This window comes from Pistacia vera, unplaced genomic scaffold (genome assembly GCF_008641045.1).
Source record: "Pistacia vera cultivar Batoury unplaced genomic scaffold, PisVer_v2 Contig978, whole genome shotgun sequence".
Taxonomy (NCBI): Eukaryota; Viridiplantae; Streptophyta; class Magnoliopsida; order Sapindales; family Anacardiaceae; genus Pistacia; species Pistacia vera.
The window spans coordinates 283,005-355,093 of record NW_022196865.1 but is presented as its reverse complement, the minus strand read 5'-3'; the positions used below and the strand labels follow the sequence as shown (position 1 = coordinate 355,093).

Below are 72,089 nucleotides of genomic sequence, written 5' to 3'. Positions count from 1 at the left end.
TTTATACGTAATAATTTTGACCACAATTAGTTATAAAAACGCAGCTCAATTCTTTCTTTATACAAACATTTATAAGCTTCCAAGGTGCCTGACTAATTTATGTATTGCTTCAAACATGGAACCACGAAAAGGGGGAGATGTTTCCAAACGAAAGAATTTAGTGAAAAAAAAATAGAACACGTGACAATTATATTAAAGAATTAAAGTTGATGCATGTGGAGCAAAATTAGCAAAATTTTCAAGAGTACCAAAAGTTTGTAAAGTCTTTTCAATTATAAGTTGTAAGCCGACGTATGTATGTTTGAGAATTGACCAATCATCCTCGTATAGTGCATTAAAATTTTAGTGATCCCACTTAATATTAATTCTCTGCTTTGAACAATGTTTGCTGGATGGAACCATGTAGCAAAATGGAAGAAATGCAAACGCAAATCGAGAAGAAAGAAGAAAGACATTCTTCTGTGCTTTAAAAAACATTAGGGTTTGTGCGGAGCAAAATTTGCTAGAGTGCATGTGATTTGTCGACCTAAAAACAGAGGTTAGGACAGACTACAGAGTCTTTAGATATGACTTGTAGGCCCACATATAAATATTCTTTTAGCGATATGGAAACATACAAATTAAACTTACAGTAAATTATAGTAATCCCTCTAGCTGAATGATTGTAATATGTATGATTTGCTTAATTTAAACAATGTTGGTTTGTATAAATTATGATTATGACATGTTAAACTGGAAACCGATTGAACTAATTATTTAATCAATATCTCAACACTTGAGCAATCTCTACTCGATAGTTAATATACTATTTAGAGGCATATGTTGCAATATCTCGTATCATATAAAACTTAATTGAATCTTGAACTTATAAGTAATATAGGTGAACTGACAAGTTCAACTAATAGACATAAGTTGAATCTTACTCTTATAAAAAATGGTAAACAACTTCTCCCTTTGTGGTCGAAAGGCAAAACTCTTTAATCATTAAGATAAATTATATTCAGAAAGTCTTGTGTTCAACTCGCAAGAGAGTTATCTATCACATTTGTGTAATTATTTTAATTTATTACGTTTGTAGGGTATTCCTCTACCTGGATGCCTCAGATACCTAAAAAAAATAAAAATTAGTCTATTGGAAGCGTCTTATAGATTGGTCTATTGGGTTTGATCTTGGACTATAAAAGTGGGTAAAGAGACTTGGATTAATCGTTTACTAGACAAGCATTCCACCACCCGTGACATTGCAACCAGTCACATGGCACTGGCACTCTCGTAGTCACTGTTGACTGTCATTATATATAAAACTTAACCACTGCACCCATTTTAAGATAGCAACACAAATCAATACATGGCTAGCAACGGAAGAATATTTCACGTCCTTCTAAGCTTTTCATTGTTTATACTCTTTCTGAGGCAGTCTTATTCGAAGACGATCAATAAATTACAACAAGGCCAACAGCTTAAAGATGGAGATGAACTGATTTCAGCTTCTGGGAAATTCAGGTTGGGATTCTTTAGCCCTCTCATGTCAACAAATCGTTACATAGGAATATGGCACTTTTCGCCAACAGGGAAGGATGATTTTTACTACCACAAAGCTGATGGTTACTACCAAAACAGCGAACCTGTTTGGGTTGCCAACAGGAACACCCCAATCTCGGATAAATCTGGGAAACTTGTAGTAGATAGCACTGATGGCAATTTGAAATTTTCTAGCAATAGCCAAATTCCTATTGCAATAAGTACGGTTCAAGGAGCTAATAATACAAGTGCTATTCTACTGGAATCTGGCAATTTGATCCTCCATTAAAGGGATTCAGATGGATCTATAAGGCGAGTCCTCTGGCAAAGCTTTGATTATCCAACTGATACACTTCTTCCAGGGATGAAACTGGGGTTCCACTTGCAAACAAGGCATGAATGGTTTCTCCAATCATGGAATGATATCGACACTCCTGCTCCCGGGCCATTTACTCTTCGAATGGATCCGAATGTCACAAACCGTTTGATCAGCTGCAGGCAAAGCGAAGAAGGTTACTGGACTAGTGAGCCCTGGCTAAATTATCACTTCAACTTCTCACGTTCATGGGCACTTAACAATTACTACAACTTCAGCTACACTTCAAATGAACAAGAAAACTTCTTCATTCATTCAGCAAGTGGAGATGTACTGCAAATCTTGAGAATCAAGGCAGATGGTGGACTTACAAACGGCAGAGGGTTGTTTGTTTCTTGTACTAAATATGGAGGATGTTGGAAAGAGCAGCGGGAAGAGATTTGTTTGGCCTGGAATCGTACTGTTGATTATGGGCATTTCAGACGGGGCTACATGTTGGGAGATGGATTCAATTTCAGTAAAAACATGAACTTTTTAGATTGTCAAGACAAATGCATCAAGAATTGTTCTTGTGCGGCCTTTGCTCCGGCCGAACGTAACTTCACTGACTGTCAGATTTGGAGTAGAGGAACAAAGTTTAGAAACCAATTGGAGCACAATGCACGGTTCATATTCATGCTTGACTTTCACGATCAAGAAGGTTAGCCTACTAAATATTGAAGTTTTTAGTTTAAATAAGCTCCTTAGATGGTTAAATCCATACTTTTAACACGAATATTTATATTGTTGCAGGAACAGCGAAGAAGATGAAGAAGCCACCATGGTTAATTATTGAAATATTAGGATCTCTAGCTGCTTTGCTGGTAATCATCTTGGGTGCTTTGAGCTATAAAGTGCGGAGAAAGGACAAGGGAATAGGTTTGTAAGATTGATGTTATAAAAGTCTACCAAAACTCCTGAAAAAATTTCATTATTGTTATGCCCGAAAAATATAGGGCTAACATAAGGTCCAGTCAGCCTGTAAAAGTCATAGCATGGGTACACCAGCAGCCTCCTTCTGTCAGAATAGTGGGCGCGTGCCAGGCCAGCCAGGAGCTGTGATGATCCCACGTGTCCAATCCCTGCTCCAAATCGCGCAAATCACTATAGAAGGTGGGCAATGTAACATAAAGAAGGATTTTGCACGGATAATCCCACCAACCCATAGATTCAGTGATGATTGCCTCAATCCATTCCACTATAAATTGAGAGCCCCTCTCTTATTGAAGGGGATTCACATATTTTTTACTTTTGATTAGCTACCCTCTCTCTATAGAATATACAGCATTTGATACCTTGTGTTATCATTGTAAAGTCAGTCAGCTAAAACGACCCGACCCTTATCATTAATACAAACATCAGTGGACGTAGGACTTGCTTCCTTAGCATCCGAACCACTTTAAAACCCCTTTTTCACTGCATTTACTCTCGATTCTTTCTCTTTCACGTGTGTTTTCTGGGCCAGCTCAGCATCTCACACGTGTAGTTCGTTGGTGTCAAAATCACGCATTAACAGTTTGGCACTAGAAGGAGGGCTGATTTAGCATTCATCCTTCATCAAAAGAATCTCTAACCTGTCGGCCCTACAACAGCAAATGGCTCACCGATTTGAACCTGAGAGAACCAACCAGAATACTGAAGGGATCCCTCAAATGCAGAAGGATACCTCCCCCGGGGTGCCCTCGGCCCCACAGACTACCACGGGGAACATCCCGTCAAGTTCACAACTTGACCCTGCCGTTCTAAGTTACCTGGAGGGATTCAATAATACTCTCTAAACGGTCACGCGAAGATTGGACCGTTTAGACCAGGATGTACCGCCCAAGTTGAATGAGGCAGTGCAACCACCAAAAACGCCTGCAGGTCGAACGAAAGCGCGGCAAATGGCGATAGCCCATGCTGCGAGCACTGCAGCTCATTGAAGAAAGGGTAAGCAAGTGACGAATAGGCCTAAAAGCTCAAAAGGCCAAGCGAATGCCGGCCACGCCCCTAGTAGAATACCTGTGGTGTTGAGGCTCGGTGAAAGGGTGTAGCCTGAGCCATCCCACGCCACGCCACATGAAAACCCCCACAAGAGTGCTGGGCGGGGCAGTTCCCATTACCACCAGAACAATCCTAATAGTCGTGCGAAAAGCTATCACACTCCGCAGGCTGATTCGCACCACCGCGGAGGTTGTGAAAGTTCCCCGAATAATGCAACGCCATCACACGGCTCTAGCCAATGTGTGTCAAGATTGGCCGGGACTGCCGGCAGAGGTGAGGGGGGATCCGACCTACGGTCATTCCTCAACCGTAACCGTGAGAGTCGCACCCACATTGCAAAAAGTAATCCTCAGGTAACGCCGCTACCTTAAATTGAAGAGCTGCAGCAAACTCTTGATCAACTAAAAGCTCAACAGAACGAGCAAGGGCAGGTCACATCGGCATCTCCCTTTTCTCCAGTGGTATTAGCCGTCCCGCTACCATCAGGGTTTAGAATGCTCGACATGCAGCCGTTCAATGGAAATTTTGATTCGCAGGATCACTTGTATGAATTCAACGACCTGATGGAGCTTCACCAGGTCTCAGATTTGGCAAAATGTCGGTGTTTGGCAGTGACCTTAACCTCTCATGCCAAACGGTAGCTCAAGTCGCTCCCAGCGGGATCGATCAGTTCATGGCCTCAGATGAGCACGAAATTCCTGAGGCATTTTCAAGCAAACAGAAAGTTCTCAATGCCTTTGAGCTATCTCAGCAACATAAGGCAAGAGAGGGAAGAATCCCTTCAATCATATATAGACAGATTCCACAGAGAACTCAACAAAGTAGCTCATACTCCCGAGGAATCTGTTTGGACTCTCATCATTGCAGGAGTTCGTCCACAAACCGACCTGTGGAAAGAGTTACAGGCTGAGGATGATGTTTCCCTCACCCGTTTTTACAATCTCGCGGAGAAGTATTTTCGTATTGAAAGTTCTGTAGCGGCGCTCTACCGTCACGATCGCGGTACGTCAAGCGGTGTGCATGGTCAGGAAGAATGAATGAGAGTTGATCACAGATGGGCTCCTAACGATCAGCAGAAAGGGAAGAAGCCGCGCTATGAGCCCAAAAAGTCTTATGCCCCAGTTCCTCGTTGCGATCGCGATAGGAACTAATATACCCCATTGAATGTATCTATATCGACTATTCTTGACAAATCAGAAAAGGCCAGCCTGCTTGGAGAACCTAAGCCCATGAAAAATCCCCCATCGACCAAGAACAGTAAAAAATATTGTCGCTATCATCGAGACAATGGGCACCATACCGATGAATGCTGAGCTCTCAAGTAGGCAATCGAAAACCTTATCAAGCAAGGACATTTAAAGGAGTATATTGATGACTCCGCTCCATCACAAGAGAAGAATCAGGGAGAGCCAAGTAAGAAGCGCTGTGATCAAAAAGGTGTGTGTACCCTCAATTTGATCTTCGGGGGACCGCACTTCGCCGAGAATTCACGAGGTGCCCAAGAAAGGTATGCTTGCGAGGCACACCATGACCCCATCAGAACGATGAGCATGGCGCAGCGACCACAAAAAGTTCGCCGGGAGGAGGTAACTTCCTTCTTCGAAAAAGACGCGACCCGACTACATCATCCTCACGATGATGCCCTTATGATCACGTCCCTCATAGGGCACCATAACGTCCAGAGGATGTTAGTAGATAACGGAAGTGCCGTAAACATCCTGTTCGCTTCAACTTTTGAAAGAATGAATTTGGACGAGGCCGACCTGAAGTCTGCCTCGTTCCCTTTATATGGCTTCACAGGGGACCATCTGCTCCCCAAGGGAACGATCTCACTCCCAATCACGCTGGGTGACTTCGACGAGGTGACCAAGGTAATTGAGTTCTTGGTAATGGATTGCCCATCCGCCTTTAATGGAATCCTAGGGCGACCTCTGCTGAGACACTTCAAGGTAGTCACTTCAATATACCATCTGAAGATGAAGTTCCCCACCTCGACGGGGATTGGGGAAGTTAGCAGGTCTCAGCGCTCATCTTGCGACTGCTATGTGAAAGCAGTGCAGATGGCATGCAAAGGCAAAGGCACCTCGCGCGGCAATCACAACCAGGCAATGGCGATCAGCCGGATCGAGCCATAGCCTGACCCAGCCAAAGATAATATAGATCCTCGCATTCAGGACTACCCTTCCAATGGGCCAGTTAAGGACCTGACTGAAGTGCTAGTCGACCAGAGTGAACCAAGCAAGGTGTTAAAGATCAGTAAAAATCTCAAATCCTAGCTTGCTACCGAATTGACCAACTTCCTCAGGAAGAACATCGATGTGGTCGCACGTAGATATGGTCGGGATCAGCCCAAATGTTATATGCCATGCATTAAACATCGACAGTGAAGCCAAGCCAGTTTGCTAAAAGAGGAGAGCGATGGATCCGGAGTGGTATGCTGCCTTAAAGCTTGAGGTGGACAACCTCCTCCGAAATGGATCCATCCGAGAAGCATTCTATCCGACCTGGGTTGTCAACCCAATTCTAGTAAAGAAGCCTAACGAAAAATGGTAGACTTGCGTCGACTTCACTGACCTCAACAAGGCATGTCCGAAAGATAGTTTTCCCTTACTAAGGATCGACCAGCTCGTGGATGCCACCTCAGGGCACGAGCTATTGAGTTTCATGGATGCATACTCGAGATACAATCAAATTTTGACGTACGCACCAGACGAAGAGCATACATCTTTTGTCATAGATCGGGGACTGTACTGCTACAAAATCATGCCCTTCGGCCTAAAAAACGTTGGTGCAACTTACTAGCGACTGGTTAACTGGATGTTCTCCAAACAGATAGGCAGATCGATGGAGGTCTACGTAGACGATATGTTGGTCAAGTCGCATAGCGCTTCAAATCACGTAGTACATCTCGCTGAAATGTTTGACATCCTCCGGCAGTACTGAATGAAGTTGAACCCCTTCAAATGTTCATTCGGAGTATCCTCAGGAAAGTTCCTAGGATCCATGGTTAACCAGCGGGGAATCGAGATCAACCTTGAAAAAATCCAAGCTCTCCTCGATATGAAGAGCCCGACCAACAAAAAACAGGTCATGAGCCTGAACGGGCGTATAGTAGTGCTAAGTCGCTTTATATCAAGGCTAACAGATTGTTGCTTGCCATTCTTCTATGTACTCAGGGCCAATAGGAAGTTCAAATGGACTCCCGAATGCGAACAGGCCTTCCAGAAAATAAAAGAACACCTCGGAAACCCACCACTTCTGTCTAAGCCTCTCCCGCAAGAGATCCTCTTTTTGTACCTATCTGTCTCACAGTTCGCGATCAGCGCAGCTTTAATTCGGGAAGAGAACATAACATAATGGCCAATATATTACACAAGCAAGCGCCTGTTGGATACCAAGATACGGTATCTGGAAATGGAGCGATTAGCCTATGCCCTGCTGATCGCTTCCCGAAAGTTGTGACCTTACTTCCATGCCCATACAGTTCACGTATTGACTAACTACCCGCTCAGGCAGGTCCTCCAAAAACCAGAGGCGTCAGGTAACTTGCTCAAATGGGCCATGGAACTCAGTCAGTTCGATCTCCATTACAAACTGAGAGTAGCTATCAAAGGGCAGGCTATTGCCAACTTCATATCAAAGTTCTCGCATCATCCAGCGAATGGGTCAGAATAGCCCAGTGAAATCATTCTGGAAACTGTTCAAAATCTCTCGACCTTGACCCTCTACGTCGATGGATCATCGAACAGAAAGAGGGCCGGGGTGGGTCTTCTCTTGTTGAGTCCCGAAGGGGCTCGCATTCATGGCATTCTCTGGTTTGGTTTCAAAGCAACCAATAATGAGGCCGAGTATGAAGCTCTGCTCGCTGGACTAAGTTTGGCCAGGGAAATGGGTGCAACCACGATCAGCGTCCACAGAGACTCCATGTTGGTCGTTAACTAGATTTTGGGAGAGTACCAAGCCAAGGAAGACAACATGATCTATTATCTGAAGAAAGCTAAGGCCGCACTCGAGCCGTTCAAGCACTTCACGATCACTCAGATTCCCAGAGATAGCAATTCTGTGGCGGACGCCTTGGCAAGAATAGCCTCATCATTGGACTCAGATGCGCAGGAGAACATTCCTGTTCGATTCATCGAGATCCCCAGTATCAACCCAAAAAAACAGGCCGTGAATATGACACATTCAGATTCATGGATGACCCCTATTATTCGGTATCTCAAAGATGGGACCTTACCTGACGACAAGGTCGAGGCAAGAATCCTGCGAACAAGATCCGCCCGTTACACCCTCATCAGAGATCAGTTGTACAGGCGAGGGTTCAACGCCCCTCTCCTCCGATGTGTAAATAACGAAGAGTCGGATGATATCATGAGAGAGATACATGAAGGGATATGCGATAACCACACCGCCACACGATCTCTTGCCAACAAAGTTGTTCGCCAAGGGTACTACTGGCCCTTGATCCAGGAAGACACTTACAACTTTGTCAAAAGATGTGATAAGTGTCAGCGGTTCACAAACATACTGCGAGCTCACTCTCACCAACTGACGACCATGACCAGCCCATGGTCATTCTCTATGTGGGGGATCGATCTCATCGGCCCCATGCCGATTGGTAAAGGGGGAGTGAAATATGCCGTGGTCGCAGTGGATTACTTTACCAAATGGGTCGAAGCCAAGCCGTTAGCCGCGATCACAACCAGAAAGCTCAAGGACTTCGTCTTCAAGAAAATAGTGTGCCGCTACGGGATTCCTCATACCCTCATTTTAGATAACGGCAAACAGTTTGACAACGAGAAGTTCAAGCAGTTTTGCGACGAGAGCTAGGTATCCATAAAAAATTTGCCTCTGTCGCGAGACCGCAAGCGAATGGTCAAGTTGAAGCTGTCAACAAAACCATCAAGCACACTCTGAAGGCCAAACTTGGCACAGCCAAGGGAAACTAGGCCGACGACCTCCCTGAAGTCATGTGGGCATATAGAACAACCCCGAGAACCTCTACCTTGGAAACTCCATTTTTGCTAGCATATGGCTGCGAAGCAATGATCCCTATGGATGTAGGAACCGGTTCACTTCGGAGGGACCTTTACAATGAAGTAGACAACGAAGTGCTTATGCGCGCAAGTCTGGACCTTATTGAAGAACGTCGTAGTAAGGCTTTGCTAAGAATAGCAGCCTATCAGCAAACCGCGAAAAAGTTCTTCGATTCTAAGGTCAGATGAAGAGACTTCCAGGTCGGTGACCTTGAATTGAAGGAAGTTCTTCTCGGTACCAGAGAACCAAGTGCTGGAGTTTTGGGACCAAACTGGGAGGGCCCATAACGCATCGCCAAAGTGATAAGACCAAGGACTTAGCACCTCAAAAGGCTGAATGGTTCCGTGGTACCGCGAGCTTGGAATGCTGAGAATCTACGACTTTACTATCAATAATTCCGAACTCAGTTTCCTTGTGTAAATTTTTATTTCTCGCAAGCTTTTGTAAACAGCGAATGTAATTCAGTTCTTTTGTAATCGCTTTGTATATCCAATTCTGCTTGCATAGAATGCATAATTGTGTTCGCAGACCTATTCCAATGTAATTGTAACTACTATGCGACCTCATATGTAATAGAGGGCACTCAAAATACTTATGCACACTGAAGAATTACTCAAAAGCAACTTTTATTCATGATAAGGGGGGGGAGGGGGGGGGGGGGGGGTAAGGGATACATAGGATAAGGGCTACAAGGATGAATCACTGATCCTCGTTCCCAGGCCCCGGAGGAGCGACCTCTATGTTCCCAGGCTGGTCGCCGACTTCCTGTTCCTCTTGTTTGGGCAAAATCGCCTCGGGGACGTACTCCAGATGATTTTTCAGATCAGGCCCCAGAGCCGTCTTCTCATCCTTAGCATGGGCTAAAGTAGCCAGTTCGTCCTGGTACTCACCGGGAAGATCGGACAGATCCATTTCAGGGTTCTTCACCTGAAGAGCGAAAATGGACCTGATCGTCCAGCCCGCAGCCCTGTTCTCCGTTTCTGCCTCCTGCCTTTCCATCTCCACAGTTAGCGAAGCAACATAGCCCTGAGCGAAGTGCAGCGCGGCCTTGAGCTCTGCTCGCTACCTTTTAGTAGCCTCCCATAGGTTGGCCCTTTCCTGTTCAGCCCGCATGGCTCGCTTAGAGGAATTTTGCAGCACTTGGTCCTTCTTTCCAGCCTCCCTAGAAAGCCTAGCCATAGTCTGCTGGAGCACCTTCACTCCTCGCCACGCTTGTCCAGTTCGGTCTTCTGGAAGTCCACGGTGCGGCGAGCAGCGTCCCTTTTAGACATGAATTGGTCCGTGATGAGAATGTAAAATGTCATATTTACCCCCCCTTAATGTCTAGTATTTTATACTTATTTGCTGCCTGAATGTACTCATTATTATTCTATTTTGATTTAGGATGCAAATGGAGGCGTTAATTGCAAAACGGAACTGATTAAGTGAATTCGGACAGTTTCAACATTGTTTCGTAATCTAGGCATAACTCTCTCGTCCGAGCTCCGATTGAGATGATTCAAAATGTTGTGGAACGCTAAGAAAGATATCTATAACTTTCATGTTTTGATTTTGGAGATATACTCGCTGCATCAAGGTTGTAATCAAGCTTTAAGTTGATGCACCTGAACTGCCGACGTTCTGGAACATACAGCCTTGTCATGCAATTCAAATAGGCAGATTCTTACAAGAAGTTTTGAAGACCTATTGCACGCAAATTACAGCTGGAAAACACCACTTTCCTATTTTAGTTTAGGACTTTATCTTATTATCAATTAATTAGAATTAAATTAGGATTAATGTTATTTTAGGATATTAGAATATTTCTTTTAAGAGATTTAGTGGGATTCAAATACTTGAACTGGATTTTTTTTAAGGGGATCGGATTAGGGTTTTTGAGAAAAAAAACACACACCATGCCTCTCTCTTCTCTTCTCTGGAATTTCTCTTTCTTTTTGAGTTTTTGTTTATGGCCATGAGAGGCTAATTTTTATAACTTGATCGAAGGAAACGGAGACCTCGGAGTCAATAAATTTGTGAGATCTATCTGTTTTTAGTGTTCAATTTTATGCTTTGAGTATTGGATGTTCTTCTATGCTTATTTTAATGATTCTTTCTTTAATTTCTAGGAGGCCTACTAGGTTATTATTTGTTACAATCTACTGCTAAGTTAGATATCAAATCCGCAATTGTTTGATCCCTCTAACTTGTGAAGTAATTAGGGTTATTAATTTGCTGCGTCAGGAATTATTAATCTTAAGAGGAACACTCAACTAAATTAAATGCAACCACTTGAGTTTGTGTTGTTTAACTTTATCGATCTCTCTAGTTTTTAAGGCTGCCACTAGATTAAATCTTTAGCGCTTGTCTAGGGTTGTTTAGTAGTAAGGTTAATTAAGATCGCTTGTTTCCTAATTAATTACAACTAAGGAGGGATAGGAAAATAGTTCCAACGGTGAATATTCAGGTATGAATTGATTTAATTTTGCATCAATGATCAGTTGTAAGATTCTGATGGTGGATGTTGACTGAGACCAAGTTTCGTTATATTAATTGATTTCGATTTGAATTGTTTTTGTTTTTGTTTTTGCTAAGATTGTTTTCTGTTTTACTAAAAAAACCCCAGCCTTATTCACATCATCAAAAATTTGTTTAAGCACTCTTCGTGGGATTGACCCTTGCTTACCGTATTTACAGTTCAGTAGTTAGGTTAGGAAGGTTTTTAATCATGGTTGCCTACGACAGGACACCAGTCCGCTTGAGCAATGGACAAATCTCTGTTAGCTCGTACGGCCTCCAGGTTCTGCACAAGCCGAGCGTTTTCCTCCAGCAACTCGACCAATTATTCAGCAAACCCCAGCTAGGCCTTCTGTTGAGACACGTGCAGCGAAAGCAAAGCCTGCACGATAAGATAAAGAGTTAGCATATTTTCCTTCAAGGAACAAAGGTCCCCGGCCTGGACAGCTCGTTTACCTAGCTAAACAGTTGGAACGATGAGGACAGGAGCTCGGCAGGACTGGATGCCAGGAACTACTCAAACGACTCTGCGAGCCCGCATTCCAGGAGTGTTAGGACCACCGGCTGCAGATGGTCTGGGAGATAGGCCATTGACTTTAGCACGGGCGTACCGATGCCCTTGGTAGGTGGAGCTTAGCCTGTGGGTTTTTTGCCCGGCCTCCTCCCAGGGACTGTGGCCACAGGTCCAGGCGACTGACCGATGGAAATGTCGGTCACGCCCTTAGACGGCCCTCCTGAGCCGAATGCTTGGTAAAGTCGCGATCTCTCGGGCTGAACGCCCAAACCTCCCCCCTCGGACTCTGTCTCCTCGGTCCGGATTTACCGCCTCTTCTTGGGCCTCAAAGCTGTTGCCTTCTGCTTTGGCCGAGCAGCTGGCGGAGAAACTTCAACAGGTCAGACCAGGGCACCCGCCTATGCAACTGATGGACCGCCAGGACCAACTCCAGTAGGTCTGGAGGTTTGCCTCTGGGGAAAAGAAAACTATCCTGCTCACGACGACTTGGACACTCAGGGAGGCATGGTCGCTGCATGTGCGTTATAAAACAGTTCACTTTTTTTTTTAAAAAAAGAAAGAAACGACAGTCAAAACTTACTTGGTGGGGGCTCTAACGCTGCAAACTCGTTGAAAAAGCCATACCTCCGTAAGTTCTCAGTTGTCATGAGCAACCTTGCATCGCGTTTCTCCCTGGGCAGAAAGCCGAATGATACGATCCTGTCCAGGTCCGCGAGCAGGTTTAGGTTGGTCGTTCTGTTAACTGTCAAGGAAAGCAAACAATTCATTAGCAAAAAAGAAAAAGTCGAGCTAAGCCCAAAAGGAAACAGGACCTACTCGGATCTTGAAAATGGCTAATGCCGTCATAACGGAAAAAGAAAAACTTTGTGTCGTACGCTCCTGCATTGCTCGGATAACTATGTATCCTAGCCTGTATCGTGTTCCGTCTTGATAAGTACTAGAAATCCTTGTCCTTACTCCTTTTTAAGACATACGAGCAGCCAAGCTCAATGGCTATTAACTCGCCCAGTCCATTCTCCCGACACGCGATGTATATGGAAATGGCGATCATGTACGCGTTCGGGGTGAGCTGCATCGGTGCGATCCTAAAATGATCAAGGACCGACCTGGTGAAAGGGTGGAAAGTAATCAATCCCCCACCCTTAAAGATATCTTCGGTGATCGTAGCGAAACCACGTGGTGGATCCCAGGCAGTGTATGCCACTAAAGGAAGACATCTACCCTGACAGCAAACTGACTAACTACCCTTTGCAGCTCGTCAGCGGTAAGCACCAAGTAAATTTCTCGAGGGGGGACCGCGAAAGTGCCCTCTACAGGCAAGTTAATCCCTTCCTCAGCTCTGGTCGTTGGGGGGTCCATTTTGCAATCTCTAAAAGTGACAAAAGGGTACCATTCAGTCTTCATACATTTTCGTACGATGACGTGGGTAAAAAGTTTCCCCCCTTAAAACCACATAAACCCTAACAAGTGTACTTAAGAGCCTTTAGTGGCTCCAACCCAACGGAGAACATTTCATCTCCGATGAGCTACCGACGGACAACCATCGCCCGGCGACTGTCAAACGTTAAAGACATTAAAGACAAGAAGGAAGTCATCTTTACCTCTGAAAATGAGAAGGATTGGCTCTTCTGTTCCAGAAATCAAACAAACGCCGCTCTAAAAAACAAGGGATCAAGACCAGCAAAGATTTCTTGTTCTCTGAAAATGAAAATGATGTAGCTTCGTCTGAAGAAGGCTTGAGGTTTTTATAATGGAAGGAGTGGCGCCTCGGTTTCCCGAAATCAAACGACGTTTGAGCGAAAAGTGCATCTGACCGTTGATCTCGACCATATGTCACGAATCAACGAAAAAGAGTGACAGTCACGTCTCAAGAAACCAGACCGTCACCCCCTCCCATTGAAACGCTTAAGCGATGGCACAACTTCCCTTTCCCGCATTTATTGCGTCCACTGCCGCATTCAATGCTTTGATAAGGAATGTCGTTTCAGCGTGTTTCGCATTTAATGCACATAGCTGGCATTTATTGCACAAAGGACACGTCTGTTAGAGCAAAGAGCATTTCATTTAATGCGCTCATAGCTAAAGGTGCAACGGATATCTGAGGAAGTCGTCACCAACAACGTTTTTTGTCACCGGTCGTGAGGCGATGCGACTCTTCGAATCTCATCAATCGTGAGGCGACCTGATTGTTCGGGTCGCTACAATCGCGAAGTGATGTGACGACTGCTGCGAAGCAGCATGGTCATTCGTCCTAAAAAGTTTTTTAAGTGAAAACAAGTCGAGAATCTCCTCAGGTCGGGGTCACTGCTAGCGTCGAATACCCGAGGGCAGGTCGCAGGTCCTCAACTACCTGAGAGTGTCCCGATCTCCTTTACAAACAGGTCGTAGCGATCAGCATCTTTTTGGACACCAAATCGCAGCATTTATAGTTTCTAAGGTTCGATTCTCAAGCCTTAAAAACTAGGGGACTTCTGTTATGCCCGAAAAATATAGGGCTGACGTAAGGTCCAATCAGCCTATAAAAGTCATAGCATGGGTACACCAGCAGCCTGCTTCTGTCATAATAGTGGGCGCATGTCAGGCCAGCCAAGAGCTGTGATGATCCCACGTGTCCAATCCCTGCTCCAAATCGCACAAATCACTATAGAAGGTGGGCAATGTGACATAAAGAAGGATTTTGCACGGATAATCCCACCAACCCACAGATTTAGTGATGATTGCCTCAATCCATTCCACTATAAATTGAGAGCCCCTCTCTCACTGAAGGGGATTTGCATATTTTTAACTTTTGATTAGCTACCTTCTCTCTATAGAATATACATCATTTGATACCTTGTATTATCATGGTAAAGTCAGTCAGCTAAAGCGACTTGACCCTTATCATTAATACGAACATCAGTGGACGTAGGATTTGCTTCTTTAGCATCCGAACCACTTTAAAACCCCCTTTTCACTGCATTTACTCTTGATTCTTTCTCTTTCACGTGTGTTTTCTGGGCCAGCTCAGCATCTCACACGTGCGGTTCGTTGGTGTCAAAATCACGCATCAACAATTATAGAAACAGAACACTCTGCGTTCAGAGTGATTGGTGGTGAGTAAGATCATGAGAAATTGAATTTTATTTTTCATTTTCCTATTTTGCAGAAGAGAGGCGGAGGATGTCAATTCATTTTTGCTTTAGGAGTAGCTTTAGTGCTACCTTTCTTGTGCTACTTGTGCTATTTGATGGCGAAAAAGCTTAAGACAAAAGGTAATCAGTTTCAGTGTAGAACAAATGCCATAAATTTATTTATGTTTGAGAAATAACTATAATGTTCTTTATTATAATAATGATGGCTGCGGTTGGTATACTTTTTAAAATATCATTTCTAAATCCTATTTCTGGAAAATGTGTTTGGTACATCATTGACAACAATCGGCCACCATCGTCGGACGGTGGTCATCAGTCGCCAAAATGGTGCAAGACTAGTTAAATTTGGCCAGTTGTACACCGATCTTGCCTTTTCTAGACAGATTTACGGTAGATCTAACTGAAAAAGATCAAATCTACAGCCAGAATATGACCGACTAAGATATGGTCATTGTCAACGGTTCGATCTTTGACTATAAATCTAGTTGTTTCTAATCAATGCATGATCGATCAGATCCAATCGGTCGTGTGTTATCCCAACGTTGGCTGCTGGAGGTGACAGTGGCGGCATCTAGCAGCGATAGTGGCTACTGGCGGGTGATAGTGGCTTTGGTGGGTAGGGGTGTTTTTGTTAATTTATAAACGTTTATTGAGAAAGGTAATTTTAATGTTTTGAGTTTAATAGAATATGATTGAATTTGAACAATATTAAAACAAACACATTTTTCATTTTTTAGGATAGAATAGTCTAATAGGATGGTGTATATTTACAAGACATTCGATGAATAAAAGATGGAGTGGGAATGAACCTATCAAATGTTTTTAAAACTTTAAGGCCGAACGACTTATACCTACCCAAGGTTTGGCGAAACGACAATTAGTACCCAAAAGGTTTCAAAACGACAAACAGGTACCTTTCGTTAGTGAAAAGACTAGAATGCCCTTTGAGAAATATTAGTCTATTTTTTTAATTACTTTTAGACCCCTTAAGTTTATTAATTCCACCAAATACCCCTAGAAAAAAAGTTTAAAAATTAACAAAAACATCCACACCCCCACCCACCCATACTTGCCAGATTCCGACGGCCACTGCTGGTGATAGCCGAAATCTGTCACAACGGTCTATGTCACCACCAGAAGTGGCCGTTAATTCACCGATCTGGCCATTTCCGGCCAGATCAGATCTGACGTGAAAAGGCCAGATCTGGTCAGAAACTGACAGCCAAAGAAATGTCAACGACAGCCACAAAGATGGAGTGTTGTGGCCGTCGACGGCCAAATCTGGCCGTAGATCTGGCTGGAAAGGCCAGATCGCTAAATTACCAGCCATTTCCAATGGTGGCATAGACCGTTGTGACAGATTTCGGCTACCGCCGGCGGTGGCCGCAGGAATCTGGCAAGTATGGGTGGGTAGAGGTATTTTTATTAATTTTTAAACTTTTTTCTGGGGGTATTTGATGGAATTAATAAACTTAAGGGGTCTAAAATAATTAAAAAAATAGACTAATATTTTTCAAAGAGTATTCTAATCTTTTCATTAACGGAAGGTACCTGTTTATCATTTTAAAACCTTTTTGATACTAATCTGTTATTTCACCAAACCTTGGGTAGGTGTAAATGGTTTCCCCAAACTTTAATGATAATAATTGGAAATAATTCTTTATTGTTTGTTCATACAATCTATAAATATTTCTAGTTGATTGAGTAATTCAATAGTAATTTTTGAGTATATAACTTAAATGATTAAATTCAAAACTCCTCTCGTGATAATTACAGGAACTTTGACCTGAAAATTTTAAGATTGATGTATTAGCTGAGGTGCCCATAGTGGTTTGTTCAATAGTTCCTATAAAACCGTGCCATTTCGGAACCCAAGGAACCAACATTCAACGTAATAAAGACATGGAATTTCCTGGTCAAATAACAATTATTACAATTTTGATAATTACTTAGTCATTCAGCCCAGTTATTCTTTGATTCTTTGATTCTTTCTTCGTTATTATAAGGGAGAACGACTTACACATATCCAAGGTTTACCGAAATGATAACTTGATACTCAAAAGATTTTAAAATAACAAATAAGTACTTTTCATCATGTTCTATTAGTAATTTTTATTTAATAATAATGAAAAAACTAAAATGCCCTTGAAAATTTAATATTTTAGTTTTTTATAAATTTAAAAATTTTTAAAAAACTCCGTAGGTTTGCTAATTTGACTAAATACCCCAATATATAAAAATTTTATAAAATAACAAAAACACCCCTGTCACCCGCAGTGCCAGATTCCGGCCACCACCGCCGGAATCTGGCCGAAAAATTGTGCTAGGACACAGACCCGTCGGATCTGTATCGTAACGCGTCGATCTAGCCTTGCGGATCTGGCCGAAAAAGGCCAGATCCACGTCTGGCCTTTTTCGGCCTCGACGGCCAGATCTGGCCTTTTCCGACCAGATCCGTGGATATGTTACGACATAGATCAGATCCTCCACGGATCTGGCCGGAAAATGCCAGATCGACGTGTTACGACACAGATCCGACGGGTCTGTGTCATAACACAATTTTTCGGCAAGAGTCCGGCCTCAACAGCCAGATCTGGCCGTAGATCTGGCCTTTTCCAACCAGATCAGCCACGGATCTTGTCGGAAAATGCCAAATCTACGTGTTACGACATAGATCCGACGGGTTTGTGTCGTAATGCAATTTTTCGACCAGATTCCGGCGGTGGTGGCCAGAATCTGGCACTGCGGTGGCAGGGATGTTTTTGTTATTTTATAAAATTTTTATATATTGGGGTATTTAGTCAAATTAGCAAACCTAGGGGGTTTTTTAGAAATTTTTAAATTTATAAAAAACTAAAATATTAAACTTTCAAGGGTATTTTAGTCTTTTCACTATTATCAAAGGAAAATCACTAACGAACATGACGGAAGGTACCTATTTGTCGTTTTAAAACCTTTTAGGTACCAACTATTGTTTCGACAAATCTTGGGTATGCGTAAGTGGTTTGGCTTTACTATAATTACAAAATTCCAATGACAGGTGTACTATTGAGTATAAAGCATGCAAAACGTATATATATATAAAAGCAGTTAAAAGGGTCAGAAATTAGCCCTCAGAAATTAAACATATGTAGTAACTGTACTAATTAATATATACATCAAATGTTTCATATATATACGTGTATGTTTAGTGTGTACCCAAGAGTTGGGCAAAATGGATTGGGATAAGTGTTTGATTTTACACGATTTTTAAGATGGTGATGTTCAACAAGTCTCCACTACAGAACTTTGATATTTTGTTTTCAAATTTATACACATATATCAAGTTGGGTTCATTTCACTTTCATATCTTTGACCTTTTCTATCTTACAAAATCTTCCATTTCAAGCTTTGAAGAAAGATATATCTGCACGCATTTGTTTACTTATGGGAATTTTGTTTTTTAATCATTAAGTTGAATTTGTTAATTTCCATACATATATATTATATATAAAAAAACAAAAAACAAAAAAGTGTTTCCGTTTAACAAATTCAGACCAGAAAAATAAAAACGTTCTCGACATCATATTTTATTATTTAGAGTTTCAATATGTGTTTACCCTAACTTGTACGCACTATAATTAATGTTCGAAACCTGAAACTACCAACTAAATAAAAACCTCAATAATTACCTATATTAAAACTTAGAAGACTTAGAAGTCAAAAACTCATAAAGAATTTCTTTTGTTCTTTTATCATCAATATTCAATAATGGCTAATTTTAATTTATTTTATACATTAAATGAATAGTAAAAATAATAAATGTATTTAATTAAAGAGATCCAAAATTAATTCTTAGCCATGTGAGATGCTATAAACTATCTTGAAAAAGTGTCAATTAATTAATTTATAATATATATATATAGAAAGTTTTGACTGAAGGTAATTCTTGATTTATAATCTATCAATATTGTATTATTTGTATTATTGTATTATCTGTATTTCTGTTTACATTGCAGATAAGTATTTTACATATCATCCCACTAACTCGTACCCTATCTTTTATTCTAACATTTATATTCTAAGTAACTACCCGTCTATTACCATTCCTTCTGAGCACTTAAGAGAGACTAAAAAAGAGTGTTTACTCTGTCACCATTCGATCCGAGGACCTAGAGAGATTAAAAAAGAGTTTTAAACTGAGTTCATGTGTGAAGATTAAACGAAACAAATAATCGGGAGATGCCCGTTCATATATATGGAATCCAAATATGAACACTTACTCGCCCGCTGGAATCTGTTCTCCTTCCCTATTACCCTCAGCTTTCACCTAGAGAGATTAAAAAAGAACATTTAAATTGAGTTCATAAGTGAAGTTTCTCAGAAGCTCATAAGTTCTTGTCTAGGACTCAAAAACTTTCAAATGTTTTTATGTAAAATTGTTTAAAATAGAAAAAATAATTTTTAGAATAACCTAATTAATAAATATACGAATACAATTATACTTATTACATATAATTACACCATATTAAAAGCTTTATTATATTATATACATTATATAAAGTTTTGATCAATTAGTGAATAATTGGAATATGATCCAATTAAAAGTGTTTTAATTTTTAATGTTATTAAAAGAATTATTTTTGAATAAAATAATATATTTGATTGGTTATATATTTAGTTATTTACTTCAATTATCAAGTTCTAAGTATATCTATAATAAATGTAATTAATTATTTATATGATAAATTGATAACATAATAAATTTAATTACTAGTTAAATATCATACTTAATCAATTATAACATTATATATAGTTAAATGATTACTTAATTAATATAATTTTATAACATTACTTAATTGATTTATAGTATAATTATTATACATTACATTAATTGATTACTACTTAATTAATTGACTATAAGTTATAACATAATTAAATAGTTAATTAATTGACTTATAATTAGAAATTATATTAATTATAGCATTACGTTATAGATTTATAGTATAATTACTTATCAATTATAACATTTATATATAACATAGTACAACTAATTAAATGATTAAAAATTTAATTAATTATATTACATTAAAATTTATAGTATGATTACTTAATAATTAATTCCCTATAACTTACATTATAGTATGATTATGTAATTAATTATAACATTACATAATTAAATATTCTTAATTGATTATGTCATTATATTATAAATATTGTAATTACTAATTATCTGTATAAACATAGCTAAATACTTAATTAAATGATAAGAAATTTAATTAATTATAACATTACCTATAAACATTTCTTAAAACTTAATTAATCATTACATTATAGTTAAATAATTACTCAATTAAATTATAATTTATTATATTACATTATATATTATGATCACTTACTTATTATAGCATTACATAGTTAAATGATTGCATAATTACATAATTAGTTATGAATTTATACATTACATTAAAACATTAGTAATTACTAATTTACTATATTATTACTTACTTAATTAAACGATTAAAAATTTAATTAATTATAACATTACCTTATATATTTATAATATCATTATTTAATCAATTATAACATTTCATTATAAACATTAGTATATTAATCAATGATTTGAAATTAATTAATTATGATATTAAATTATAGATTTATAGTATGATTACTTAATTCATTAACATTCCATATACTATTATAGTATGATCATATAATTAATATAACATTACATAATTAAATGATTACTTAATTGATTACGAGTTATGATATATATTTTAAACTTAGTAATACTAATTTACTACATAACATTACAATACTTAATTAAATGATAAGAAATTTAATTAATTATAACATTACCTTATAAACTTTCATTATAAACATTAATTAAACTATCATTATAGTTAAATAATTACTCAATTAAATTATAATATTATTATATTACATTATTATTATGATCACTTACTTAATATAGCATTACATAGTTAAATGATTACATAATTACTTAATTAGTTATAATTTATAACATTACATTATAACATTAGTAATTTACTATATTATTGCATTACTTATTAAACAATAAAAAATTTAATTAATTATAAATTACCCTATATATTTATAATATGATTACTAATCAATTATAATATTCCATTATAAACATTAGTATATATATCAAATGATTTGAATTTATTAATTATAGATTTATAGTATGATTACTTAATTCTTTATACATTACATTATACTATTATAGTATAATCTATATATTAATATAACATTACATAATTAAATGATTACTTAATTGATTATGAGTTATGATATTATGTTTTAAACATTAGTAATTACTAATTTACTACATAAACATTAGCACATATTTAATTAAATGATAAAAAAATTTAATTAATTATACATTACCTTATAAACATCAAGAAGCATTACATTATAGTTAAATAATTACTCAATTGAATTATATATTATTAATTACATTATATATTATGTCACTTACTTAATTATAACATTACATAGTTAAATGATTACATAATTACATAATTAGTTATGAATTTATAACATTACATTATAAACATTAGTATTTACTAATTTACATATTATTATATTACTTAACGATTAAAATTTTAATTAATTATAACATTACCTTATATATTTATAATATGATTACTTAATCAATTATAACATTCTATTATAAACATTAGTATATTAATCAAATGATTTGAAATTTAATTAATTATAATATTAAATTATAGATTTATAGTATAATTACTTAATTCATTATAACTACATTATACTATTATAGTATATCAATAATTAATATAACATTATATAATTAAATGATTACTTAATTGATTATGAGTTATGATATTATGTTTTAAACATTAGTAATTACTAATTTACTACATAAACATTAGCACAATACTAATTAAATGATAAAAAATTTAATTAATTATAACATTACCTTATAAACATTTCATTATAAACATTAATTAAGCATTACATTATAGTTAATAATTACTCAATTAAATTATATATTATTATATTACATTATATTATGATCACTTTTTAATTATAGCATTATATAGTTAAATGATTACATAATTACTTAATTAGTTATGAATTTATAACATTCATTATAAACATTAGTAATTTACTATACTATTACATTATTATAATTAAAATAAAATTATTAATTTAACATTACTTTATATATTTGTAATATGATTACTTAATCAATTATAACATTCTATTATACACTAGTTATATATAATTAAATGATTTGAAATTTAATAATTATAATATTAAATTATAGATTTATAGTATGATTACTTAATTCATTATAAATTACATTATACTATTATAATATGATCATATAATTAATATAACATTACAATTAAATGATTATTTAATTGATTATGACATTATATTATAAACATTAGGAATTTACTAATTACACAATACTTAATCAAATTATTATAATTTTATTAATTATAACATTATATTATAAATTTATGGTATGATTATTTAATTAATTATAACATTCTATTATAAACAATATACAATACTTAATTAATGATTAACATTCAGTGTTGCTTAGAGATTATAGAGTTATGATTCTTTGACACAAATAATTAATAATGAAAATTTGTTAGGAGTGTATTTGTAACTTATAAGGTGTTTTTTTTATTTTTAAACTAATAGGGGGGATATTGATTTTTTACAGGGTACCCTGGAAGGAACCAAACCTGTATTTTAGGTTCCAGTTCCTTGAATTGAAAATCTTGACTATGCGATTTCCGGTTCCGATTCTTTTTTTGGAACTGCACTGTGCGATTCTGATTCTGTTTTCTAAAAATACAGGGTACCTGGAACCGCTCATCTCTACCATATCATAGAAAGTATAAATGTGATATAATCATATATAAGGGACACCCAAAGATGATTAAAGCTTGATATTTACTCATGCATAGATATTGACGTTGAAGAGACATTCTGAAGAGACGTAATGTGCTTAGGGTTCACAAATGGACCCAATTCAATTACTTAATTAATTGCTGTTATAATTCTAGTTATGTGACGGTGCTAGGTTATAGAATTTTACCCAAGAGAATGTGAAAGGACCGCTATGGTCTATCAGTTATATGTAGCTATTTATGAAAATATTTATGTTATAATAAGTAGCTTGAATTATTAATATTAACAATGTTCTTTATTATAATAATGATGGCTCCGGTTGGTTTACTTTCTAAAATATCATTTCTAAAATCCTATTTTAAATAGGGTAGGATTTCGAAGATGTGTTTGATATATCATTGAAAAATATTTTTTTAAATATTTGTATTATCCCCTACACCAATCAATTGTCAGCACGATGGTCATCAGTCGTCAGAATGGTGTAATACTAGCTAAATCTGACCAGTTGTACACCAATCTTGTCTTTTTTAGATAGATCTATCTAGATTTAACTGAAAAAGATCTAATCTACAACCAGAATATGACCAACTAAGATATGGTCATTGGCAATGGCTAAATCTTTGGTTATAATTTAGTTGTTTCTGATCAATGCATGATCAATCAGATCTAATTGGTCATGTGTTACCCAACATTGGCTACTGAAGGTGACAGTGACGACAGCTAGCAATGATAGTGGCTGCTGACGGATGATAGTGACTTTGATAAGTAAGAGTATTTTTGTTAATTTATAAACGTTTATTGAGAAAGAATTTTTAATGTTTTGAGTTGAATAGAATATGATTAAATTTAAACAATATTAAAACATATTTTTTTTTTTAGATAGAATAATCTAATAGGATGGTTTATATTTAAGATATTCGATGAATAAAAGATGGAGTGGGACTGAGTCTATCAAAAGTTTTTAAAACTTTAATGATAATAATTGGAAACACTCATTATTGTTTGTTCACTAACATACAACCTATAAATATTTCTGGGTGATTAAGTGATTTAATAATAACATACAATCTATAAATATTTTTAGGTGATTAAGTGATTTAATAAGGGCTTTTGGTATATAATTTAAAAAGATGTTTAAATTCAAAACTCTTTCCTGATAATTACAGGAACTTTGACAGATATTTTTAAGATCGATGTATTAGCTGAGGTGCCCATGGTGGTTGTTCAATGGTTCCTATAAAACCGTGCCATTTCAGGAACCCAAGGAACCGCATTCAACGTAATAAAGACATGGAATTTCCTAGTCAAATAACAATTATTACGATTTTGAAATTTACTTAGTCATCAGCCCAGTTATTCTTTGATTCTTTCTTCACTACTAAATTGCAAAATTCCAATGACAGGTGTACTATTGAGTATAAAGCATGCAAGACGTATATAATTATATATAAAAAATAATACTTTGGGTACTAATAGATGAGTACTAATATATATACTAATTAAAATATAATACCCATATTTGCACATAATATAAATACTATGTTTTAATTAGTACACATATTAATACTCATCCATTAACCCATAGCATCACTCTTATTACTATTGTTATTAGCTAATCTTACCAGCATTAACTGAAATGTGTTTGTTTAATTAGAATAGTTAAAGTTATAGCAAGTTTAGTGCTAGTTGCATGATTGACTGAGGATAAATTATTATATTGTTATATATAATGCAGTGTATAAATTAAAATGTTGTTATTTTTGGATATCTTTTAAAAGTGTTGTGATAGATGAAATGTTGTATATAGCATTGGAAATTTTTTAGTACCAAAAAGTAATTTAGCATAATTGCATTCCACATTCAGCGTTTAAAATTACTATAATTCACCACTAAATTTTGGTCACCAAAAGATACATTCGACTACTAATAAAATAGCCACGAAAACCTATTGGATTCCACATTCAGCGTCTAAAGTGATTATAATTAACTACTAAACTTTGGTCATTAAAAGATACATTCGGTCACTAATAAAATAGTCGCGAAAACCGTTTGGATTTTATATTCAGCGTCTAAAAGTATTACAATTAACCACTAAATTTTGGTCATCAAAAGATACATTCATCGACTAATAAAATAGTTGTGAAAACCTTTAATGAAATTATCCTTACACTTTTGGTGTCTAATTTTTGTGGGATTCGCGACAAATTATTAGACATTAAAACATACATTTTGCAACTAATTGATTAATCACTATACAATTTTACCAAATTGCCCTTGAACTTTTAGTGTCTAAGTTGGGGGACTATTTTGACCAGCATTTAACGACTATTTTGCTAGTCGCAAAAAAAAAAAAAATTTTGCGTCTAAACAAAAATTTTTCTACAACTAAGGAGCGACTACCAAATTTAGACGCGAAAAATGATTTAGCGTCTAAATGTGACTTTTTACTTCTAATTTTGCTAGACACAGAATGTCAATTTTCTTGTAGTGACTTGCACACTTCAAGTTGAAAGCATTTAGATTGCCCAAGCATTCAAAACATATTAACATGATTCCAGCAAGATATCACTTGCATTAATACTCCTCCTTGATATATTTGTTGGAAACACCAAGTTTAAGTCTCAGTTCTTCAAACTTGGATTCGTTTAGAGCTTTTGTCAGGACATCAACGACTTGCTCTTCGGTCCTCTAATGGACGAGCTTAACTTCTTTGCTCTGCTTGGCTTCTCTAACCACATGAAACTTGATCTTTATGTGCTTTGTTCCACCTTGAAGAACATGATTCTTGGCCATTGCAACAACTGATTTATTGTCACAAAAGATTATTGTGGGATCACATTGTTCCAACTTCATATCTTTCAAGATCTTCCTTATGTGTAATAATATTTGGAAAATAATACAGTTACCGAAGGATGTGCATAGAATGACGTGACGTAATCCTGACCGTCGATTAATATAATCAGGATTACGCCACGTCATTCGGTATACGAATTCAATGCGCATCCTTCGATGACAGTAGCATTACTTATAATTTTTACACAAACTTTTAGGTATACACACCGCTAGAAAATGGGCCCATCCCGACGCACATAAGTGATAAGTCATCGTTCCAACCTGAAAACACATCACAATAATTTAAAAACATTAACGGCAACGCCCCAAAAAACTTCGGTATGTTATTGCATAACGCTTATCTTAACAATAATTTCCCGACACCAAAATACACCATCACAGTGATCCTCGTATAGTGTGACCCACTGAATATATTTTCCACTTTAACAATATTGTTTGCAGTAAATTAAGGGAAGATGTGTTGTGTTGGCCTAAATCATGAAGAAAGGAGGACAATTTTCAGTTCTTAATAAAATATTAGAGTTTCTGTGGAGCAAAATTTGCTAGAGTGCATGTGAAAATGAAACACCACCAAAGAAAAAAAAAATTAGGATTCGAGATTCTTCATATATTACTTCTCAGTTATTCATTATAAATGAACGGTTGTTCATCCCTAAGGAATGGCCGTTCATTCCTTAGAAACGATAGTTCATGTTTAATCAAAATGAACTTATGTGGTAGTGTTAATTTTGCTACCATATTAAGGTTGTAAGAAAATGTTATGAATTTGGATTGCACGCCTAATATTTTTGTAATTTATAATCATATTCACTTAATCTAGTGAACTTTATTCATTCAAATTTTGAATTATTGACAACATATAGGGGTGAGCATGGGTAGCGGGTAGAATCGGAACCGGGGGTAAGAACCGGAACCGGAACCTTCCCAGAACCTGCACTGTACGGGTAGGTTCTGGTTCCAATTTTTTGGAACCGCTACTGTGCGGTTCCGGTTCCAGTTTTGCATGTGGAGGAACCGGAACCTGTAAAAAGGGTACCCTGTTTGGAACCTGTAGGGGGTACCCGGTTTGAAACCTGTTTGGAACCTGTTTTGGAACCTATTTGGAACCTGCTTTGGAACCTGTTTTGGAACTTGTTTGGAACCTGTTTTGGAACCTGTTTTGGAACCTGTTTTTGGAACCTGTTTAGAACCTATTTTGTAAATAATGGGGGAGTTTCTATTATTTTACATATAAAAAAATTTAAAATAGAAAAAATTAAATTTTTAGAATAACCTAATTAAATAAATATACGAATACAATTATACTTATTACATATAAATTACACCATATTAAAAGCTTTAATATATTATAATACATTAATATTAAAGTTTTGATCAATTAAGTGAATAATTGGAATTATGATCCAATTAAAAGTGTTTTACATTTTTAATGTTATTAAAAGAATTATTTTTGAATAAAATAGTATATTTGATTGAGTAATAATATATTTAGTTATTTACTTCAATTATCAAGTTCTAAGTATATCTATAATAAATTAGTAATTAATTAATTATATATGATAAATTGATAAACATTAATAAATTTAATTACTAGTTAAATATCATACTTAATCAATTATAACATTACATTATAGTTAAATGATTACTTAATTAATTATAATTTTATAACATTACTTAATTGATTTATAGTATAATTAATTATAGCATTACATTAATTGATTACTACTTAATTAATTGACTTTTATATAAACATTAGTACAAACTTAATTAAATGATTAAAAATTTAATTAATTATAATATTACATTAAAAATTTATAGTATGATTATTTAATAGTTAATTCACTATAACATTACATTATAGTATGATTATATAATTAATTATAACATTACATAATTAAATAATTACTTAATTGATTATGAGTTATGATATTATGTTTTAAACATTAGTAATTACTAATTTGCTACATAAACATTAGCACAATACTTAATTAAATGATAAGAAATTTAATTAATTATAACATTACCTTATAAACATTTCATTATAAACATTAATTAAACATTACATTATAGTTAAATAATTACTCAATTAAATTATAATATTATTATATTACATTATATATTATGATCACTTACTTAATTATAGCATTACATAGTTAAATGATTACATAATTACATAATTAGTTATGAATTTATAACATTACATTATAAACATTAGTAATTTACTAATTTACTATATTATTACATTACTTAATTAAACGATTAAAAATTTAATTAATTATAACATTACCTTATATATTTATAATATAATTACTTAATCAATTATAACATTCTATTATAAACATTAGTATATTAATCAAATGATTTGAAATTTAATTAATTATAATATTAAATTATAGATTTATAGTATGATTACTTAATTCATTATAACATTACATTATACTATTATAGTATGATCATATAATTAATATAACATTACATAATTAAATGATTACTTAATTGATTATGAGTTATGATATTATGTTTTAAACATTAGTAATTACTAATTTACTACATAAACATTAGCACAATACTTAATTAAATGATAAGAAATTTAATTAATTATAACATTACCTTATAAACATTTCATTATAAACATTAATTAAGCATTACATTATAGTTAAATAATTACTCAATTAAATTATAATATTATTATATTACATTATATATTATGATCACTTACTTAATTATAGCATTACATAGTTAAATGATTACATAATTACATAATTAGTTATGAATTTATAACATTACATTATAAACATTAGTAATTTACTAATTTACTATATTATTACATTACTTAATTAAACGATTAAAAATTTAATTAATTATAACATTACCTTATATATTTATAATATGATTACTTAATCAATTATAACATTCCATTATAAACATTAGTATATTAATCAAATGATTTGAAATTTAATTAATTATAATATTAAATTATAGATTTATAGTATGATTACTTAATTCATTATAACATTACATTATACTATTATAGTATAATCATATAATTAATATAACATTACATAATTAAATGATTATTTAATTGATTATGACATTATATTATAAACATTAGAAATTTACTAATTTAAACAATACTTAATCAAATTATTATAATTTTATTAATTATAACATTATATTATAAATTTATGGTATGATTATTTAATTAATTATAACATTCTATTATAAACAATATTACAATACTTAATTAAATGATTAACAATTCAAGTGTTGCTTAGAGATTATAGGTTATGAATTACATTTGACACAAATGAATTAATAATGAAAATTTGTTAGGAGTGTATTTGTAAACTTATAAGGTGTTTTTGTTATTTTTTAAACTAATAGGGGGGATATTGATTTTTTACAGGGTACCCTGGAAAGGAACCAGAACCTGTATTTTAGGTTCCAGTTCCTTGAATTGAAGAATCTGTACTATGCGATTCCGGTTCCGATTCCTTTTTTTTGGAATCTGCACTGTGCGATTCTGATTCTGATTTTTCTAAAAAATACAGGGTACCTGGAACCGCTCATCTCTACCATATCATAAGAAAGTATAAATGTGATATAATCATATATAAGGGACAACCCAAAGAATGATTAAAGCTTGATATTTACTCATGCATAGATATTGACGTTGAAGAGACATTCTGAAGAGACTGTACATGTGCTTAGGGTTCATCAAATGGACCCAATTCAAATTACTTAATTAATTGCTGTTATAAATTCTAGTTATGTGACGGTGCTAGGTTATAGAATTTTACCCAAGAGAATGTGAAAGGACCGCTATGGTCTATCAGTTATATGTAGCTATTTATGAAAAATATTATGTTATAATAAGTAGCTTGAATTATTAATATTAACAATGTTCTTTATTATAATAATGATGGCTCCGGTTGGTTTACTTTCTAAAATATCATTTCTAAAATCCTATTTTAAATAGGGTAGGATTTCGAAGATGTGTTTGATATATCATTGAAAAATATTTTTTTAAAATATTTGTATTATCCCCTACTCACTCAATCAATTGTCAGCACGATGGTCATCAGTCGTCAGAATGGTGTAATACTAGCTAAATCTGACCAGTTGTACACCAATCTTGTCTTTTTTAGATAGATCTATCATAGATTTAACTGAAAAAGATCTAATCTACAACCAGAATATGACCAACTAAGATATGGTCATTGGCAATGGCTAAATCTTTGGTTATAAATTTAGTTGTTTCTGATCAATGCATGATCAATCAGATCTAATTGGTCATGTGTTATCCCAACATTGGCTACTGAAGGTGACAGTGACGACAGCTAGCAATGATAGTGGCTGCTGACGGATGATAGTGACTTTGATAAGTAAGAGTATTTTTGTTAATTTATAAACGTTTATTGAGAAAGATAATTTTAATGTTTTGAGTTGAATAGAATATGATTAAAATTTAAACAATATTAAAACATATTTTTTATTTTTTAGGATAGAATAATCTAATAGGATGGTTTATATTTAAGATATTCGATGAATAAAAGATGGAGTGGGACTGAGTCTATCAAAAGTTTTTAAAACTTTAATGATAATAATTGGAAACAACTCATTATTGTTTGTTCACTAACATACAACCTATAAATATTTCTGGGTGATTAAGTGATTTAATAATAACATACAATCTATAAATATTTTTAGGTGATTAAGTGATTTAATAAGGGCTTTTGGTATATAATTTAAAAAGATGTTTAAATTCAAAACTCTTTCCTGATAATTACAGGAACTTTGACAGATATTTTTAAGATCGATGTATTAGCTGAGGTGCCCATGGTGGTTTGTTCAATGGTTCCTATAAAACCGTGCCATTTCGGAACCCAAGGAACCAGCATTCAACGTAATAAAGACATGGAATTTCCTAGTCAAATAACAATTATTACGATTTTGAAAATTTACTTAGTCATCAGCCCCAGTTATTCTTTGATTCTTTCTTCACTACTAAAATTGCAAAATTCCAATGACAGGTGTACTATTGAGTATAAAGCATGCAAGACGTATATATATATATATAATAAAATAATACTTTGGGTACTAATAGATGAGTACTAATATATATACTAATTAAAATATAATACCCATATTATGCACATAATATAAATACTATGTTTTAATTAGTACACATATTAATACTCATCCATTAAAACCCATAGCATCACTCATATATAAAAGCAGTTAAAAGAGGAAGAAATTAGCCCTCAGAAATTAAACATATGTAGTAACCGTACTAATTAATATATACATCAAATGTTTCATGCATATACGTGTATGTTTAGTGTGTACCCAAGAGTTGGGCAAAAATGGATTGGGAAAAGTGTTTGATTTTACACGATTTTTAAGATGGTGATGTTCAACAAGTCTCCACTACAGAACTTTGATATTTTGTCTTCAAATTTATACACATATATCAAGTTGAGTTCATTTCACTTTCATATCTTTGACCTTTTCTATCTTACAAAATCTTCCATTTCAAGCATTAAGAAAGATACATCCGCACGCATTTGTTTTACTTATGGGAATTTTGTTTTTTAATTATTAAGTTGAATTTGTTAATTTCGATACATATATATTATATATTTTAAAAAACAAAAAAAAAAGTGTTTTCATTTAACAAATTCAGACCAGAAAAATAAAACGCTTTCGAAGTCATAATTTTATTATTTAAAGTTTCAATTTGTGTTTACCTTAACTTGTACGTACTACAATTAATGTTTAAAGCCCTGAAAGTATCAACTAAATAAAAACCTCAACAGTTACTTATATTAAAACTTAGAAGACTTAAACTCAAAAACTCATAAAGAATCTCCTTTTATTCTTTTATAACCAATATTCAATAATGGCTAATTTTAATTTATTTTATACATTAAAAATGAATAGTAAAAATAATAAATGTACTTAATTAAAGAGATCCAAAATTAATTCTTAGCCATGTGAGATGCTATAAACTATCTTGAAAAAGTGTCAATTAATTTATAATATATATATAGAAAGTTTTGACTGAAGGTAATTCTTGACTTATAGCCTATCAATATTGTATTATTTGTATTATTGTATTATCTGTATTTCTGTTTACATTGCAGATAAGTATTTTACATATCATCCCACTAACTCGTACCCTATCTTTTATTCTGACATTTATATTCTAAGTAACTACCCGTCTATTACCATTCCTTCTGAGCACTTAGAGAGACTAAAACAGAGTGTTTACTCTGTCACCATTCGATCCGAGGACCTAGTGAGATTAAAAAAGAGTTTTAAACTGAGTTCATAAGTGAAGATTAAACGAAACAAATAATCGGGAGATGCCCGTTCATATATATGGAATCCAAATATGAACACTTACTCGCCCGCTGGAATCTGTTCTCCTTCCCTATTACCCTCAGCTTTCACCTAGAGAGATTAAAAAAGAATATTTAAATTGAGTTCATAAGTGAAGTTTCTCATAAGCTCATAAGTTCTTGTCTAGGACCCAAAAACTTTCAAATGTTTTTATGTAAAATTGTTAGTGGGTGGTGGATGTTGTGTAATTCCAAAAGAAGATCCATCAAGAGAAAAAAAAATAATAATAATAAATAAATAATCAAGAAATGCCCGTTCATATATATATATATATATGTAATCTACATATGAACACTTACACGCTGCATGTAAGTGTTCTTGTCACCAATCACGTTGTCTGCCACCTACCGAGATTAAAAAAGAAAGTTTAAACTGAGTTCATAGGTGAAGTTTAAATAAAAAAAAACAAAAGAAATAATCAGAGATGCCCGTTCATATTTATGGAATCCAAATATAAACACTTACATTCTGCTTGACTTTATCGACTTCGTAATCGAATCCCACCTAGAAAGATTAGAAAAGAGTACTTAAACTGAGTTCATAAGTGAAGTTTAAGCTCACAAGTTTGTGTCTGGGACTAAAAAAAAAAAACAAAACAAAAAATCGGGAGATGCCCGTTCACATATATGGAATCAAAATATGAACACTTACTTTCTGCGTGATATAGTTATCCTGGCCCATCTTGTTTTTTGTCACCTAGAGAGATTAAAAAAGTGTATGTAAACTGAGTTCATAAGTGAAGTTTAAACAAAAAATAAATAAATAAATAAACAAAAGAAATAATCAGGAGATGCCCGTTCACATATATGGAATCCAAATATGAAGACTTACATGCTGCACGACATTTTTCTTGTCATCGATATCCTTGTGAGCCACCTACAGAGATTAAAAAGGAATGTTTAAACTGAGTTCATAAGTTAAGTTTAAACAAAACAAAACGAAAGAAATAATCAGGAGATGCCTGTTCATAAATATGAAATCCAAATATGAAAACCTACTTGATGCTTGGGATGGTGTGATTGGTTATCCCGCTGAGTGCCGCCTAGAGAGATTAAAAAAGAGTATTTAAACTGAGTTCATAAGTGAAGTTCCTCATAAACTCACAAGTTTGGGACTTAAAACTTTCAAATGTTTTTATGTAAAATTGTTATAATTGAACTGAGTTCATATGTTTTTATTTTGTAAAAAAAGTTTATTTTTTTAGATTAAGAAATTATTTTCAAATAAATAAATAAATTTAAACTAGATTTAACTGAAACTCTTCTTCGTATTAATTATCTTTATTAATGAAATCAATATTTTTTTAAAAAAAAAAAAAGGAAGAAGAAGAAGAAAAACTAACCTGCGATTCGGATGTCACGGTTCCTGTCTCCTGTTGAACAAATCAAAGAAACGAAAAGAATAACATTAAGAGAAAAATTAAAATTAATAGAAAAAAAAAAAAAAAAACTCACAAGAGATTACCCATTGATGATATCGAAGAAATGAAGCACGTTTAAGCTGGGATTTAGTTTAGTTTAGTGTGAGCGAGTAAGGGCAAATCATGGGTTATTTTATAGGGAGAGAGCACAAGAGGTCACCTGATTACAGAGGATGGGTGGTTAATTAGAGCCGTCTGATTAAAGCGTGACGTGTCACCGCTAATTATGATGATTATAACCATGGTTAGCTGTAACCTCTTAATGGCTATCATCTACATTATGCTTACGTTATCATCTTAGGGGGCTAATCACTGGGGTGTCACAGGGGTTTTTTCGATCAGAATTAGCGGTTGGGACACGTAAGCATAACGTAATATCTTAAAATGCAACTGATTTATCCAACAGTTTAAATCAACTTTCGTAGAAGTTAGAATAATAATGCACCATTACGTCGTGGTATTTCAGGCCTACTTCAAGTCAAAGTTGTTATTAGAAAGCTTGAAATTCATATCTGTTCTGCCTTGACTTCTCTATCTCCAAATTTGCGCTGGCCTCCACCACAAACTTTCTGACTGGATTCCATCAACTCCTAGGTGTATTGGTGATCTATCTTTGCTTCTCGACATATTTGGTTCTAATTAACTTCCCATATACACCGAATTTATGCACCAAATAACGTAATTAAATCCTGATCGTTGATTAATTTTAACTTAATATTAATCAACAATCAGGATTTTATCAGGTTATTTAGTGCATAAATTCGATGCACTATCGTCTGTGGCTGTAGCACTACTCTAAAAAATAACCCATAATTAGCTCTTACTCTCTCACACTAAACTAAACTAAATCCCAGCTTAAACCTCCCTTCATTTCTTCCGTATCAAAGGACGCATTTGGGTTATATAATATTTTATTATAAGGAGATATTATATTAATGAAAAGATATATTATCCTGAAGATTATTGTGAATGTTTAAAAAGTGTGTTTGGTTTATTCGAATAAGTTAGTGAGTAATATGTTTGGTTAAGAGGATAAATGGGTGAGTGCATTATATAGATTACTCAATTACCCTCCTTTTTAAATATTAATATAATAATAAAAAAAATTTTGAATTATTTCTTTTAACCCCCAACATTTGAAATTTTGCTAACACACCTCAGCCATATAAAACTTTAATTTGTAGCAAAATCACTTCTACTCATCTCAAGCCACTGCCAGTAGCCAGTTGCCACCACCGGTAGTCGATGGAATGGTGCACGACTGGCCGTATATGGTTGACTATGCGCTGGCAAAGCCATTTCCGGCCATGGATCACAAATCCATGGCTGTTTCAAGACCAGATCTATGGCTGTTTCACACCCACATCTTTGGCCATGAAACAACCATAGAAATGGCCAGATCTGGCTATTTCTGGCCATGGATCATTGATTCATGGTCGGAAAAGGCCTTACTGATGCACAACCGGTAAGATTCCGTCGATATTGTGCCATTACGGCAACTAATGTCGGGGGCTAGCGGTGGTTTTGGGTGGCTGCGGGTGTTTTGTTAACTTTTAAACTTTTTTATGGCTGGGGTGTTTTGGCTAAATTCTCAAATGTAGGGGGGCTGGGTAATGGTTATTTGGTAGACATTTGAGGGCAATTATGTCCGAAATGGTATTTAATTAAGGGCAAATAAGTTTAAAAATCATATGACCTTGTAATCTTTTAATAACAGCCTTGGGGTAGGGTATCAGATTATCCCCTACATTATCAACAGTGAATACTATTTTCAATAAAAGATACCTATAATATTTCTTTACTTGCAAACCAAACAATGAAATCTTGCAAAATAAACGAAGATTAGCCCCGTTATCTTATATTACCCCGATCCAAATGCACCTAAAGAGAGTATTAGGAAAGTTTAGGGAAATGTGTTAGGTTAGTTTGGAATGAATTGGTGGGTATGTTATATTAATATGTTTAGTTAGGAGGATAAATTGGTGGGTATGTTATGTAGATTACTAGATTGCCCTCTTTTTTAAATATTAATATAAATATTATTTTTATTATTATTTTTTATATAATTTCTTTCAAACCCCTACATTTGAAATTTTGCTAAAACACCTCAACCATATAAAACTTTAATTTATAACAAAATCACCCCCCCAAGTCATCACCGACAGCCAACCATCACCGCCGACCACTGCCGGCATGGCGCATGACTGACCAGATCTGGCCGGTCCTACGGCAGTGAAACCATTTCCGATCGTGGATCATAAATCCATGGCCGTTTCCCGACAAAGATGTGGTTATGAAACAACCACAGATCTGACTATGAAAATGTTAGATTTTTTGTCGTTTCACAGCCAAAGATCTGGCCTTTTCATGCCAGATTTGTGGCCATTTCACAGCCACATCTTTGGCAATTCACGGCCAGATCTGGCTGGTGGCCATTCCGGTACTTGCTTGACCGGCAGTGGTAGTTTTGTTAGGCTAGAATTTGTTTTAAATATAAGGGCATTAATATCCAAAAACTTAATTAATTCGGGATAAAATTGTAATGGCAAATTCATGTAAATTAAGTTAAAAATAAAGGTATTTTTATCCAAAAATTTTATTAACAAGCAGTAAAATTGTTACAAAAATAAGATGACAAAGTAATCTTAAAATACCTAAGAAATTAGAGGTAATTAGACTACTTCATATATTACCAACAGTAATTACTATTGGTTTTCGAAGATTATTGGAATCTTATATTACTTGACAACTAAACGTGATATTCTAAGTAATATAAGATAACATTACCTCAGTAATCCCTCATTACCCCTAACCAAACACACCCTACCAGTCTGTCACTCTACTTTTGAACAGTTTGAAGTTTTCTGAATTTATGATCTGAACCATGATTATGTTGCGTGGTTGGGACAAAGAGCGAGTGTTTGGCCTTGAGTTGGAAGAAATCAAGACACTTTTGGCTCTTGATCAACCTGTTTTCACTTTTTGGAAATTCTCACACTAAGTTACTTCAAGGAAACTTACAATCTTTAGGGTGCGTTTGGTTTGGGGAATATTTTATTGTTCGAAAGGTAATATTACCTTGAAGATTATGAGGGAATGTTATACCAATGTGTTTAGTTAGATTAGTGGGTATAAATAATTAAGATGTTTGGTTGGGAAGAATAAAATATTATTGATAGAGGCTTTTACTGAATTGCCCTTCCTTTTTAATATAATAATAATAATAATAATAATATTATTATTATTATTATTATTATTATTTAAATAAATTCCTTTAATCCCCCTATATTTGATAATTTAGCTAAAACACCTCCAACAACAAAGTTTAAATTTTAACAAAATACCCCCAGCCAGCATCGACCACCGGCGTCAGTCACCAAAATGGCACACAACCGGCAAGATCAGGCTAGCCATTCACCGTTTTGGCTATTTTCAGCCAGATCGAAAGCCGAAAATAGTTAGATCCATGCTGATCTAGCCAGAAATGGCTAGAATAAATCGTCTATTCTAACCATTTTCGGCCTTCGATCTGGTCAAAAACAGCCAGATAGGTGCATAATCAGCCAGATCTCGCCGGTCATGTATCAATATGGTGATTATTTTCGGTGGCCGACGGTGGTCTTTGGTGGCTGGGGGTATTTTGTTAACTTTTAAACTTTTTTTGGCTAGGGTGTTTTAGCTAAATTCTAAAATGTAGGGGGTCTGGGTTATTGTTATTTGGTAGATATTTGAGGGCAATTGTGTCAAAAATGGTATTTAATTAAGGGCAAAAAGGGTATGAAATTAAGATTACCTTGTTAATCTTTAAATACCACATCCTGAGGAGGTAATCTAATTACCCCCTATTTAACCTATAGTAATCATTATTTGTATTGAAAGATTACCGAAATATGTTATTACTTGACAACCAAACAAAGGAATGTCCAGAATTAATGATAGATTACCCGAGTTATCTTTCCAAAGCCCTAACTAATCACACCCTTAATGAGATAAACTTTAACAAATTTTGATATCTTTATGAGTAAGCAACATTTTCCCACCTAAGGTTTGGCGAATCTGCAAGTTCCCACTCTTGGTTTCATAAATTGTAGATTCCCACCCTTAAATTAACACCGTTACATTTCTCTCAAAATAACCCTTACATCTCAAATTTCTCTCAAATAATCCTTGGAGGATCCCGACCAAGCCAAAAATCTGGCTTGATTCCAATACCATTGGACCTCCCCGACACCACCATTAGCATCTCCTTATCCTCCTCACCAAAACCCCTAACTTTTCTACCCGATTGCACCTCGACGAGATGTCGAAATTTGGCTAGAAAGGTGTGACAAAACACGAAAACCTAAGGGAGAGGCAACGACAATCGACGGGTAATTGCGGTTGGCGATGTTGGGGGTTTTGATGGGGGGAAGCCGGTGATGCTATTGGTGGTGTTGGGGGTGGTTTCCAGTGCCGAGACCTGCTGGAATTTGGATGAAATACCGATTGAAACTAAGAGCGGCAGTTGGCGATTGGGGGGTTCAATCAGGCGGGGAGGTTATGGGTTTTAATATGGGGGTTGAGGAGATTGTAATGGTGGTGTTGGGAATAGGCTGGAATGACCTAAAATAGCCAGTGGGGTGAATTTGCGACGTCAAAGGTTATTTTGAAATTTGCATTTTTGAAATGACTATTTTACTATTTTAATTATTAGATTAAACAGTTTTCTGTTAATTTAAAGGTAAGAATATATAATTTACGAAACTAGGGGTGGAAACTTGTAGATTTGTCAAACCTTGGGTGGGATAATGTCATTTACTCTTATCTTTATTGATAAACACATGGGTCTCATTTATAGTGAAACATTACACAATTGTTGACTAAAGTCTCGCCACTTACGTCTAAAGTTTAGCAACAATAATTTGCTAACTTGTGTGAGACATTACACAATTGTTGCTAAATAATATGACACATTTTCTTGACACCTGGACTCCGCTAATACAATAACTTGACACCTGGATTCCACTAACACAAGACTCTTTCAAATAACAACCAACATAATAATAGCAACAATAATTAAGAACTTATTATAACTTGGCTAACTTGGTGTGAGCGCATGTCACATTCAATAATGTAGGATAACTAAATAAAAACCTAGAGGTACAACAAACAGCAAGCAAAAAGACTAGTACTTGGCAAACGGACTGCATGTAAATTTACATACTGATGTAAGTTGACCCTACTACTGGTATCATTCGTGAAAACTTATATTTGTTAAAATTATAAGTTGTGTATGCATATAAGTTTTGCGTGTATACTATTTGTCAGACTTGAGTGTTGATTTGTTTTATTTAGAGTGTATGTGTATAATAATTTATGCTTGTACTCTTGTTTTAGACATTTATAATTCAATACAAATTATATGTCCGATAAAATAAAAAAAAATATTGTTCATCGTTACCTTATCATCTTTTAAGACATTTTTATATGCGTGGGAGTAAAGTTTCTTCTTACTCACGTAAGTGACAGTACAGAGTCTTAGGAAAGTGTGTAGAATAAATTATGGATAAATCCATCATGGTCTTGGTAATCAAAGAGGTTTTAATAAAGGTGTGGTCAGTTACCTAAAAAAAAAAAAAGAAAAAAATAGTTGGATAAATCCAAAATAGAAAAGATAGGATATGACATACAGGCAAATGTACAAACAAGGATAAATTGCTTTATCGAAAGAATTTTAATGGAGAAAGCTTCCCTTCTGAGAATTCTAGTTTGCAAATATTGCCTTATGTTTTCTCTAATTTCTTAACTTTCTTCTTTTAACCTTAAAAGACGTAACACTTTCTAAAAATAAAAATAGTAAAAAAGTCTATTATTATGAAAAATTGTAAATTAATAATCTTTTATTATCGCGCAAAAATTTTGTTGTGCTCTTGCTTCCGCACCCACACTTGACCTATATATGAGTTAATGACTTGCTTTTACCCAAAAAAAAAAAAAAAAAAAAGGTCATAATAACACTTTTCACTAACAGATCCCATATTCACTATAAAGACGTAAATGTCATTGATTATTTGATAATTTAGCTAAAATACCCCCAACAACAAATTTCAACAACAAATTTTAAATTTTAATAAAATACCCCTAGCCAACATCGAATACCAGCGGCAGTCACCAAAATGGCATACAACCGGCAAGATCAGGCTAGCCGTTCACTGTTTTGGCTATTTTCAGCCAGATCGAAGGCCGAAAACAGTTAGATCCATGTTGATCTAGCCAGAAATGGCCAGAATAAATCGTCTATTCTAACCATTTTCGGCCTTCGATCTAGTCAGAAATAGTCAGATCGGTGCACAGTCAGCCAGATCTCGCCGGTCGTGTATCAATATGGTGATTATTTTCTATGGCCGACAGTGGTCTTTGGTGGCTGGGGGTATTTTGTTCACTTTTAAACATTTTGTGGCTAGAGTGTTTTAGCTAAATTCTAAAATGTAGGGGGTCTGAGTTATTGTTATTTGGTAGATATTTGAGGGCAATTGTGTCAAAAATGGTATTTAATTAAGGGCAAAATGGGTATGAAATTAAGATTACCTTGGTAATCTTTAAATACCATCCCTTGAGGAGGTAATCTAATTACCCCCTATTTAACCTATAGTAACCATTATTGTTATTGAAAGATTACCGAAATATGTTATTACTTGACAACCAAACAAAGGAATGTCCAGAATTAAAGATTGATTATCGGAGTTATCTTTCCAAAGCCCTAACAAATCACACCCTTAATGAGATAAACTTTAACAAATTTTGATATCTTTACGAGTAAACGACATTTTCCCACCCAAGGTTTGGCAAATCTGCAAGTTCCCACTCTTAGTTTCATAAATTGCAGATTCCCACCCTTAAATTAACACCGTTACGTTTCCCTCAAAATAACCCCTACATCTCAAATTTCTCTCAAATAATCCCTGGAGGATCCCGGCCAAGCCAAAAATCTGGCTTGATTCCAACACCATTGGACCTCCCCGACACCACCATCAGCATCCCTTTATCCTCCTCACCAAAACCCTTAACTTTTCTACCCAATTACACCTCGACGAGATGTCGAAATTTGGCTAGAAAGGTGTGACAAAACACGAAAACCTAAGGGACAGGCGACGCCAATCGACGGGTAATTGCGGTTGGCGATGTTGGGGGTTTTGATGGGGGGAAGCCGGTGATGCTATTGGTGGTGTTGGGGGTGGTTTCCAGTGCCGAGACCTGCTGGAATTTGGATGAAATATCGATTGAAACTTAGAGCGGCAGCTGGCGATTGGGGGGTTCAATCAGGCAGAGAGGTTATGAGTTTTGATGTGGGGGTTGAGGGGATTGTAATGGTGGTGTTGGGAACAGGCCGGAATGACCTAAAATCGTCATTGGGGTGAATTTGAGACGTCAAAGGTTATTTTGAAATTTGCATATTTGAAATGACTATTTTACTATTTTAACTATTAGATTAAACAGTTTTCTGTTAACTTAAGATTGAAAATATGTAATTTACGAAACTAGGGGTGGAAACTTGTAGGTTTGTCAAACCTTGGGTGGGATAATGTCGTTTACTCTTATCTTTATTGATAAACACATGGGTCTCATTTATAGTAAAACATTACACAATTGTTGACTAAAGTCTCGCCACTTACGTCTTAGCAACAATAATTTGCTAACTTGTGTGAGACATTACACAATTGTTGCTAAATAATATGACACATTATCCTGACACCTGGACTCCGCTAACACAATAACTTGACATCTAGATTCTACTAACACAAGACTCTTTCAAATAACAACCAACATAATAATACCAACAATAATTAAAAACTCATTATAACTTGGCTAACTTGGTGTGAGCGCATGTCACATTCAATAATGTAGGATAACTCAACAAAAACCCAGAGGTACAATAAACAGCAAGCAAAAAGACTAGTACTTGGCAAACGGACTGCATATAAATTTACATACTGGTATCATTTGTGAAAACTTATATTTGTCAAAATTATAAGTTGTGTATGCATATAAGTTCTGCATGCACATTGTTTGTCAGACTTGAGTCCTGAACTTGTTTCATTTAGAGTATATGTGTATAATAGTTTATGCTTATTTCAGACATTTGTAATTCAATACAAGTTATATATCTGATAAAGTAAAAAAAAAATATTGTTCATCATTATCTTATCATCTTTTAAGACATTTCTATATGCGTGAGAATAAAGTTTCTTTTTACCCACGTAAGTGACCATACAAAGTCTTAGGAAAGTGTGTAGAATAAATTATGGATGAATCCATTAAAGAGGTTTTAATAAAGGTGTGGTCAGTTACCTAAAAAAAAAAAAAAAAAATAGTTGGATGAATCCAAAATAGAAAAGATAGGAGATGACATACAGGCAAATGTACAAACAAGGATAAATTGCTTTATTGAAAGAATTTTAATGGAGAAAGCTTCCCTTCTGAGAATTCTAGTTTGTAAATATTGCCTTATGTTTTCTCTAATTTCTTAACTTTCTTCTTTTAACCTTAAAAGACGTAACACTTTCTAAAAATAACAAAATAGTAAAAAAGTCTATTATTATGAAAAATTGTAAATTAATACTCTTTTATTATCGCCCAAAAATTTTGTTGTGCTCTTGCTTCCGCATCCACACTTAGACCTTTTGGATGATATATATATATATATATATATATATATATATGCTTTTACCCAAAAAAAGTCATAATAACACTTTTCACTTTTCACTATAAAGACGCAAATGTCATTGATTATTTGATTTAAAAGTTGTTTTATTATTAAATATCAAGTCAATAAAATCAATTACCTATATGTCTCTCTTTTTAATTATGAAATTACTGTTATATCCCCAGTAATGTGTAAAAATTAAATGACAAATTTGTCTCTAATATTTGCAATGAATAATAGTTGAGAATTTGAATGTTTGACACATGAAATTATCATTTTGTCCCTGCAAGTGTTGCAAATTGAGCTAATATTTTTATTATATTAGATTAATTCTGTCAATTTAAATCCAATAACAATCCAAATTGAAAAACATCATTGTCGTTGTCGTAATTTAGATTTAATATACATAGAGCAAAATGTGATCAATATCAGAGTTGTCCTTGGTGACCAAGATGGTAATATTGTTGCTTCTTGTAATGCAAAAAAGTTGAGGATCTCCAAGATGTTGAACCCTTATTTTTGGAATTGCTATGACTTGAAACAAAATTTTACAATAACCTTTAGCCAAATTAAAAACTAATCAATTCATAACCGGCTTTTTGAACCGGTTATATATATATATATATATAGTAAATAACAAATAATAATATAATATATTATAAATTTTTAAAAAATATTAAATAAAAAAATATTAATATTTTTAATATATTGTTAGTAGTAGTCAATGAATATGTATGAATGTTTAATTTTTATTTAGATATATATTATTTATATTTACAATTTAATTTAGGAAAAAAAAGTTTTATTAAAAAAGGGAAAACCGATTAACTGAAAAACCTGTTTTCTCTTTAAACCGGTTCGGTTCAGGAATTTTTCTGAATCGAAAAGCTGATTCGGTTCAAGAAAATGGTTAACCGAACTTTTGAACACCCCTGGTGCCTACACTTAAAAAAGCATGACATGAAAAAAATACAGCAGACAAGGCTCATGATCATGAGGGTTGTGTGGTGGGCCTTAAAAAAGGCATCCGGATTAGCATGACATAGCCTGCTAAAAAAATTTAAAAAAATAGTTGTTAATAATGGCTATTTCACAATTTTTTTGAATTTTTGAATTTTTTTTTCCTAAAAATACCCCATTATTTCTCTTCTTTTTTAACACCCAATTCCAATTCCAATCTTCATTCTCATTTCTCTCTCATTTTGTATTTGTATTAATTAAAAAATTATAAAATCACTATAAAATATAATAAAATAATGAGACATTAAAATATTAATTGAATTTCAACACTTTTTATTATTTATAATTATAAATTATAAATTAGAATTAAGAATTAACATTAACAATTACATTTCCATTAGAAATACAAGTATACAAATATTCAAAGGAATTAATGAAAATGAAGATGTATTATATTTTTTGGATCAATCATTTACTTTGATTTTATTTATTTTTCCGGCAGATAAAGGAATGCAAACTTTTTGATAAACTAAACTGTTAATTGTTTAAAAAATTATGTTAATTGGAAAATGGGCTGTCCCCACAAACTTAAAACCCATTACAAACCCAATAGGTTTCCAAAATCAGCCCCAACTCCTTTTCAGGTGAATTGAATCGAAACTCAAATTGGGCCGAGCTTTCGTTGTCATTTCCACAAAGATAATTCATCCCTCAAATAGAAATCCCAAGACAAAATATAGTGTGAGAATTGGCGTTACAGTATCCCTCATTTTTAAATATATTAACAAGTTTAACTATAATATATAAATATATTCATACTGTATATTATATTTTGTTATAATTTTTAACCTTTAATTTTACATAAACTCTAATCGTATATTTTCATTCCCTAACCGTAAATTTTAATAATTATTGAAACCTTTTTAATTCAAATATTTATTTATTTGATGAAAATATAATATTAAAACTATGAAAAACACAATTAAGCAATGTGATGAATCTGAATTTGAAGAATAAAAAGTAAGTTTCAAATTTAAAATTAGAAAATTGAGAAAAAGGGATGTAACAAAAAACCTTTTTAAGTTTGACATCAAAGAAAAACAATGTATAAAAAACCTAATTAAGTTTGAAATTAGGGAAAATAAACCTAATTAAACCTAAAGGGCTACTTTCGGATTTAAATGAGGTTTACAAAGGAATATATATATTTTTTTTAATTATAGAGGAGGTGTATTTAGCAATGAGAGATAATGATCAATTAGGTGGAGCTAAACATCACACATATAAAAAAAAAAAAAAAAAAAATTTGGTTGTCAACAAAGCCAAGCATAATGTGGATAAAGCTTGGGCCCAAGCTGGACTGCTGGAGGTAATTTTTATGAAAAACAGTTGTAGAGTATTGACAATAATACCATTGTATTGTATACAATAAATTATTACAAAAAACACAATAAAATCTTCTACTAGACTGCAATTACAACAACAAGCATAGGCATTTTAAATTTAAAATACATGTGAATCCATAGGAAGCCACAACATGAACCATTTGAAGTTTATCAGTTTCACACTATTTAATTTGATCATGTTCATGAAAATCTCACACTAGTCAAAAGTGATCATTTTTTCACACTCAAAACCGAAAGTATCGTAAACGTCCAGGTCATATGACAGTCTTATTACCTCCTCTAGATAATGTATAAAGAACATCCAATGAAATAATGGCATGTGTTGCTACATATACGTCAAATTTATCTCTTTCATCCACCTATTAGCATGATTATTTAATTATTATCCTGTATGATTCATCAATAACTACTACCATAATGAATGGTTAAGAAAACTAACTCTATAAATCATCATATTATTTGACGATCTCACCATGTCAATCAAGTGAAATGATAAGATTGTCCTCTATAACAATTTCTGCCATTTTAGAGTCCAAGTTAGACTTTTTTCAGACCCAACACAGAGCATAAATAATTATCCAGAAGGAGGTCAAGCAGTATTTGAGTCAAAAGTGAAAATTTTTCGTACATAAAAAAAATAAAAATAAAGCATAAATATCCAAACGAACCGCATGCACTGTTTTGAAGTCCACAGCTGCACAAGAACAATACATATATTGTCAAATCAGTCTTCAAAGTAAGAATTCTTTCATGTACATACCCATCTGATAGACATTTCAGCAAAGCAAATCTGAGAATCAGTTATACAAACCAAAAAATTTGTTGAAACAATGAAGTAGAGAGGTTCCCAGACGAGAATTACAGATCAAGTACAAGTGTTAAGAGAACTTAATATTACTACTAGGCCTTTATCATTTGAAAGAACTTAATACTCCTCTTCTCCACCAAATGCAATGCCAGATATCTCCCAAAAGTAAACCCCGAAAATGGAAAACCCAAAAACTTTGATTTTTCCTTCAAACTAAGCTAAAGTTAACCCAAAACTGCTCTAAACCACACAAAAACTACTACAAGTCTAAAGAAGACAAGATAACAAAGCAGAAATCAAGTGAAAAACGAGTTTTACCTTTATTTTCTTTCAAATCACGAAAACCCTCTTTGCTGCAGAGAACTCCTTCACAAAAAACTACTCCCAAAAAACAAATGGGTTTTTGGGAAATTTCCCCTTACTAAAAGCACGTCTTTTCAAATTGGACACATGTCAAACATCTGTTAGACCTCGAGAAATGAAACCCTTCATTTTCCTACCTCTCACACACTGTACATGCATAACACACATGTCACACACTCATCACACATGTGCCACGCGCCTCACAGGCATCTGGCGCATGCCAGTTGGGCGTTTGTATGGCCCCAGTAAGAATTTCATCACTCGACTCGTCGTCGACTTGTCGGACGCTTCGCTATGACATTGAATCAATTTGGAACAGCCAATTCAATTCATCTCGTAAGCATATGGCACATTCCATGTGAACATCTAATGCTAACCTGGGTAAATTTCTCCATTTGACATGTTATTGATTCAATGAACATTGCTAAAATGTCGAGTCGACTAGGCATAAATGAATCAGACATCACTACATTAGGCAATGTCGCATGACTACTACATCTCAGTTGCAAGCAACTCCACTTCACTTAGTGTCGAGTAAGACCAAGCCTGCTATACGACATATCTACTCAACATCATATTGAGACAAGTTCCACAAGCTTTAGGGCACAAATCACAGCTCATTGGTCTCCAAGTTCCATGTCAAGTGAAGTTCCAACATTTAATTTAATTCAGCGCGACATTCATTTAGACGGAGTGCATACATCCTCCACTCGATAGAGTCTCGCACCCCGCTCAACAAAGCAAGACAAGTCGACTGCTCGAACCCAGTCGACTCGAACTATATCACGAAAACTCGACGCAGCGTCGAATAGATGAAGTATGAAAGAGACAAGACAACTTATCATCTAGGGGACATCGATTCACTCATTCAACACCTACATACCAACTTGAACTACTCTTTAAGCTAAAGAACTCTTAATTTAGAGGGTAAAGGAAAAATTGTATGGTAAAAAGGCTCCGTGCCAAGGCCCAACTCCGATTGGTTTCACACCAAGCCCATCCTTTAGAAATTACGCTCTACTAGCCAACCCACTCCATAGACTAGGCTACTCTATGAGTCAAGCCTCACAGCCTCACTATGATCTCGGCCACTATACAAGTTAAGCCCATTTATGAGTCATGCTTAGTGCTCACTCCTCAGGACTCCAAGTCGCATGAGGATTCCTCACCCCTTGGGACTCCAGGTCTCATAAGGATTACAACACCACAAGGACTCCGAGTCCCACACGAATTCATACATTCAATGGACTCCTAGTCTTATGTGAATTCCAATTCCTAGTTTCACATGGCTACAACGCCTACTTCTACAGGAACTCAGACCGCTTTGTCTTCTTATAAAAAAGAGGTCAAGCCTGCCAGAATGGATATACATACAATCTCTCTCTCTAATTCTCTTATTTTCCCAAGAATCACCTTTCCTCACTGTAGAGCTGAGTTTCGACCACGCTACGCTGATAAGTTACACCTTAGCTCCATGCTCACAGTAAAACCTATCACATACCTTGCCTTAATTCCCATCACAATTTTGCTAACTTGAGCGTCAGAGTGTCTATGGCCAACACCACATCGGTGTCCAAGGGCTTCACGTTCACTCTTTTGTGTCTCTATCTACAAGTCTATAAGGTTGCCAGTGGGCTCTTCCCCAAACAAGCATCCTTGCAAGCGCACAGTAGACTCCGACCGTCTACACCCAACACTCCCAAGTTAACAATATATTTTAATAAGAAGCTTCCATGAAAACTAAAGCACTATTCCAGAAAGAGTCATCAAACTTGACTCTCTTCCAGTGTTCCCTGAAGGCAGAAGTAGATAATCAATGACGACGACTGTGGCCATCACAGGTTATATCTATTTATGAAATTAGGTATGATTCCTCTTTAGAATAACTCTCTTGTAGTGCCAATTTTTGTTCCCCATTTACTTGTAAATCTAAAGCCTCCAAACGTAGGTCTCTACAGTACAACATGATTTTTTATTTATTTATTTTTTTCTGCAGAACCGGGCTTTCACAATTAGAGTGAATCAAAATTCAATGAAACTTGCAAGAAACAAAATAGAATTCAAGATATGCAAATTGTTCAAGCAGAGCCTCATTTAAACTTGGGTCTAAATTTTAATTTATATGGTATATTTATTAACAGTGGGTGAAGACATAAATATTGACAATAATTGGAATAAGAAGAGAATAAATGTGAACTTCTCATTCAAAGTCTACACAAATAATAGAGTTTAACCATTTTTTTTTTTTTTTTAATACTTATTCATGATATAGGCAACTTGTGTCCATTCTCTTTTTTCTTTCATTTTTTTTATATAATTGCCCTTTTACCAAAAAAAAAAAAAAAAAAAAAAAAAATGCGGGGGAGACTTTTGTTCGTTGAACAAAGCATGAAGGTGGTTTAAATTATTAAAAACTTACAGAAGAAAGAATGAGTCATTTTAAGATTTTAGCATATAGAGTTTCCGTGAAAGAACGATCACTCATAAAATCATAATCAATGCATAGACGGACAGACTTCATTTCACTTGTTCCAATTAAAAATATATATTAAATGCATGTATCTTGAGAAAAATCATCAAACTAATTATGTCTTTTAGTTAAGATTTAAGCAATTAATAAATATATGCTAATTTTTGAAGTATATATCTAGGGTAGTTGGGGATTGTGGGGCAATAGTAATTGTCTGCATTAGGCTGTCTAAAAGTGTAGGCAGTTCGGAATATTCAAAAGTTATAAAAGTCTTCAAAATTGCCAATATGAACCTTCCAAGAAAATCAATTAACACTACTCTTAAATTTCCATTGTTCTTTTACTACTTAATTCATTGTATGAACTTGTACACAAGCAAGATTTGTTTCTCCATGTATACAATTCTATCAATTCTAGCTGGAAGAGGAAGGAATGAAATGCTCTTCAGCTTTTTATTTCTCATATTTCTGTTGGGGGCATCTTATTCTCAGATAGATAAATTACTTTAAGGCCAACTGCTTAAAGACGGGGATCAGCTGGTTTCTACTTTTGGGAACTTCAGGTTGGGATTCTGTAGCCCTAAGGATACGAGAAACCATTACTTAGGAATATGGTACTACAGGCCCAAAGATAGAAGCAACTTGCTCAATGTTTATCAGGATTCTTATTGCAATATATATACTGGTGCGCGGTATGCACTGAACAAGAAGGTTCAGCCTGTGTGGGTTGCTGTTGTGAGGTGGCAATTGATTTATGCCCATGTGGAAGTCAATATTTAATCTGGGCAGTCAAATTTACTATGCTAAAAGCTAAGGGGCAATTCTGTCAAAACTAGCCTTCAATAAACCTAATCCAAATTAGGTTTTGCTCATTTTAGTTTCTCTCGAGCTTTCTCTCTTGGTTAATAGAGAGAGAAAAGTTTGTTACGAAATGCTGGATGCGCTGGAGATTTGAAAAGCGTTGATGGAATCAACGGTGGTGGTAGGTCTTAGCTAGATTGTTTTTTAGTTTCCTCTTCTGTATAAATCTGTAACTAATACTTGGTTATTTGGTGTGGTGTATGAGAGGTGAGGAGATCTGGTTTTACAGAGGGGTTGTGTGCACTATGCAAAGGGTGAGCGTATCTCTACAAGGTTCTCTTTTCTCACAGTGAAAATCTGCTTATTGCCCTGGAGAGTGGATGTAGGTAATCTATAAGATTACCGAACCACTATAAATCTTTGTCCCCTTTACATTTCAGTTCTTATCTGTTTATTACTTGTGGTTATTATCTGCTGTTTGAATGTTGGATTTTATCTGCTGTTTGAATGTTGGTTTTTGCTTTTGGTTTTGCGGTTTGGTCTCTTTTATTTCAACAAGTGGTATCAGAGCTAGGTTATCATTCTAGCACCTAGGGTTTTTCTAGGTTAAGAGATCTTTTACGAATCTGAAGCATCTAGGCTTAGATCTGGTTTTCCTATTAATAGCTGCAAGTTAGGGGTTCTGTTTAAGTGTCGGGTAAATTGGAGCTTTTTACTCTAGGCATCTATGAAGGGTAGGAACCTGGAAAATGTCTAAGTTTGAGGTGGAGAAATTCACAGGGGATAATAATTACGGATTGTGGAAGATGAAAATGAGGGCTATCTTAATTAAGGATGGTCTGTCTGATACTTTAGAAGGTGAGGATAGTTTACCAGACTCCCTATCTGGGAAAGAGAAGAAAGACATGTTAGAAAAAGCCTACAGTACCTTAATCCTAGGTTTAGGGGATAAGGTCTTAAGGGAAGTTAAGAAAATGAAAACACTAGCTGAAATTTCGAAAAAACTAGACTCTCTATACCTGTCAAAGTCCTCTTCTAATAGGTTAGTTTTAAAATAGAAACTGTTCAGTTTTAAAATGGATGAAAACAAAATATTAGCAGAAAATATGAATGATTTTATGAAACTTGTATAGGATCTAGAAGGGCTTAGTGTTAAGGTTGAGGATGAAGATAAAGTAGTGATCCTAATTAACTCACTTCCAATTTTTTTTTTCTAATTTTGTGGACACCCTTAAGTATGGCAGGCAAACCCTTAAACTAGATGAAGTAGTTGTAGCAATTACTGCTAAGGATGCTGAATTTAAAAAGGAAGGTAAACTAAATGGTGAGGGGTTTTATGTAAGAGGAAGACCTGATAAGAAAGGCCATAAGAAGGGGAATTTCAGGGTTAGATCAAAGTCTAAGTCTAAGTTCACCAGGAAATTTTTTCACTATCATAAGGAAGGTCATTTTAAGAGGGATTGTCTTGATAGGAAGAAAAAGTCAGGGGAAAAGGACGCTAGTGGGAGTGTAGATATAGCTTCTGATTATTATGAGAGTTCTGATGTGTTAGTAGTTTCTGAAAATGAAACTGATGCTGAATGGGTACTTATTTTGGTTGTTCTTTCCACATGACTCCAAATAGGAGTTTTTTGTCAAACTTTAAGAAACTAGAGTCTGGAAAGGTGTTGATGGGAAATAATGTAGTTTGTAGAGTCTTAGGAATATGAGATGTAAGGCTGAATTTGCATGATGGAAACTCAAAATGGCTCAATGATGTTAGATACATACCAGAACTAAAAAGAAACTTAGTTTCTCTAGGAAGTCTAGATTCAATTGGCTATAGTTATAAAGCTAAAGGTAGAGTCCTTAAAGTAACTAAAGGGTCCTTAGTTGTAATGAAGGGTGAGATGAGGAATGGGATGTATATTCTAAATGGTTCAACCATCACTAGAACAGCAGCAGTATCCTTATCTCAGAAGTCTGATAAGACAACTTTATGGCATATGAGTGAAAAAGGATTAGTTGAGCTGGGTAAGCAAAAAGCTCTAGGAGGAGATAAAGTAAAGAAGCTGGTTTTCTGTGATCACTTCATTTATGGGAAGATGAACAGAATCAGATTTAGTGTGGGAAACCACTGTTCTAAGGCTATTTTAGACTATATCCATTCATATGTATGGGGACCAACTAAATATCCATCTTTGGGAGGTTGTAGATATTTCATTAGCATCATAGATGACTATTCTAGGAGGGTCTGGATTTATTTCTTGAAAACTACGGGAGAGGCTTTTAGGAAATTCAAAGATTGGAAGGTCATGATTGAAAACCAAACTAGGAAGAAAATTAGGAAACTTAGAACTGATAATGGCTTAGAATTCATAAATGAAGAGTTTGATAATCTGTGTAGGGAAAGTGGAATTCTGAGGCATAGGACAGTAAGGCACACACCCCAGCAGAATGGTTGAGTAGAAAGGATGAATGGACCATTCTAGAAAAGTTTAGAAGCCTATTATCTTATTCTAAGTTACCCACCAGGTTTTGGGCAGAGGCTGCCCACACAGCAGTTTACCTAATTAACAGAATACCTTCATCTGCTATTAGTTTAAGAACACCCATGGAAAAATGGTCTGGGCATCCTGCAAACTATAGTAACCTTAGGGTTTTTGGCTGCACTGTTTTTGTTCATGAAAAAACAGATAAATTACAACTTAGGGCTATTAGGTGTATTTTCTTAGGATATCCTGATGGCATTAAGGGTTATAAATGCTAGGATATTAGAGGGAAAAAGTGTATCATTAGCAGATATGTTAGGTTTAATAAAGATGAGTTGGGTGGTTTGAGTCAGGAAGAGAGTAACAATGCAGATAGGACAGAGGTGTTAAATCTGGATCTAGGTGGAGATTTTCCAAGTCTAAACAATCCTGTTTCAGACTCTACTTCAGATTCCTATACCCAAGAGGAAGAACGTAGCTTAGGTGAAAATGGTGATAATGATGATGATGGATATGACTTACAAAATTATCAACTAGCTAGAGATAGGGAAAGAAGGGAAATTAGACCACCTAGGAGGTACTCACATGCTGACGTGGTAGTATTTGCTCTTCAAATTGCTGAAAAGATTGATGATGAGCCTAGGACTGTTAAGGAAGCCATGATTAGTAAAGATTCTAGGGAATGGAAACTTGCCATACAGGAAGAATATGAGTCTCTAATCAAAAATCAAACTTGGATCCTTGTTAACGAACCTGAAGGCAGTAGGGTGGTTAAGTGTAAATGGGTTTTCAAAAGGAAAGAGGGTATACCAGGGGTAGAAGCACCTAGGTTTAAAGCTAGGTTGGTAGCCAAAAGTTTAACAAAGGTTGAAGGAGTTGATTATAATGAAATTTTCTCACCAGTTGTGAGACATACAACTATCAGAATTCTTTTAGCCTTAGTAGCACAGTTTGATTTAGAATTGGAGCAATTAGACATCAAAACTGCCTTCTTGAATGGTGATTTAGAAGAAAAAATCCTGATGGAGTAGCCTGAATTGTTTGAAAAGGGGTCTACAAACCAAGTTTGTTTGTTGAAAAAATCACTGTATGGATTAAACCAGTCACCTAGATAGTGGTATCGAAAATTTGACTGGTTTATGGTGAATGCTGGATTTATTTGAAGTAGCTTTGATGGTTGCTTTTATTTTAAGTGTCTGTATGGTGAGTGCTACATTTATTTGACTTTGTATGTGGATGATGTGCTTATAGCTTGTAAAGATCTTTCTGAAATTGCTAGGTTTAAGGAAGAGATGAGTAGACAATTTGAAATGAATGACTTAGGGCAAGCTAAGAAAATCCTAGGAATGAATATTGAAAGGGATAGGAAAAATGGAAAACTGATCCTGTCACAAAAAGAATATGCTGGAAAAGTTATCAGGAAGTTTAACATGAGTAATTCCAAACCTATCAAAACACCCTTAGGACAGCACTTTAAACTCAGTTCAGTTCAATGCCCAGAAACAAAAGAAGAAAGGAGGGAAATGGATTGCATTCCGTATGCAAATGCAATAGGGAGCTTGATGTATTTGATGGTGTGTACTAGACCTGATTTAGCTTTTGCAGTTAGTTCTGTAAGTAGGTTTATGAGTAATCCTGCGAAGAATCATTGGGAAGCTGTACAATGGGTGCTTAGGTATGTGAGGGGTACAATGACAGCAGGGGGCAAAATAAGGGAAATATCATTGTAGGATATGTAGATGCTGATTATGCAGGAAATGTAGACAATAGGAAATCCATGACTGGTTTCTGTTTCTCTTTTTGGAATAATCTGGTTTCTTGGAAGGCTAATCTGCAAGCAATTGTTACTTTGTCAACTATGGAAGCAGAATACGTTGCCATTACAGAGGCTGTCAAAAAAGCAATGTGGCTAAAGGGAATGCTTGAAGAAATGGGTTTGAACCAGCAGCAGGTTCCAATCAAGAGTGACAGCCAAAGTGCAATTTTTCTGTGTAAAATTCAAGTGTTTCATGAGAGATCGAAACGCATTGATGTCAGGCTGCATTTTGTAAGGAATCTGATTGAAGATAAAGCCATCAAGGTGGAAAAGGTTCCTGGTTGTGAAAACCCAGCAAACATGTTCACCAAGTCTGTTGTCTTGGACAAGTTAAGGCTCTTTAAGAGCCTTCTTCACATTGAAGAAAAGTAGAAGGAATTTCCAGGGCAGTAAGTGAGGGCAATGATCCAGTGCCAAGGTGGAGATTTGTTGTGAGGTGGCAATTGATTTATGCCCACGTGGAAGTCAAAATTTAATCTGGGCAATCAAAGTTATTATGCTAAAAGCTAAGGGGTAGTTCTGTCAAAACCAGTCTTCAATAAACCTAATCCAAATTAGGTTTTGCTCATTTTAGTTTCTCTCGAGCTTTCTCTCTTGGTTAACAGAGAGAGAAAAGTTTGTTATGAAATGCTAGATGCGCTGGAGATTTGAAGAGCGTTGATGGAATCAACAGTGGTGGTAGGTCTTAGCTGGATTGTTTTTCAGTTTCCTCTTCTGTATAAATCTGTAACTAATACTTGGTTATTTGGTGTGGTGTATGAGGGGCGAGGAGATCTGGTTTTATAGAGGGCTTGTGTGCATTGTGTAAAGGGTGAGCGTATCTCTATAAGGCTCTCTTTTCTCATAGTGAAAATCTACTTATTGTCCAAGAGAGTGGATGTAGGTAATCTATAAGATTACTGAACCACTATAAATCTTTGTCCCCTTTACATTTCAATTCTTATCTGTTTATTACTTGTGGTTATTATCTGCTGTTTGAATGTTGGTTTTGTCTTTTGGTTTTGCGGTTTTGTCTCTTTTATTTCAACAGTTGCCAACAGGAATTACCCAATCTCAGACAAATCTGGAAAACTTTAATAGACCGCGCTGATGGAAATTTGAAAATNAGATTCCCACACGGCACGTCTCGGCTGCCCGAGTCTCATAGGTGCGCCTGGAGCTTATGGGGTAGGGAGGGTCGAGGCGGGTCGTGTCAAACATATAATCAGCAATTACCAACTCCATTTAGATAAGAGTTTAGCCTGAGGTGGAAGTGGGACAAGTAGGAATATAGACATCCCTTAATGAAGAAATCGTGAACCCAGTTAATAAAAACAATTTCCTCCAGGTTTGGTGCACTAACATCAATGTTCTTTCCGCAACAAACAAATTCCAGGAGCACAACATGGTAACTATAAACATCTGCTTCACCGATATTGGGGTCCTAGACCATTCTGGTGCTTTTCATCTTCCTGTCCTTCTAGCCAATGTGAAAGTATTTGTTTGATCTGGTATCAAAAATTTTGCCCGGCAAAAGTTAGAGATTTTAACTGTCCAGAAATAACAAAATAAAGAATAAGAGCCTTTGTTTTTTAATGACTCTGAATATATACACATAAGAAGAAGATGAGAAAAGGAAAAAACTGAAATCAAGGCTGTACATAAACAGATGAATTAATGGAAAAATTAGTTGAGAAATCACAGGAACAATATCAACTGATTGTTGCTGTAGTTGACTCCATCCTAAATTTTACTCCTCCAACTTTGTCATGTAATACTTCCCCTCAAGTTGGAGCGTGAATGTCAATCATGCCCAATTTGCAAATTAGACGTTGAAAGTTCTCACTAGTCTTAGGCTTGGTAAAAATGTTGGCGACTTTAAGCTTGTATTAATCTTCTTGTCAAATAAGTTTCAGAGTTGTCTAAGATTAATTTACATAAATTTGAATTCTTTTGAAGTCTTAGCTTACTTTGAACTTTTTATATACATGTAATTACTTTTGGTTTCCACATGTAGCATTGATGAACAAAGGAAGTTAAAAGAATTACAAAATCAGATCTAGTAATATAAGCAGCAGGGGAAACCCAGCTTTCATTAAATATACAATTATAGCAAACAAAACATTACAAATGGCACTAAGAAAAAGAAGTAGGATTTGGAGGAAGTGGGATATCTACTATGCCTTCCAACATCAATACAACTGTTTTCATTGAAGTACGGAGTGATGGCTCGTATTGGATGCACCAAAGTCCCACTTTAACCATCCTTTCCAACTGCAGTTTGTCAACTTCTTCACCACCCACAATTTTTCCCAGCTCACCAGCCTGAAAACAATGGTAAACCCATTCTTCAAGAATAGCTTCCTCCTCAGGTAGGGTCCAATCAACACATCGTCGACAACAAATGATCTCCAATAGTACAATTCCGAAACTATAAACATCTGCTTTGACTGATACGGGTAGCTTTCTATGCCATTCTGGAGCAACATATCCCCTTGTTCCTCTAATCCCTGTAAGTGATCTAGTCTGGTTAGGCCTCAGAAGTTTTCCCAATCCGAAGTCTGATATTTTCGCACACTTATGCTCATCCGTGAGAATGTTCTGAGGCTTTATATCACAATGGATAATCCTGTTAAAGCAATATACATAAATAATAAAGTATTATTTTATTGCCATAATTACAAAGTCACTGGTCATGCAGTAAAAGAATACCAGTCTTTCGTCAAAAGCCTTACCTTAAACCACTGTAAATCATGTTGCATCTGCATAACTGGCCCAGTAATGAGATTTACTGATTTAGTTTATACTGCGGAGACAATTTTCCAGCTAAGTGCAAGATATTGTTACCATAAATGTCTTTAGACATCAACAATAAATTTCTGTGACCACATATATGAGGTTTAATACTTTTGCCTGACGGTTCATCACTGCTAATTGGAATGCATTACAATTCATTTCATTTGAAAACCATACTGCATCGGGAAATGAATTTATTATCTCCTTCACAACTTCCGAAACCCCCAGTTCCGCCGCTAAAAGGAGCGGTTGTTTGAGAAGTAAGGAGGTTTTTTTATGGTCTAGTCCATTGGTAATTTCTGTGCTCGTGTCAGAACAAGTTCAAGTGTTGTTTTATGTTCTTCCTTGAAAGATTTTAGAACTGCAAATTGAACAAAGTCAACAATAACATAACCATATATCAAGCTAAAAAGTGTAATTCAACAGGAAACATCTTAAAAGTTCGAATGAAAAATCGTATAACTCATAAAACAATAAAGAGATCAAAGTCATATATACTAACCAAAAAAATATTGCCAAAGCTTTAGTCTTTTTCCACTGGGAAATGCAGACGGCTTTCGGGCTATTGCCTTTAATAGAAAGTCCTTTAGATGACACCTTTGTTGCTAAACCTGGATGGCGTTTAACAAATTCCAGTGCCAAGTCTGAGACAGAACGATGTACAGAAATTTTGAAGTCATTTCAAATCAATTCCAAGAATATATATATATTGTTGCTATTTGAGACTAAACTAAACACTAATCAACCAATTAATCACAAAGGAAATCAAGAACAAGCAAACACACACAAGAGTTTACCGTGGTTCACTTGCTCAAGACTTGAGCAAGCTATGTCCACGTTGAGCTCTGAAACACTAAGGCTCGCTACACTAAGAAGATCAATATCATTTACAGAGTACAATTTCAGATTCTGAAACACCGTCCAACTCACTTTGCTAGTCTATCACTCAACTCTTTTACCGTAACCTTTAAACCCAAGAGAAAGACTCCCTAAGCTTCTCTACCTGTGAAGGAAACACCACCTACACTCAACAACCCAATTGATTGCACCAAGATTACAAGAATTAAAGTAAACTAAAAAACCCAGCAAATCTGAATTTTACAGAGTCGAAGAAGAAGAGAAAAACTGATTTTGTTCATTGTAGCTTTAATTGGAGAGCTGCCCTCTTTTATACCTTTGACTTTTCAAGGAAATTTCAGCCATTAGATGAACCTTGAATCAACTATCAGGATTGCATGAAGCTTGGACCAAAAAGGCAACGTTAGACTTAAACTTATGTGGCTATGGTTTTTAGCTTCACACTTTTACATTCTCCACCTTGAAGCTAACAAACTCCTCCAGGTTGTCAGTCCATTAGTGCAGCAAGCATCTCATTGTTCCTTCTCAATTCTGATGTGTTACCTTATATGCAATAAGTCCAAGCAATGCTTACACTTTGATGAAGTCACAACCTTGGTCCCCGTATCTGCTGGATTTTCCTCAGTTTGTATCTTCTCCAGGCATAGTTGTCCACTTGAAATGAGATCCCTCACAAAATGAAACCTCACATCTACGTGCTTGGTTCTCTCATGATACACAGGGTTTTCGCTCAAGTGGATGGCACTTTGACTGTTCGAATAGACAATCACAAGTCCATCCAACAGGTTGGCTTCTTGTAGGATTCCTTACAGCCATATGGCCTCCTTGAAAGCATCCGTGACTATCATATATTCAGATTCAGTTGTGGACAGTGTAACCAAAGGTTGCAACTAGGATTTCGCTCACACAATTTCATCCAAGCGTAAAACAGTAGGTAGTAGTGGACTTTCTACTATCTCTATCACCTGCAAAATCAGAATCCACATACCCCACAAGATCAAGTATATCCTATCTTTTACAATAATCTAAACCAACATACACAGTGCTATTTATGTACCTTAGCAACCATTTTAATGCAACCCAATGTTCAATACCAGGATTTGACATGTATCTACTAAGTAAAGAGATTGCAAAAGACAAATCAGGTCTGGTACTGATCATAGCATACATTATGGAGCCTATTGCACTAGAGTGATATATGTTTTCCATTTTGATCAGTTCACTCTCTGTTTTAGGGCACTGCAATTTGCTAAGTATGAAATGACTAGCTAATGGTATAGAGACTACCTTACAGTCAGACATTCCAAACTTGGATGTGAGTTTCTACAAATATGACATTTGGTGAATTTTTAGTCTATTACACTTCCTATTTCTCTCTATCACCATTCCTAGGATTCTTTTTGCACACCCTAAATCCTTCATATCACATTCAGCACTCAATTGTGCCTTTAAGTCGTTTATTTTGGACTTAGATTCACTAATCAACAACATGTCATCCGCATACAAAAGCAAATATATAGGCATGTCATTTGTAAGTGCAAAGTAAAAGCAATAGTCATATTTGCTCCTATTAAAGCCAATCCCAACAATAAAAGAGTCAAATCCTTTATACCATTGCCTAGGGGACTGTTTAAGTCCATAAAGTGATTTATGCAGTAAACACATGCTCAGGCAAGTCTTTATCAATGAAACCAATAGGTTGATTCATGAAAATAGTTTCTTCCAGATCACCATGTAAGAATGTAGTCTTAACGTCTAATTGCTCTAATTCTAGGTCATAGTGAGCAACTATAGATAACATCAATCTAATTGTTTTAAATTTAACTATCAGAGAAAAAATTTCATTAAAATCAATACATTCTCTTTGTGTGTAGCCCTTTGTGACTAACCTGGCCTTGTATCTTGGAGGGTCTGAAGGGTTTATGCCTTCTTTTATCTTGAACATCCATTTGCACTCTACACACTTCTGATCCTTGGGCTTCTGAACTAATGACCAGGTTTTGTTCACCTTTAAAGAGTGCATTTCTTCACTCATAGCAGCCAACCACTGCTTTTTGTCCTTAGAACTTATAACTTCTTCATAAGTGGCAAGTTCAGCCCTTTGAACTTCACCGCCAGCAATCAGAGCCGTATAGATCAGGTCTGCATAACTATATCTTGCAGAAGGCCTTATATGCCTCCTGATTATGTCCCTTGTAAGCTGATAATGTGCAAGATCCTTTTGTTAATACCCTTCACCAATCTCTTATGTTGCCTCTTCAGGATCTTGCATAGCATTAGCATCTTGCTGCATTCCTATAAATGTAGTATCTTCATCAAAATTGGACAGATCTGTGTGATGAATTGCTGGCTCCACCTCAATTTGGGTGGTACCAGTTTGGTTCAGATTTGTTGTCTCAATATTTGAGGTACCTGCAATAGGGTTAGTAGATTTACAAGGAAAAACTGATTCATTAAAGACCACATCCTTGCTAATTATAACCCTGACCCCCTGTGCCTCTCTTTCCTAAAGTCTGTACCCATTTGTCCCCTCTTGGTATCCCAAAATACACACCTAAGGGACCTTGGCTATAACTTCCCATCATTAGTGCGTGCATAGGCAGCACACCCAAAAACCTTTAAGTGATTTAGGCTGGGCTTCTTACCAGTTATTTCTCTTCAAGACACTTGAACTCTATAGCACTAGGGGGGACTTATTGATAAGGTAGGCAGCAGTGGTTAAGGCTTCTCCCCAAAAAGTTTTACGCAGCCCTGAGGTGAAAAGTAAGCACCTAACTTTCTCCAACAAAGTTATATTCATTCTCTTAGCAACCCCATTTTGCTGAGGGGTTCTCCTCACTATCCTAGCCTTAAGATCCCTTGGTCAATACAATAAGTGTCAAATTCAGAGTTCCAAAACTCTAAACCATTGTTTGTCCTAAGTGCCTTTACTCTTTTATCACTTTGATTTTCCATCAGAGTTTTCCAACCTTTAAACTTGGTTAAGGCTTCATCCTTAGACCTTAGGAGGTACGCCCACACCTTCCTACTGAAGTCATCCACAATGGACAAGAAGTATGAATTCCCACCATGTGATTTAACCCTCTCAAGATCCATAGATTCGCATGTAGGTACTCCAAACATCTAGAGGCCTACTAAGTTTCTTTTGGGAAACTCATCTTATGTTGTTTACCTAACACACATACTTCACAAAAATGTAGATCAGAAACTGTGTCATTCCCAAAATAGCCCTGCTGTTTGAGAATGCTCATACCTTTTTGGCCTATATGGCCCATCCTCAGATGCCATTTCTCAATTGCAAAAAAGTTAGTAGTCAACAAAGCAGTATTAAAAGAATCATGATAGTATTGTCCACATAGAATGTACAAGCCATTAGTTTTAGTTCCTTTTAGCAATACTTCATTATCTTTGTACACAACTATACACCCATTTTATGCCTTATAATAGTTCCCAGCCTCATCAAGGGCTCCTAACGAGATCAAATTCCATTTGAGTTCAGGTATAAATCTTAGTCTAGTTAGCTTGATTAACTTGTCATTATTTAACTTAAGAGTTATGCTACCAATGCCTTGGACTTTACAGGAGTGATTGTTACCAATGAACCCAGTTTCACTATCATCAGTATTAAGGTTTTGGAACTGGTCTCGGTTAGGACTCATGTGAAAGGAACATCCAGAGTCTAATACCCACTCTTTAACACTAGCAAAAATAGACACAGTGAGAGCTTCAGAAAGTTCAATCCTATTACTAGTACATGCTAGGTTGCTTTCTGTGTTAGATTGTTTCCGTTTCTTAATCCAATCATAGAAATTTTTCTTAGGATAACCAGTTTAATTACAGTAGAAGCATTTCTTAGTCTCCCCTTTAGGCCTCTTATTAAGCTAAACATTTTTCTTATTCTTAAAGCTTGAATTACTTTGTGGACCTCTCCCAACCTCTTTTTCTATATGACCAATTTATGCCCTACCTTTTACAAACAGGTTATTGCCATTTCTTTTTTGAGTCTTTAACTCTAACTCCCTAGATTTTAGTCCAGCCACAATCAAGTCAACACTAGGGACAATCCCACTATATTGTAAAGCTTTTTTAACCACTAGGTAATCTTTAGGCAACGAGTTTAACAAAATCATAGCCAAGTTGGAGTCTCCTAATTCTTGGTCAGTGCCTTTAAGAATTAGTGTCATTTTCAAGAACTCATCTAAATTATCATCTAAAGACTTAGACACATCCATTTTATATGCAAACAAAGAACCATTTAAAAGCACTAAGTTAGGGGCAGATTGTAAAGCAAATAAAGTTTCGAGTTTACCCCACAACACGATTGGATTCTCCAGGCCATCTACCTTTATTAGGACGTTGTCCGATAGGTTCAAGATGATGGATGATGAGGTTATAAGCCTCCTCATCCATCTCAGCCTTCTTTTTCAGCTTCTCCTCTGGCCATTTGGTAGAGTCTTTCTCCAATGCAATTCCCACCTTGTTGTGAGACAAGAGAGCCTTCATCTTCTTTTTCCAACTATTGAAATCAATTTTCCCATCGTATTGGGTGATTTCCATGCGAGTGGTTGTGGACATTTTGTGGTTTTTTCGGTTGAACACTAGAACTTGGGATTGCTTTCTAATTCCCACGAATTGACAGACTAATTAAGGATTATTGAAGACCAAGATTACCTAAGACTAGCTAAATCAAGAAACCCCCAATTTAGCAAACCTTAGAATCAAAAATTTCCCAAATCAAGAACCTAATTGATGATTTCTAGACCCCTTGACTCCTTAAGAACCGTTCAATCAAGAAACCCCCAATTTAACAAACCCTAGAATCAAGAATTTCCCAAATCAAGAACTGAACAAAATCGACAAACCCTAGAACTTGGCTCTGATACCACTATATTGGAGATATGGGCATTATGAGTTTGTAGTGATGCATTTCGGTTTAACCAATGCCCCAGCAGTCTTTATGGATTTAATGAACTGGGTGTTTCATGACTGTCTTAATCGATTTATAGTGGTGTTTATTCATGACATCCTGGTTTATTATAAGACAAGAGAAGAGCATCTGAGATTTGTGCTGCAGCGATTGAGAGATAAGAAGTTGTATGCAAAATTTTCCAAATATGAGTTCTGGTGGGATCAAGTTATCTTCTTAGGCCACATTGTCTCAAAAAAAGGTGTGTCAGTAGATCCTAGTGAGGTAAAGGCAATCCTATAGTGGCAAAGGCCAAAGACAGTGAAAGAGGTTAGAAGTTTCTTGGGGCTTGCAAGTTACTATGGGCGGTTTGTAGTAGGATTTGCTTAGTTGGCTAAGCCGCTTATAGCTTTTACCAAACAAGGAACTCCTTTCATATGGTCAGATGCGTGTGAAGAGAGTTTCCAAGAATTAAAAGGAAGACTCACCATAGCTCCTATTCTGGTGTTACCATATGAGGTTGTAGATTATGATATTTATATAGATGCCTCAGTTCAGGGACTTGGTGTTATGTTGATGCAGTTAGGTAGGGTAATAGCTTATGCTTCATGACAGTTGAAAGGATATGAGACAAGATACCCTATGCATGATTTAGAGTTAGAAGCTATAGTTTTTTCATTAAACATATGGAGGCATTACTTGTATGGGGCAAAGAGTAATATTTATACCAATCATAAAAGTTTGAAGTATTTCTTCACCTAAAAGGAGCTGAATATGGGACAAAGAAGATGGTTGGAGCTAGTAAAAGATTATGACTGTGAAATCAAGTATTAACCTAGAAAAACCAATATGGTAGCTGGCCTTGAGTAGAAAAGCCTTTTTGTCTCAACTCAAAGTGTAGAAAGAACTATTGGAAGAATTTCTCAAGGAACAGATAGAGATGGTACCAGGAAGAATTACCAGGCTAGAAATTCAATCTACTTTACTGGAAGAAATTAAAGAAAAGCAAGCTGTCGACGAGTGGTGTCAGAAAATGAGTCGACAAGTGTTGGAAGGCAAGATATCAGAGTATCAGATTTCAGCTGATGTTCTCAGTTTTAGGAGCCGTATATGTATTCCTCAGAATGCTAAGCTAAGAAAGAAGATTCTTGCGGAGGCTCATGACACACCATATACTGCACATCCTGGAGGAACCAAATTGTATCAAGATTTAAAGAAGAGTTATTGGTGGCCAAGTATGAAGACAGATATCGGAGAGTATGTAGCAAAATGTCTAGTTTGTCAATTGGTTAAATCAGAGCACCAGAGACCATCAGGACTGCTTTAGCCACTCAGTATTCTTTAATGGAAATGGGAAAATATATCAATTTATTTCATTACAAGCCTTCCAAGAGTTCAAAAGGGTTATAATGCGTGATGGGTGATAGTAGACAGATTAACCAAATCAGCGCATTTTCTTCCAGTAAAAGACAGTACCACCTCAGACTAGTTGGCCCATATCTACATCAAAGAGATAGTTGGATTGCATGGGGTGCCTAAGACAATAGTATCAGATAGAGATTCCAAATTTGTTTCAGCTTTCTGGACTAGTCTACAGAGAAACTTGGGTACCAGATAGCATTTAGTACAGCTTACCACCCACAGACAGATGGCCAAACTGAGAGAACCAATCAGATGCATGAGGACATGCTGAAAGCGTGTTGTATGGATTATAAAATGACCTGGTATGAGATGCTACCATTGATAGAGTTTGCTTACAATAACAGTTATCAGTCTACAATTAAGATGGCTCCTTATGAAGCTCTATATGGTAGACGATGTAGATCTCTACTGCGCTGGGATGAAGTAGGAGAAAAAGATGCTTTGAATGTAGCTCTTGGATTGGAGATAACTCAGAAAATGATAAAAGATGTTAAGTTGATCATAAATAGAATGAAGCAAGCTCAAGACAGACAAAAGAGTTATGCGAATTTAAAGAGAAAGGATGTAGAATTTGGAGTGGATGATAAAGTGTTTATTAAGATTTCCCCAAGCGGGTAATGCAGGTTGGAGGTAAAGGAAAACTTGCCCCTAGATATATTGGCCCCTTTGAAGTATTACAATGAGTAGGTAAAGTAGCGTGCCAGTTAGCGCTACCACCAAATATGGATAGAGTGCACAATGTTTTCCATGTATCAATGCTTTGAAGGTATGTCAGCAATCCCTCCCATATATTGAAAACAGAAGCAGAGGAATTAGAGGAGAATCTTGTTTTAGAGGAGAATCTTTTTTATGAGGAGCGCCCAATTTAGATACAGGACAGAAAAGTTAAGGAGCTCTGAAATAAGAGTATTCCCTTACTAAAAGTTCTATGGAGGAATCATACAGTAGAAGAAGTTACATGGGAAATGGAGCAAGACGTATGCAACCGCTATCCCGAATTGTTCAGTTGAATTTCGCGGACCAAATTCTTTTAAGGGGGAGAATTGTAACACCCACATCGAGGTACGTAATTTTATTTATGCTTTAATACCCTTAGTTGGATTTCTTTGAAGTTACCTTAGACAAATGTGAAGAAAATTCCCTAAAATTTCATTAGAGGTAAAATGGTCTTTTCACTCATAACTAGATGAAAAAGTGGGAAGTGAAAGGAAGTAAAATAATGTGAAGAAGATAATAAAAATGAGGGTATTTTGATAATTGACCAAAGGATATAGATGGGACTTCATAAAAAGTACAAGGGCAAAATGGGAATACATGGATATAATATTAGATCTAAGGTTTCATTAGAAGAAACCCTAGCTAACATATATTCAACCTTGTACACACCACCCTCACCCTATTTTCTCTCAATTTTCTTCACTAAATTTCAAAGGGAACTCATAAGATTTGGCTTGGATTTTTATAGATTTTCAATCTTAAACCAACCAAAGGTCCAAGAGGAATAGACTTTTAGCAAAAGGAGGTGATATCAAACATTCAAGGTAAGTAAACCTAATTTTAGCCTTGATTTGAGCAAGACTTGTGTAGAATGATTCTTGCATGTTGTTATGTGATTGTATGTGAGAATTGCTGGCTGTTTTTTATGTTGACTGATGTGTAATTTCCAACCATGAGAAGTAGTGTATGAGTATGTGGTGATTGGGTGAAGTTATGGAAGAATTAGTGTTGAAATTTTGAACTGTTGAGATTTGTTGAAATCAACCAGGTTTATGGCTATAATTAGTGAGTTTTTGCTCAAATTTTGGTGAATTTAGAGAGATGTGGAAGTGTAGCCAACATGGTAGTTGCATGTGCATATGAAGTGTTTGATGAAAATCCAAAGAGAAAATGCATGCATGAGTTGGTTAAACCCTATTGAAGAAAGGGTTAGAGAAAGACAAGAGTTGAAGTAGAAAGAATATGTTGGGCTTAACCAAGTGTAAATATTAGTATTCAAGGGTGCATATTGTTATGCCAAAATTTAGAATATCATTTGGTCATGTAATTAGTTCCATGAGGGAAATGGCCCTTAGTGTTTGGTTTTAGTTACTTGAACCTTCACTACTTCTTGAATAGCACATGTAAGTGTTAGAAAACATTTGTATGTTAAAGTGTTCCTTGGCTATGGGATTGTTGATAAAAATGGTAGAATATGTTATGATATACCATTATGCCATAATGAATTTTCAAGTTTGTGTATGTGAACTTGGAAAGAACATCAAAGAACGGGCTTGATCATACATATATTGTGCATATGATATATATATATATATATATATATAGCCTTGATTTGGTAAATAAGAATATTAACGAATATGTTAGCAAAGAATGAGAAAGAAAAAGAAAAAAAAATGGCTTGTAGATTTCTTTTAAGTTAACATGCAAGTATGTATATTTTCTCATTTACTAAAGAATGCAAGTGAAGAATTTCCATAGCTTGGAAATTTATTTAGAAATGTGTATAGTATCTCTTTCTATTCTCTTTCTACAGCATGTCATATTATAAGGTTGTTGCGATGGGGAACCTGGGAGTGACAAAGATACCCACATGCATACTGCCATCAGTGAGTGGCCTCAACAAGGAGATACAGTATTTGTACAGTCCGTTAGTAGTGCATGTGGATGAGGACTGTACCCAACAGAGGATACCTACATGTATGCCGCCATCAGTGGGCGGCCTCAGCAGAGAGATACAACATTAGTATAGTCTGTCAGCAGTGCATGTAGATGAGGATTGTACCCATTATACACTCACATGGCCAGGGTTCCAAATCCATGCTCAACCTAGTCTGATCGACAAGCCAAAACAGAAAAGAAAGAGAAAGAGAAATAAAATAAGAAAGAGAAACAAAAAAGAAAAGAAAGAGATACAGCATAAGAGATAGAAACAGAAAAGAAAAGAAAGTTCTTTTCTCAGAAAAGTTTATTATTCTGCATATGTGTTATGCTACTTGCATGATTTAGCATTTCTTATGTGCTCGACAATGCATAGTTTTATTCATTGTCTTTGCACGTTGATAAGTAGAAATTAGAATATCAGAAAAGAATGTAGAATATCAGACAAGAATGAAGAATATCAGCAAAGATTAAAGTGAGAAAAGGAAAGTCAGAATATGAGTAACGAAGGAAAAACAGTAGTACAGTTTGGTTTACTTACTGAGCAATTAGTGCTTACTCCGTTGTTTTACTGTTTTGCAGATACATGATGATTTACGATTGGGTGGAACATCAAGAAGCGGAGGGGTTTGGCGGCACTGTCTAAGACTACCTTATACTTATTAAAGTATATTAGTTATTTTGTGTATATATTTATATGAATTAAAATTAGAACTTTCAGATTTTACATTATATACCTATATATATATATATATATGTTTACAATAGTTATTTAGTGGATTTTGTCATATATTTCTTAAAGAATTACTAGTTAAAGAGAATATTACAGAGATCCGGCACTTTGGTTCTCGCACCAAATAATTGGAATCTCTGATAAGGAAAGGCCAAGTTCAGAAAATAAGCTGCAAAACCATGCCAATTCAGTGGACCTTTGAGCAAGTGCTCTATACTCAACTTTGGTGGAAGATAGGGCCACAACTTTTTGCTTCCTAGAAGTCCATTGCAGTTGGTTAGTGCCAAGAAAAACACAACAGCCGTTGTGCACCTCCTGTCCTCAATGCTACTAGCCCAATCAACATCGATATATAGCATTCTAGGTTGATTCGAGGACTTTTAGTAAAGAGAAGTCCATAGTTAGAGGTACCTTTAAGATACCTAAGCAATCTTTTACAAGCCTGCCAGTGATTTTGTGTAGGGACCTTGAGAAATTGACTTAGTTTGTTAACACAATAAGCAATATCAAGCCTAGATAATGTCAAGTACTGAAGGGCCATATTGTACTTCTATATAGAGCTACATTTTCATAAAGATCACTATCTTCTAAAGTTAACTTGGTGCCAATAGCCATTGGAGTAGTACATGGTTTACAATCCTGCGTATTAGTCTTTGTTAAGGGATCTTTGACATATTTCTCTTGATTCATATGAAGAAAAGATTCAAAGCTGAGAAAATACTTGACAAAGCCTAGAACCTTTAAAGGAAACTGAGTATTTAGTTTATGTATTATTTCATGAAGCAAATTGGTGTCATTTCCAGTAAGTAGAATGTCATTGACATACACTTCCATCGTTTGATAGACAAAGAGACTTGGATAAGCAAATGAATGAACAAAATCAAAACTCAAAAAGGCTCTTTTGAGCTAATCAAACCAGGCTCTAAGGGCCTGTTTTAGACCATAAAGGGTCTTGACAAATCTACACACATGATGAGGATGTTGAGGACTAACAAAGCCTTCAGGTTGAGTCATGTATACCTTTTCAGTTAGTTCACCATTTAGGAAGGCATCGTTAATGTCAACTTGCTGAATTTCCCAGCCATTATTCACTGCTAAACTCAAAATAACTTTGATTGTAGGTGACTTAACCACTGGACTAAATGTTTCTAGATAGTCAATTCCTGGATTTTGTTGGAAACCTTTTTCTGCCAGCCTTGCCTTGAACCTTTGAATGGATCCATCAGGATTATACTTTATTCAAAATACCCATTTGTAGCCTACAGGATGCATATCAAAGGTAGCATGAACTAATTCCCAAGTTTGGTTAGTTAGCAAGGCATCAAATTCAAATTGCATGGCAGCCTTACAGGCAAGGTGAGAGAGAGCTTCTATGACAGTAGTTGGTTCTTTGTTATCAAGAAGAGAAGGTGAAACAAGGATAATATTATGTGCTCTGGTTTTGGACCTAGTAAGCATGGGATGAGTGTTCAATGCAGGAGGTGGAGGCTTAGTTAAATGTAGTTCAACAGTAAGAGGAATAGTGTCATAAGACTCATCTGATCCTACAGTTATAGGGGATAGAATAGGTGATGTGGATGAGGTAGAGTTAGGAGAAGGAGAGGGCGGACCAAGTGCAGTAGTTGGACTGGATTGTGAAGAGGCTAAAGTCTGAGGTAAATTAGATTTAGGAGAATAGAAAGGTGATAGAGGAGGTGAACTAGAAGATGCAATGTCCTGTGAGATTGACTGACCTAGTGTGGAAGGACAAGTAGATGAAAATGGAGCTGAAACAGGATTGGAAGATATCCTGGAGACAAAAGCAGGTATATGCCAAACTAAAGGAATAAAGGAACTGGAAAAAGGTTCAGTGTTTATGGAATTAGGTGCATAATTTGAACCAGAAAAATTAGATGTTTTAAATGGAAAATCAGATTCATCAGATTTTACACTTTGACAAATATAAATTCGACCAGAGGTATCCAAGCACTTGTATCCCTTATGATCTAAACTATAGCCAATAAAGGTGAATTTGGTGGTGTGAAAGTTAAACTTGTGACTACTATAAGGTTGAAGGAAAGGGTAGACAGCACACCCAAAAACTTTAATGAGGGAATAATTTAGAGGAGTTTTGAATAGAGCTTGGAAAGGTGATGTATTGGACAACACTAATGTGGGTAGTCTATTGGTGAGGTAGGCAACTGTTTGAAAGGCAAACCACCAAAACTTAACTGGCATGCTGGCTTGGGCTAGCAAAGTCAGGCCTTGTTCCACAATTCGTCTATGTTTTCTCTCAACTCTACCATTTTTTTGGTGAGTGTGAGGGCATGGATGTCTAAAGATGATACCATGCTCTTGTAGGTAAGGTACTAGCTTTTTATACTCACCACCCCAGTCGGTTTGAACACATTTTAAAGATGTGTTAAATTGCTTTTCAACTAGAACATGAAATTGTTTAAAGACACTAAAAGTTTCAGATTCAGCTTTCAAAAGGAAAAGCTAGGTGAATCTACAATGGTCATCAAGGAATTAGATGTAATACCTATAGCCTTTGGGAGATGTGACAAGGGAAGGTCCCCAAAGGTCTGAGTATACTAACTCAAGTGGTTTAGATGCATGAGATGTGGATCTAGGATATGTGGATTGGTGTAACTTGCCAAATTGGCAAGCTGAGCAGAATGTTATATCATTCTTAGTAGGGTGAGGTAAGTGTAAAGCATCAAGCACTTTTGCAAGAATGGTAGAATTGGGATGTCCTAATCGGTTATGCCATAGCATGATATTAGTTGATTGAACAGGAAATGATTGAAGAGGATTTATTTTATTGAGTATAGGTGCATCACCAGTACAGAATACAGTTTTGGATACGAGTGGTCTAGTGTATTGCATACAATTTTGATTAACAAAATCAACACAAGCAGATTTACATTTATTGAAAACATGTTTTGGCAACATTTGTGTAAGAAAAGAGGTGCTACAAGTCTTATTACATGGCTTAGTTATTGAAAAAACTGGGTTGCTTTTATGCTGAAGTTGAACAGAAGAATCCAAGGCTTCTGCAGAAGTAGGTAAGGAATAAACTGGAGCTTGAAGTTGATATAATCCACCTTTAAGCATTCCTTTGAGAAGGGTTGCTTTGGAGAGTTTGTCTTTAACCACACAAGAATTAATAAAAAACTCAACAGTGACAGGATTATCTCTAGTCAGTTTAGAAACACTAACAAGATTTTTTTGTGATTTGAGGGACACACAAGACATTCCTAAGGTGCAGAGTTCTAAATGGATAGTTTAAATCAACATAACCAATATGAGAAATAAAAAAAAGCTCACCATTGCCAACCTGGAGTTGTTCACTGCTTGCATAACTAGGCTTCCTATAAGTTGAGAAAAATCAAAGGTAACATGGTCTATAGCTCCAAAATCCATGTACCATGCAGCATCATGTACTATAAATGGTGTGGCAATGTAGTTTATGGCCATAGGATGAGAGTTGTGTAGCTGAGTTTGAGCCATTAGACCCTGATTGTGCAGATGAGCAATAGCTGAGTTTGGCTGACTATCAACATGTACAATTGTGGATCCAGGTGTTTGGTGAAATGATGAAGGTGTTTGAGACATCACTAGGGATCCTGAGTGGGGATTATTCACATAGTGATGAGCACCATGACTATCAGTTGGGTAGTAAGAACTTCCAGTTCCAGAATTACCAATGCTAGAATTCCCAATTCCAGAGTTAAATGAGGGTTGTCTGGTGAAACTAGGAGAGTGAAAGTTGCTTCTAACTGAGGTGTTATTTCTTGTAAAATTTACATCAAATCGGTGGTAACAATTCAAGGCTAAATGACCTATTTTCCCCGCATACTTGGCAAACAAATTTGCCCCTGCCACCCCTTTTACCTCTTCCTCTATTACCAGAACTACCTCCGTGAAACTGCTGATTGTAAAATTGATTTTGAGGTAGGGGATAATTCGACTGAGTTTGGTTAGATCCAAATAAGGAAGGGCTAAAGTTGGGAACATTAAAGGTACTTGGATTATGAGTGGAGGTTTGTTGCATAGGCAATGACACAATTTGGCTAGATTGTGTTTTCTTGTTCTCATTATCAATTGAGAGAGCAGTAACATTAGCTAATCCTCCATGAAACTCGTTGTGAACAACAGAATTCATTGTTGCATTTGCCCTTTCAAGCCTAAGCTCAAGTTTCTATAGAATTATCTATGCTTCTTGGACAGATATGGGATCAAGCTTGGACTCTAACTTAGTTGTGATATTCACAACAGCTACTTCATATTCAGACTCTAGTCCGTCCAGAATGTAATTAAGCAACTCTTCATCTACTATCACTACTCCACTAGATGATAAATTTTCTGCAAAACCTTTCATCTTAAGGAAGTAATCATGCATGCTCATATTCTCCTTTCTTGTATTTTGTAAAAGACTCTTAACATGTAATGTCTTAGCCCTCGATTCAGTAAGAAATTCTTTCTCTAACGTGAGCCATATATCAGTAGCAAATTGACACTTGGAAATAACAGCAAACATCGACTCTGATATGGATGAGAGTAGCCAACTAACTAGCATTTTATCAGTCTTCTTCCAAAGTATATATTCATGGTTAGATTTCTTGGCTACCTTTAAGCTTGAAGTGTCTGATTGTGCTCTGATGAACGGAGCTGGATATGGAATTAATCGAGTCAAGTTCTCTTCAAGATCATGGGCTTCTACTGTGAAGAATATCTGGGACTTCCAAAATCGATGATTGTCCCGATTTAACTTTGGTGAAATTCTTGGAAGTGTAGACGAATTCATTGAAGATGAATTGATGAGGTTAACAATATCTGAAGAGATTTTGTTCGAATTGTTAAATGAGGAAGGAATTGAAGAGGAATCAGCCATTGGTGACGTTTGTCGATGGCTCTGATACCAAATGAATAATGACAATGAACAAGAAAGTTAAGAAAGTGAGAGAAAAAGAAAGAAAATTTTAGGAAGAAACGTGTTTGTTATATTTCTTGAATGGAAACAAGTATACTGTAAAGTCTTTATACACTTATTGTTACAACTGAAAGCTCAACTAAATGTAACAGAATACAAACAAAATAACAGTCAACTAAGTCAACTGATATGGGTCAACTACAGTCAACATTTGCTTTGTTTCTTATGTTAACACCCTCTAGTATAGCTTTATGCAGTGGCAGGTAACGTGTGAGATCGTCTGCAATAAAAACACACAAACTACAAGAAGAAAATTCTCACATTCGTATTTTGTTTGCTTGTTACAATTAATTTTCTACTACTTACTCATAGGCTTTGACGAAGAAGAGGCCGCAATGGGCTGCTGTGATAAAGAAGAGGCCATCCTCGAGAAA

The 72,089-nt window shown here is 35.3% G+C and overlaps 2 protein-coding genes across 5 annotated transcripts; one reads left to right on the top strand and one right to left on the bottom strand.

Annotated features, from left to right (window-relative positions):
- Nucleotides 1-1,348: 1,348 nt before the first annotated feature.
- Nucleotides 1,349-2,763, top strand: LOC116121394 (G-type lectin S-receptor-like serine/threonine-protein kinase CES101). Its single transcript, XM_031407350.1, has 3 exons — nucleotides 1,349-1,769; nucleotides 1,821-2,537; nucleotides 2,630-2,763. The coding sequence occupies exons 1-3, from the start codon at nucleotides 1,349-1,351 to the stop codon at nucleotides 2,761-2,763; spliced, it is 1,272 nt and encodes a 423-aa protein (XP_031263210.1).
- Nucleotides 2,764-18,984: 16,221 nt separating this feature from the next.
- On the bottom strand, nucleotides 18,985-33,753 carry LOC116121405. Of its 4 annotated transcripts, none has more exons than XM_031407363.1 (9): nucleotides 33,659-33,753; nucleotides 33,537-33,566; nucleotides 33,193-33,236; nucleotides 33,026-33,070; nucleotides 32,846-32,890; nucleotides 32,660-32,698; nucleotides 32,494-32,538; nucleotides 32,199-32,245; nucleotides 18,985-19,188 (listed from the first exon to the last, which is right to left on the bottom strand). In XM_031407363.1, exons 1-9 carry the CDS (start codon nucleotides 33,660-33,662, stop codon nucleotides 19,161-19,163), a joined length of 327 nt encoding a protein of 108 aa, XP_031263223.1. In that variant the 5' UTR covers nucleotides 33,663-33,753; the 3' UTR covers nucleotides 18,985-19,160. The 4 variants fall into 4 exon arrangements, with proteins under 4 accessions (XP_031263223.1, XP_031263225.1, XP_031263222.1 ...); XM_031407362.1 differs by lacking the exon at nucleotides 18,985-19,188 and adding an exon at nucleotides 31,882-32,087; XM_031407365.1 differs by lacking the exon at nucleotides 32,494-32,538.
- Nucleotides 33,754-72,089: the final 38,336 nt, after the last annotated feature.

Bases quoted from the DNA above. Each gene is read 5' to 3' on its own strand.
- LOC116121394 (XM_031407350.1), top strand. From the start codon at position 1,349: ATGGCTAGCAACGGAAGAATATTTCACGTCCTTCTAAGCTTTTCATTG. The intron at 1,770-1,820 runs GTGCTATTCTAC...AAAGGGATTCAG, and splicing joins TCAAGGAGCTAATAATACAA to ATGGATCTATAAGGCGAGTC. The intron at 2,538-2,629 runs GTTAGCCTACTA...ATATTGTTGCAG, and splicing joins TGACTTTCACGATCAAGAAG to GAACAGCGAAGAAGATGAAG.
- LOC116121405 (XM_031407363.1), bottom strand. The intron at 33,071-33,192 runs GTAGGTTTTCAT...TAATCTCTGTAG, and splicing joins CACACCATCCCAAGCATCAA to GTGGCTCACAAGGATATCGA. The intron at 32,539-32,659 runs GTAAGTGTTTAT...TAATCTCGGTAG, and splicing joins TCGATAAAGTCAAGCAGAAT to GTGGCAGACAACGTGATTGG.